This window comes from Haliotis rubra, unplaced genomic scaffold (assembly GCF_003918875.1).
Source record: "Haliotis rubra isolate DU_JTF1 unplaced genomic scaffold, ASM391887v1 Scf68, whole genome shotgun sequence".
In the NCBI taxonomy this organism is placed as follows: Eukaryota; Metazoa; Mollusca; class Gastropoda; order Lepetellida; family Haliotidae; genus Haliotis; species Haliotis rubra.
In genome coordinates, this window is record NW_025767390.1 from 1,919,583 (window position 1) to 1,990,572 (window position 70,990).

At 40.6% G+C, this 70,990-nt stretch overlaps 2 protein-coding genes and 1 long non-coding RNA gene across 4 annotated transcripts; 1 reads left to right on the top strand and 2 right to left on the bottom strand.

The window, feature by feature from the left end:
• Window positions 1-402: 402 nt before the first annotated feature.
• LOC124257982 lies at window positions 403-22,019 on the bottom strand. Its single transcript, XR_006893474.1, has 3 exons — window positions 21,856-22,019; window positions 15,626-15,628; window positions 403-414 (listed from the first exon to the last, which is right to left on the bottom strand). It is a non-coding gene; the product is annotated as an uncharacterized LOC124257982 (long non-coding RNA).
• On the top strand, window positions 4,776-25,776 carry LOC124257980 (organic cation transporter protein-like). The gene is made up of 10 exons (XM_046692058.1): window positions 4,776-5,106; window positions 7,846-8,062; window positions 11,227-11,330; window positions 12,371-12,525; window positions 13,259-13,427; window positions 15,725-15,949; window positions 17,197-17,426; window positions 18,924-19,105; window positions 19,879-20,030; window positions 22,320-25,776. The coding sequence occupies exons 1-10, from the start codon at window positions 4,964-4,966 to the stop codon at window positions 22,537-22,539; spliced, it is 1,797 nt and encodes a 598-aa protein (XP_046548014.1). The 5' UTR covers window positions 4,776-4,963; the 3' UTR covers window positions 22,540-25,776.
• A 5,578-nt stretch (window positions 25,777-31,354) lies between these two features.
• LOC124257981 (stomatin-like protein 1) lies at window positions 31,355-52,596 on the bottom strand. Of its 2 annotated transcripts, XR_006893473.1 has the most exons (11): window positions 52,496-52,596; window positions 50,693-51,015; window positions 50,003-50,103; window positions 47,771-47,837; window positions 46,820-46,902; window positions 44,874-45,077; window positions 40,549-40,604; window positions 37,155-37,336; window positions 35,127-35,372; window positions 32,743-34,447; window positions 31,355-32,700 (listed from the first exon to the last, which is right to left on the bottom strand). XR_006893473.1 is itself a non-coding variant. In XM_046692059.1 (10 exons), exons 2-10 carry the CDS (start codon window positions 50,871-50,873, stop codon window positions 34,245-34,247), a joined length of 1,323 nt encoding a protein of 440 aa, XP_046548015.1. In that variant the 5' UTR covers window positions 50,874-51,015; window positions 52,496-52,596; the 3' UTR covers window positions 31,355-34,244. The 2 variants fall into 2 exon arrangements, 1 of the variants encoding a protein (XP_046548015.1); XM_046692059.1 differs by having other exon boundaries at window positions 31,355-34,447.
• Between the last annotated feature and the right edge of the window lie 18,394 nt (window positions 52,597-70,990).

Below are 70,990 nucleotides of genomic sequence, written 5' to 3' on the forward strand. Positions count from 1 at the left end.
TCGATCTGTACTGTACATTGACTATTGTAGTGATAGGGAATTGTTTACTGGTGTGGTTTCGTACTTGTACCTCACTTTAATGTGTACTGTACATTGACTATTGTAATGATAGGGAATAGTTTAGTCGTGTGATTTCGTACTTGTACCTCACTTTAATGCGCAGGCCTACTGTACATTGACTTTTGTAATGATAGGGAATAGTTTACTGATGTGATTTCGTACTTGTACCTCACTTTAATGTGCAGGCCTAATGTACATTGACTATTGTAATGATAGGGAATAATTTACTGATGTGATTTCGTACTTGCACCTCACTTTAATGTGTAGGCCTACTGTACATTGACTATTGTAATGATAGGGAATAGTTTACTGATGTGATTTCGTACTTGTACCTCACCATTCTTTATTTCGCACCTCACTTTAATGTGTAGGCCTACTGTACATTGACTATTGTAATGATAGGGAATAGTTTACTGTGTGATTTCGTACTTGCACCTCACTTTAATGTGTAGGCCTACTGTACATTGACTATTGTAATGATAGGGAATAGTTTACTGATGTGATTTCGTACTTGTACCTCACTTTAATGTGTAGGCCTACTGTACATTGACTATAGTAATGATAGGGAATAGTTCACTCGGATGATTGCGTACTTGTACCTCACTTTAATGTGTACTGTACATTGACCATTGTAGTGATAGTGAATAGTTTACTCGGGTGATATCGTACCTCACTTTGATGCATACAATGTGTGTACCTCACTTCAATGTATACAATGTTTTTAAATGTAACATATGTTATCTTTGGGATTAGATTCTAGTACTTTCTTTGGGGGGTGAGTCCCATCCGCGGTGGCTGAGTGGGTTAGGCGACTGACTTTGTGTGCTGGCAATTAGCTGCCTGACTCTGAGGGTGTTGGTTCGAATCCCGGATGGGACTCCGCCCAACAAAAGTAATAGAATCTATACTTTACTAAGACAGTGTAATCCCAAATATAACATATGTTACATTGACTTCTTTCTACATGGCATTGTGTAACCAATGTCTTTACAGCTGTGTAATGTCCCAGCTGTAACACCCTGAGCTAAAGCTGAACTGACTGACGAGGGATGGAGTGTAAAGGACTCTCCTGAGGATACAGTCCACACTAAAAACATATGAAACGCTCAACCCATGCTGTCTAACGGACTTAAACTAATAGCATCCCCTAATGCCTTCCCTCTGAACGAATACAATGTTAGTATTCCCTGCGATAGGGATGGGAGACGAGGGGATCATGTCCGTCAAAAAAAGGTACGAATCCATTGGATTTAGGTAAGTTTTGTAGGGTCAATACCACTAATGATATTAATCGTTCGTTAGGCTTTATATTTTACATGACGCCTTTCTTATTTTCATTCCAATGCCACCCATGAAGATCCAGGTTAGAATTGGTCTTCAGCAACCCATGCTTGTCTTAAGAGGCGACTAACGGGATCGGTTGGTCAGGCTCGCTGACTTGGTTGACACACGTCATCGTATCCCAATTGCGTAGATCGAAGCTCATGATGTTGATTACTGGATTGTCTGGTCCGGAGTAGATTATTTACAGACCACCTCATATAGCTAGAATATTGCTGAGTGCGGCGTTAAACAACATAAGAAAAAATCATTCTACTGCAAATCACACACTGACGGTATCGTGTTGGAAGTGACCGGTCTTCAGCGGCAAACGGAACACCTCCTGTTTCACGTCTTCTCCAAAACTGGAGATTGGATTATTTGCTACAACGACCTTAGACGTACTTAACAACAGTATTAATATTTACTTTGTGAGGAGACACGTAGACGCGGTGGCTGGAGGACCCCGTGTCAGCGAGATAAAAATAATAAATTACATAGAAACCTCACAGTGGTTCATTAAAGAGGATGGACAGACCCAATACTGGTTTAAGTACTTTATAAATCATAATAGATCTCAAATATCAATGATGGAAAAATTCCAAAGTGAGTATCAGTAGTCAAAATTCGAACCTATTCGTATTCTGAATATACCGAGATTTGATGAGCAGAATTGTCATCATGTGGCCATACGAAAGTTGACAAAGGATGACTGTGTCTGTATCGAGTTTGGTTGATTACTGCCGTCCACAATGGCATCGCCAGACAATTATACTGATGTAAACGCAGAGTTTCACTCAAATACCTTACACATGTTGGTCCACGTTAGTACGAAATATGAACCCATTCACATTGATAAGAGTAACAACAAGGAGATCGATCAACACGATGGACTCACATATTATTTAGACGTTGATCTGACATTTCTAAATATATTTTATGTTTATCTAATAAAATGAAAAATCTGAAAACATTCGTCAAATAGTTTTTTCTGTGATATATATACACAGTACAAATTATTGAGAATTTAAAGATTGTAAAAAAATGTTTCACTCATTACTCACGTATTAATGTGAATATTAGCAGAACATAACTCCAGATTCAAAGACAGGTGAACAGTTAGTATTTTGTCAAGTCACCATAGGCAGCAATGCAGGCTTCAAAGCGGCGGGGCATATTACTGATCAAAGAAGTAAGAAAGTCCTGGTCCATGCTGTCCCAATATCGGACCACCTCTTCTTTCATTTCAGCAATATTTGTCAGATTTTTCTTATTGACACTTTCCTTCATAAGTCCCCAAACATTTTCTATTGGATTTAGGTCAGGGCTATAGCTTGGCCAATCTCATAATGTCATATTTTGGGTCCGAAACCAGGCCTGTGAATGCTTTGAACAATGTTTTGGGTCGTTGTCCTGCTGCAAAATCCAAACATTTCCATAGAACATGTGAGCAGATGGAAGTAAATGTCCCTCGAAGATATCTGTGTACCGCTCACTGTTCATATTCCCTTCAAATACACACAGGGGCGTTGCCCCGAACACAGATAAGCCATCCCACACGTTAAATTTCGGACTGTACTTTGGGGGCTGATACAAAGGTTTTTCAGTTTGTTTGGTCCAGAATTTCAGTGTATTATGAAACAGCCACACAGAACTTTCATCTGAGAAAATCACATTGTCTCAGTTAAAATTTCTATGCTGTAAGCACCAGTTCAACCTTGGCTCCTTTTGTTCAGGTTTCATGATCGGTGATGGAATTCCTCGACGTTTCTGCCAACCCATTGCATGCAGCTCAGTTTTATTTGTCTCCTTACAGACAGCCACATTTCCTCTATCAATCATATCCAGCCTTAAGTTTTCTAAACTCCTTCGTTTGTTTTTAGAAACAAGAATACCAAGCCGCCCCCTGTCACCTACAGTCAATTTTCTGGGCCTCCCTGCGCCTCCCTGGTGCTCAATGCAATATCCATTTGCAATATTTTTCAAAACACGATAAACAGTGGACAAAGGGATGCCTGTTCTACTTGAAATCACTTTAGCTGATCTGATGTCCTTGTTATAATACTCTAAAATCAACTTCCTCTTCCCTAAATCACCCATACTGATGATCACTGAAAATGTCGTCTGCTAGCAAGTAAACAAAGGGGGATAACTCTTCACAAACTAATGAAAAAGGATTAACGGAGTTGTCTCTCTTGAATGAAACCAAGCAATAAAATTCTCAATAATTTCGGGTTATACTATATAGTGTATATATAGGTGTAGATTGACGTTTGCCATTATAATTGCACGGTCCGTAATGTGTACCCGTGAAGGTCCGGGTTAGAATTGATCTTCAGTAACCCATGTTTGTCGTAAATGGAGACTAACGGGATCGGGTGGTCAGACTCGCTGACTTGGTTGATACATGTCATCGTATCCCAATTGCGTAGATCGATTCTCAGCGCTGTTGATCACTGGAATGTCTGGTCCAGACTCGATTATTTACGGACCACCGCCATATAGCTAGAATATTGCTGAGTGCGGCCAAACAAATAAAACCAATCATAGTGTTGTCTTCATCCAAAATGGCTGAACATATGGTTTCTATAGAAATTAAAAGTTTGTATTACTTTATTGTGAAGTAATAGTTGGTTTAGTTAATACGGATTCATACAGTTTGCCAATCGTGTTTGTATTCGATTCGTACCTCAGTGAACCGAAGAAATAAGCAGTCAATCCTCAAATTAATTATCGCTCACTTATCGCTTACTTACTAGTGTCTCACAACGCAATATAAAACCCTATTGCGCATTTGTAATACGCAGAGATTATTTAGAAACAAAAAAACTCTCCGGTGTGACGTCATAGACACTACCAGGAGATGGCTATCTATAATGTGCTGGTTGTGTGATCAGGGCAACTGTTTTTTGTTGCTGCTTTCTTGTAAATACTTAAAGCACGTATGACTGTTCTTGTAGAGAAAAGTTGTATTTATGTAACTATTTAATATGGTTTTAAAACTTTCGATTAAATAATAATATAATTTCGATCATTTCATATATTATCAGATTCTCAAAATAATTAACACCGTTTTAAAACGATTTTCGTATTTCAATCCCTAAATTTAACTCAAATGTCGATCCTCTGCATTACCTTTCGCTACACTGCTAAAAAGCTAAACTTTGACTCCCAAACACACTGACTAGTAATTGAAAAAACATTTCTCGCTTACTGAGCGGTGAACACTTCTGGGTCTTGAAATATAATGTAAATTAACTTTACTGAGAGGTCATGCGGCTGTAAAGCTTGTAAAGCAAGCATGACCTCTCAGTACCTCTCTCAGTACCTCTTTGACCTATAAAGTATATCAGTGATAACGAAGGCCTTCATGGCACACGTGATAATGGTACGGGTTAAGGTTATTTGCCTGTTTAGATAACCACGTTATATATTGCCTTCCTTTGGATGTATGCTTTGAAAGGTAGGCGTCGTAGCCTAGACGCGTGTTAGATTGGATATAGGTTACACTCTGTTCCAATGAAGTGACTTCCTTCGCACTTGCTGAACCAAAGTTCGTCTTTCATGAGGTCTTCGAAACACCATGAAGTTCGATGACGTTCTCCGCCATGTTGGCGAGTTTGGTGCGTACCAGAAACGGATTTATTTCCTTCTTTGTCTTCCTGCAATCACACATGGAGCCCGGATGATGGTTAGTGCATTTTTGCAGTACGTCCAGAAACACAGGTGAGTGTGGTTGAACGGTTTCAATAGTTACCGAACAGCGTGTCAGACATGTGTGGGAGGAACGCAAGCGTCAGGCAGGGCTTGCTATTCTCGGTCGCATGTGCTTCCATCGTCGGCTCTCTGTGATTCATTCGTATAATTTTCGCTGTTAATTTTGTTTGTTTTTTCTATAGCCACTGGTGCCTGTCTCGTGCGATAATGATGACCTTTTTGTGGCTTATTATCTATCTCATTCGGATTTTGTATTTGTTGAGGGGTGATGTTGATGTGGGGTTGATATCTATTAGAGATTGATGATTTAGCGAACTCTCTCTCATGATGTACAGTCATTTTAACTTGCCGGAACCATTGGCTATAAATAAAGTCTCATCTAGTCATCGACCGTGAATGCTTCCTGGCTTATAGGAGTAAATTCGGTGTAGTCTGGTGTGGTTTAAATATAGATATATTGAAGAAGGAGAACTGGGGCACGGAAGTAAACAGAAACAGATGTTTCGGCTAAAATGTTGGGCACATAGGTACGCACGTGTGTTTCACGCGGCTTAAAGTAAAACAAACACTGGTTACTTGGTAGTGATGTGCATGGAATGAGTAGCAGGGTTGTGTTTCGGGCCTAAACATAGCAGAGTGTGATCGGCTACATCAGCCAAGTATAATGTTTCCATTATGTGTTACACGTTGTATAAGATTATACTTTTCCCTGCCCAACAGGCAATGCAATAAAGTTGACTGCCAGATTATTTCAATTAGCAGAGCGCTTAATACGATTTGTTGGTTAAAATATATGCAATACTACGCCAACAGAAGACCAATTTAAAGAACAAAGTTGTTATTACTAACGTGCATTGTAATTGACAGATTAATTGCATGAACACGTGGGTGAATTAAAGGTTGATAACAGAGCTAATTACAGCCCCAGGACGCAGTTAGTTATTATATAGAAATAAATATCTCAAGTATTACTCATTCATAAATATACATAAATTGTGTCCATTATATCTGACCTTACCATACTCTGATTAAATCAATCAAATCTAATTAAGCACGCCACGCAAAACCACTAAAGAGGTAGCTTGCTAAGACAATTATTGTTGAAGGTTTCGACAGTATAATTTCAAATGTTAACAGCTTTGTTGTCAATTAGGTGGAACGTCAAAGTGTTAACCGTTTCGGCACACGTGAATGCTGTCATTATAAAGGCATATCAATGCTAAAATTATGTTCTTCATTTCAGTGTTATTCAGCAGGAATGACTCTTTCCTATGGGTTTGCGTATCATTTACTGAATGACACGACTAATTAATAAGACAGAAAAGATATATAGTTTGTTTGAATGCTTATTATCTGGTGGGTAACATTTTGTCCTAATCTGACATCATATATTTATAGTGTTCTGGGTTCACTGTTGAATGATTGATGGTTGCTGGGCAACCGCTGTGTATTGTTGTTTTGTCATTTGAGATAAAGGAGCACTCAGTTGACTGAGTTGGGAATACTTTCTCTTCGTGCTATGTGCGGTCCTAATCGTGGTTGTATATCGGTGGGTGGGTGGGTGAGTGAGTGAGTGGTTGAGAGAGTGAGTGAGTGAGTGGGTGGGTGAGTCAGTCAGTCAGTCAGTCAGTGAATCAGTCAGTCAGTCAGTCAGTCAGTGAATCAGTCAGTCAGTCAGTCAGTCAGTCAAGAATGGTATACGCCGCGTTTAACATTATCCCAGTAATACCACAATATGGAGCATTAGACGTGGGTAAGACACACGATATGACCGGATTCGAACCCCGTCCAATTCAGTCTGAATATGTGTTTAGAATAGACAATAGAAAAACAAACTGTTAAGAAAAGAATGGATTATTTTTGTATTTCACGCTGTTGGTATATATTAAGTGTGGGGGGGTTTATAGATTACATTTGGGGGCGCAGGCAGTAACATTTGAAATGTTCTAAATGAAATTTCTAAACATCAAAACATATTTCCCCGTATATCTGACAGAATAAAACAAATTGTGTACATTACAAAGAGCTAACAGTTCAATTGCTAATTTGTATGTATGAATAATGTAGATACAACCCCAATCGTGCGATGAACTCCTCAACCAACCTTAACTGGCTGTATTACTTGTACAAACACCCGTAAACCCCATTGGCTTCTACATGTATCCCTTGTCACTGGCTTCTACGTATATACCCTTGTCGTCACATTGTTACTGTACATCCGAATTCACGTCCTTGGTGTTTCAATTAATTATTTACTGTATATATAGTCCCCTGTTTTTCTACCTTACTCATACTTGCTTGACAACGATACAAGAATCTGTATCGAAACATTGCATCTACCGAACTAAGAAGTTGTTTATCCATAAAGTATACGTCATCATACAGCTGAGCTACTGCTAAGTGTGGCTTTAAACAATAAACCAACAAATCTACACTATACAATGACGAATGAATGGGTGAGTTTGGTTTTACGCCGCTTTTAGAAGTATTCCAGCAATGTCACGGCTGGGGACACCAGAAATGAGCTTCACTCATTGTACCCATGTGGGGAATCGAACCCGGTCGTTAGGCGTGACCAGCGAACGCTTGAACCACTAGGCTACCCCACTGCCCACACAATAACGAAAGTGTTGGGATCGACACCATGTCAAATAAAACTGTTGTAATTCCATGACCCCAAATCCAACCTATTCTTCAAGTCACCCCTGTTTTGGTGAGTTGCTTTAATGATGGATGATAAACTTGCAGGTGTGAAATACCCGGCTATGACAACGACACGTACTCAGTTCAGTCTGAGTACCACCAGGAACTCATCAACTCCACCATCCCCTACAGCTTCCAAGATGGTCACTTGATATATGACCAGTGCCATGTGTACACGAACTCTACGGGTACAGTGACATTGGAGAAGTGTAACCGATGGGTGTATGACAAAAGCCTGTTCCTCCAAACGGCAGTGTCAGAGGTACGTACATTTACCAAGAAGTAGAAGTAGCAGAAAAATGAAAATGATGATGATTTTTTGTGCAACTACTTCTTCTTCTTCTTCTTCTTCTTCTTCTTCTTCTTCTTCTTCTTCTTCTTCTTCTTCTTCTTCTTCGTCGTCGTCGTCGTCGTCGTCGTCGTCGTCATCATCATCATCATTATTATTTTCTTATTAATTATTCAGCATTGTCATCATTATCGTTGTCGTATGATGATTGTTGTTATTATTTTAAACGAAATATCATAGGTTTTGGGACAGATTAAGGGATCGTGTGGCAAGCCGTTTTGACATTTATTAAACAATTAATGATATCTTCTATTGTTTTAAGGACATTTGTATTCTATCTAAACATATCAATAATATGTTTACGACATTGGTAAATAATTGAAGATAGCGTTAATGAATTCGCATATCAAAATAGAATAACTGATATCGTTAAATATCTCGCGATATGTCTAAAAGTGTTTAAGATATCAATAAAGCAATTACGATTATAGTGTACATACTTGTATCAGAAATTAATTCTGTATACCTTCAAGTCCATTGAGGATATCTTGAAAACATATTATGCTCATCCACAAATGCGTTTCAGTTATCTTCAATTCTGGTCATTTCTGGTATCTAAAATCAAATTGAAGATATCATTAATAGCAGGGTAGATAATGCAAGTAACAGGAAACAACGACAAAGAGTATCTCTGTTTTAGAATCGCTAGTTCATTTCAAGACATCTCCAATTCATTTCGTGATATCCTCAATTAATTAAGGATAACTATATCAACAACTGAATTACAGTTATCATTAAAAGATGAATTTAGCCATATCTTAAATCCCATTCCGATATCAGTAATACAATTAAGGCTATCATCAATTCTTTTCAAGATATCATTAACATGCTTCATCATAGCCTAAATCCATTTCACGAAATGATGAATTTTATTGCAGAAAACTATAATTACCTCTATTGGAGATATTTTAATTCATTTCAAGATATTTTTAATTCCATTCAAAATATCTTCAATTCACTTCACGTTATCTCTATTTTCATTCAAGATCTTGAAAACAATTTAACATATCAGTATTTCGTAATAGATATGAAACAGGAACTAAATTACAGTTTACATTAAAACATGAATTTGGACATACATGTATCTTTAAATCCCATTCCGATATCAGTAATACAATTAAGGATATCATCAATTCTTTTCAAGATATCATTAATTTGCTTCATCATAGCCTGAATTCAATTCACGATATGATGATTTTTATTGCAGATATCTGTGTAATTACCTCTATGGGAGATATTTTAATTCAGTTCAAGATTTCTCTACTTTCATTCAAGATCTTTAAAACAATTTAACATATCAGCGTTTTGTAATAAATTTGAAAACGGCTTGCCATATGATCGAATGAAGAGGGACCACGAAAGGCCACACAGCTGTTGAATTCAGTGAGCGTGCGAATGAGGTAGTCGGGCTTGACGCCGGCATCAGTTTCAGCACATGGTATCAGTTTCATGTGGGAGGGGGGCGCGAAGTGAGGCAGGTCTCAGACTTCCGTGTGACCCAGTGACCCACAGGCTTGGGTTCGGCGCTGACATGTACAGGAACACAACCGGGAGAAGGGGGATGTATTTGAATCCAGATTCGTGTGTGTGTTTTTGGCTTGTTTTGTTTGTTTAGTGCGTGTGTATGTGCGTGTGTGTGTGTGTGTGTGTTCATGTATGTGTATGTGTGAGAGTGCGTGTGTGTGTATTTGTGGATATGTGTGTTTGTGTATATGTATGTGTATATGTCTGTATGTATATCTGTGTGTGAGAGAGAGAGTGTGTGTGTGGATATGTGCTCGTGTGTGTTTGTGTATATGTGTGTATATATTTGTATGTGTGTGTGTATGTGTGTAAAGGGGATGGGTATGTGTTTTAGTAAGTGTGTATGTGTGTGAGAGTGTGTGAGTGTGTATGTGTGAGTGTGTATGTGTATGTGTGAGTGTGTGTGTGTGTGTGTGTGTGTGTGTGTGTGTGTGTGTGTGTGTGTGTGTGTGTGTGTGTGTGTGTGTGTGTGTGTGTGTGTGTGTGTGTGTGTGTTCTGTATATTCTAGTACGAATGTATCACCCTAGCCTGTCTCACGGTCCCTGAACCACATTATTTTCCCTACAGCCTTGCCCTCCCTGCAATGCTAATCCCTAAATGAAGCAAGTCTAGATTTTCCCAAGTTCTGAATCTCTGGACTCCATGGGGCTCCTTTTCAATATAAATGTGTGTTTTTTTTATTACAATCAAAATTATCTATATTCAGACACGAAGAGTTAGTTTAGCATCACCCATGTATTTCCGTGTAAATAGAATGTTTGGAAACGTTATTGCTTTTATTACTTTGTGCTTTATGCCTTATTATTTAAAACAGCATGTCAGTAGCATTAATGGCAAGAAATAGTCATGGGTTGGTCGACACGTTGCTGCTGAAATCAGCAAATACTTAGGTCTAATTTCAAGGTCATGTGCTTGGCATATAAGACATGGTCGTGGGAAGCAGCAGCTCTATGGCTTTCCACTGTTCCTTCTCGTTTCTACATAAGCAAAGAATTTTGTTTTTAAAATACGTCATGATGTGTGTTGATACCCTTACATACCTGTTGTTTTCACAATACGTCATGGTCTGTGATGATACCCTTACATACCTGTTGTTTTCACAATACGTCATGGTCTGTGTTGATACCCTTACATACCTGTTGTTTTCACAATACGCCATGGTCTGTGTTGATACCCTTACATACCTGTTGTTTTCACAATACGTCATGGTCTGTGTTGATGCCCTTACATACCTGTTGTTTTCACAATACGTCATGGCCTGTGTTGATACCCTTACATACCTGTTGTTTTCACAATACGTCATGGTCTGTGTTGATACCCTTACATACCTGTTGTTTTCACAATACGTCATGGTGTGGGACGATACTGTTGCAATACAAATTTTACAAATTGCCATGGTACAACAAATATATCACAGTGTTGGAATATGTTTTTCTACAGTAGAACATGATATGTTAAAACTACTCAGCTATAAAACAACTGTTTTTTCCATAGTACAGTATGGTGTCTTAAAGTACCCTCTTACATAACAACTGTTGTATGTTTTCCACAGTTCGACATGGTCTGTGAAGACGCCCTGTTGACGTCACACTCACAGATGTTGTTCATGGCTGGCTTTCTGGTGGGGGTCTTCGTCCTCGGAGCGTTTGCAGACAGGTACCTCACTATCTAAAACAAACTATAGCCATATTTCACAGAGCGATGGTAGCTCTACGAATATCGTAAGTCCACACTCTAACGTAACGCATCTGAATTAGCTCTTTTAAAATCAGCAGCCTAAATATTGACATGTTCATATCTTATCGTCTCCATCGGCCAGCTGCTGATATATCAACATCCTATCACATACAATAGGCTATGTGTAATGTCTACGTACTTATGCTCATCACATGTCATGGAAGATAGGGCAGTGGGGTAGCCTAGTGGTTAAAGCGTTCGCTCCTCACGCCTAACGACCGGGTTCGGTTCCCCACATGGGTATAATTTGTGAAGCCCATTTCTGGTGTCCCCCCGCCGTGATATTGCCGGAATATTATTAAAAACTGCGTAAAACCATACTCAGTCAGTCAGTCATGGAAGTTCCACCAGGGTAAAGCGATATCCCTAACAACGTATACTGGTTGCAAGGGGCGACCAAGTGGATCGGCTGGTCCAACTCAGTGACCTTATAGCGTGTCATATTCTATTGGACCCGTGAACTGATCTTCAGTAACCCATGTTTGTTGCAAGAGGCGACTAAAGGGATTGGGTGGTCAAGCTCGTTGACCTGGTTGAAACATGTGATCGGTGCCCAATTGCGTAGATCGATTCTCATGCTGTTGATCACTCGATTGTATGGTCCAAAATCCGCCATATAGCTGGAATATTGCTTAGTGAAACTAAACTTACTCACTCACTCAAATTTTATTGACGACGTGGATCATTTGCCACAGTATCAATCATTGGATTGTCTGGTCCGGATTATTTACTGGCTGACATTATACGTCCATGTGCCGCATTACAAACACAACAATGGCTTTAATGGTTTCAGTTCCCTACACTGCATGGTCTATTTCAGTATGCCATTTGTTCAGAATAAAACACAGCCAAAAGCGATGGAATGTTCTCTAGGTCCATGTGTATATAAAAAACAAGATAATTACTTGAGGCTTGATTAAATTTTTTTTCTTAAACTCTTGTTTCTGTTTCTGCTCTAGGTATGGCCGGAAGCTTGCCATCTATGTATCAATGGTCATCAATCTGGTGGCAGGCATAGCCTTGGCCTTTGCCCCCAACTTCTACGTGTATGTTGTGCTGCGGTTCCTGTTAGGGGCGTCCACCTCCGGTTACTTCACAGCGGCCTATGTGCTCGGTATTGACGTCTTTCACACTGACTTAATTGGTTGGTAGATAGCGTGCTGTGGATCAGGAGCAACAGCCTCAAGGAAGTCCATGATGGCACAGTGATTAATATGATTAGATGCACACGTTAAGTTAATTATAGCTATATATTCGTTACTCTATCGTGCTCCCCGAAAAATCTCTTTGTTTCTGCCCCACCCAGTTTGTTTCTGATTTCCTATACTTTTGTTATATATCTATTCTCTGCTCCAGCTATAGCATTTACCTAAACGTCACAATGTACTGTCGTTCAAAGAAAGTGTATACATTGTATTTGGTTCCAAACGTATCTAAACGTTCCTAGGCTAAAACAGTCGCCGAAATAACGTAAGGCCTGAATCGCCATGATACGTGGCAATACATTTATACATCCCCGTTGTTGCTCGTTTGAGCCCGTCACACCGAAGACCCGGGTTCGAATCCCCACATTTCCATAATGTGTGAAGCCCATTTCTGGTGTCCCCCGCCGTGATATTGCTGGAATATTGCTAAAAGCGGCGTAAAACCATACTTACTCACTCGTTTGAGCTACTATCAGTGTATACCCGCGTTTGCCCAATTGTTTAGTTTAAATTTGCAATCTCTATATCTCGGCATCCCTCTTTTTCCATTCTTCCTGCTTGCATTTGTATCAAACCAGGCTCGAATAGCAAGGTAGGGTTCAAAGTCATCATTGTCTGTATCGTGTACCATTGGTGTTGAAGGTCTGGAAATCGTTGGCCCCTCCAAACGCATCTGGGCTGGAATGGTCATCAAATACTTCTTTGCTCTTGGTCTTCTCCTGATTGACGGACTGGGCTACGTGATAAGAGACTGGCACCACATGGAGCTTGTTGTCACGTGCCTCGTAGCTGTGTTCCTTCCGTACTGGTGGTAAATATCTTTCGTTATCCTACACAGCCAGCATCACTTGTCTGATACTAACTAAAATGTCAATATTGTTTATAAACTTTCTGTATCAATTTTCTTGCAAGCTGAACTAAAGACTCGGGGCCCGTGAAGATCAGGGTTAGAACGGTCTTCAGTAAAACATCCTTGTTAGAGGCAACTGGCTGACTTGGTTGATGCATGTCGTTGTAAGCCAACTGCGCCAGGTTGATGCTCATGATGATAGTCACTTGATTGTCTGGTCCAGATTCGATTTTTGCTGACCGCCGTCATATAGCTTGAATATGGCTGAGCGCGGAGTAAGCAATAAACAAATACTCGATTTGATTTCTCAAATGGATACACTCATTTGTCGCTGTCCTCTCACTGCTGAGATATTGCAGAGTGTGGCGCTAACACCCCCATCACACCAAACTCGTTCTCAGTACCCTCTTGAAAATTGTTCGGATCGGGCTCGAACTGTGCGAACGGACTGGACGTAGTGGCACCTGTTTACAGTCTGTTTAAGAACTTTATGGACGGGCTCGGTCGGACTAGGGACGGAAGGGTGCTCCAGAATGTTGAACATGTCCAACGTTCTACCTGTTCTAAAATGGGGCGGAGTGACAACGTACCTAATACGAGATTGTCGACGGAATTGCCGAGTACTACGACTACGGAATTGCCGACGTATGCAGACGTACTGCAGTCGGGCATCATTTGCAATATGTTTGTACACAGCTTCCACCACGTCCCTTCCGTTCGCAGACAGACCTAACCCGACCGCATTACCTCCTTAGTTAGTTGCTATTCCGTGCAAATATGTTCAAAACAAAATACATTGTTCTGAAGACGTTCCTAGTACGTCTCTACACGGTTCTAAAAGTTCGCAATTGGTTCTCATTACGTTCTACTGGTTCTTAGAACGTTTATGTACTTCTCACTCAGTTCTTACTACGTCAACCCCGTGTGCAGTACAATATGACAAGGTAGGGTACAAATCCATGCGTTTTGAACACCTTCGTCATTTGGGATAGAGATTTCTACATGTGAAACATGAACAAGTGTGCAGCTGTCAACATGTTGAACGCTGGTTTCCTGCAGTTTTTATTGGAAGCAGAGCAAGAGTACAAGGGTGAGGTGAGGTGAAATTGGGTTTAACGTCGTACTGGAGAATATGTCGCTAATATGACGACGTGAATGCGTGTGTATGTGCGGCTGCTTGTACTAGCCCAGACTTAAGCTGGTTTTATAGTGCTAGCCCACTGAGATACCATGCCGCAGTGAAGCATGAATACCCCACTCAGACACAGTATACTGACTCCGAGCCGACCAGTCCTTGTTGTACCCATTAATGCCGAGCGCCAGACAGGGACCAACAAGTACCATATTTTAACGTCTTTTGGTATGACGCGGTCGGGGATCGAACCCTGCGACCTTCCGCCCTCCGGGCGGACGCTCTAATCACTACACAACGGAGGCGGTCCAGAGAGTACAAGGGGTTGGTTGAGCAAGAAAGGAGGAAAAGAACAAGAACGTGTTGGGTGAGGAACTGGCTCAAACTTTGATGATCATGAGTCCCGCCCATGTTTAATGAACGTCTTGAACGCATCATCCCCTTCATTAATAAAGAAGACACCAATTACAGAAATGCTTTGGAACCAGGGATAAAGCTCACCATCACTCTGCGTCATCCGGCATCCGGGGATTATTATGCCACCTTCAATATGAATTTCGGGTAGCCATGGTGATGTGGATGTTTCTACCTTGAAACTGAGAACGGGAATGAGAACGGACAAGAACGTGCTGGTTACTTACGATATTACGATTGCACGCACTAGGAACGAAGTGAGAACGTGGTGCAAACGGGAAGAACTGCCTGAAAACAAGTTGGTTGAGTTAAGAAAGAGTTAGAACGAGGTTGTGCGTATCAAGAACGAGATAGGTCTAGTTCAGAACGGATATAAACTGACTCAGGACAAGATTGAACTGCTTGAAAACGTTGTCAACACGGGGTGAACGGGCAATTTTGCCTAGTCTAAACGTAATACCAACTGTCTGGGGACAGAATATAGACGAGATAGACGTATTGAGAACTGACTAAGATCAAACTAGCATCGTAATGTTAACAACAATTACACATTCTATCCCGTTCGAGACCGTTTTACAATTATTATGTGGACGTGGCAGGGCGGACTATGAACTATCTTGGTGTGACTCAGGCTTAAACAACTAACAAAAATAACTGTGTCCGTAGCCAATATAGAGCGGCAACTAAATTCATTGCTTACTCATTCCTTAAGGATAATCCCCGAATCCCCAAGATGGCTCCTCACACAGGGCAGGATACAGGAAGCGGAAGCAATCATCCGGAAGGCAGCTGACGTCAACAAGGTGACACTACCCGACAAGCTTTGCGCAGAATCCGATGAGACTCCCGATGAAAGGGCAGGAAATTTGACTGCGTTCCTTCAGCTGTTTACTTCCTCTGTGCTACTATTTAGAACCCTCATCATTTTCTTTAACTGGTGAGTATGGTTCTGAACGGAATTATTCATAGCCGAACACAAACATGATACCGTTATACGACATCTGTAACACGATTCTGACGTGTATCATTAGGTTACATAGTCAAACATCATTGTGTCGATCTTTGATGTCTCGAACTCACAATTGTCTCGAAGTAAAAGCTTTGTCCCTGTGTGTTCCTTAATTTGTAATCAGTTTCCACTGTTTCGAACGTCGGATAGCTCGAAGTATGTACGTAGATTCCTTCAACATCGACAAAACGACGATTTAGTTCAGTTGTAAACCCCGTGTTGAATTCATGAAATCGGTTAAAATACTCAAAATTGTTGGCACAACCTTTCTTTATTTTTATCTATTCTGACATTTTCGTGAATATTTGGAAATGAACTTGCAAAGGACAGTGACTTTGTATTGTCATATGAGTAAGATACTAAAGAAACTTGCTGAAAGGTTTTTGATACAGATGGATGGTTACGAGTGCTCAGTCGTATATTACGACGTTTGTTTTAAGTAACGAGATCGGGGGTTAGACTTGGTTCATGCATGTCATTGTATACCAACTGCATAGGCCGATATTCCGTGACAGTGATCCCAGTCATTTGATTGTCTTTATAATATAATCCCGGTGTCATGCAGCTTGGGTATTGCTAGGTGCGGCGTACAATAAACAAATAATCAAACCTACGATGAAAAGAAATAGAGGAGTCAACAAATGTAGTTACAAATATATTATTATCTAATAGCTACGCATTCCATTCGATAATCTACTGCTTGTCCTTGTGTTTCCATTTGGCTGAACAGATGTACTTTTTCGTTAGAAAGTTAGTTCAGGGTATGTGTTTTCTAAATGTAGACACATGGTAGAACTTTGTCCAGTTAATCAGAAGACAAACTTGGATTCCTCGCATTGATAAAATGTGTGTAATTCACATTCTAGATGACGGGGCATTAGTGACGAGAACAAATGAATCAGCTGGGCACTCTCGGTCACTTGTTTGATTGTATGTCATCGTTCACCGGCGTCGGTTGTTGCTAGAATTTATCTGGTCTAGACTCGACTATTCACAGGAATTTACACACAATTTACCGTCGTACAGCCTGTATAATACTGAATGTGACGTTAAAAAATTATATCTGTTAATCCATACCAAATCGTTTCATCTTGATAGCATTGGTCACTGACCATGAAATCTAGAATGTAAGATAATCAGAGTAGGTAACGACCGTCTCCATCGTGTCCATCCAGGTTAGTGACCAGCATGGCGTACTATGGACTGTCGCTCAACACACAAGACCTTGGCTCCGACAACTTCTTCTTGACGTTCTTCCTGGCCAGCCTGATGGACTTCCCCGGCGTGACCTTGTGTCTGTTCCTGCTGGACCGCGTGGGCAGGAAGGTCATGATGTGTGGGTCAATGCTGATTGGCGGCGTGGCCTGTCTCCTCACCATCTTTACCATCCTCTACCTTGGGGAATGCAAGTACCGGGTATACATAACGTTATCACGCACTCCCACAGGAGGAGAATACACAACAACGATTGGTCGATGGACATAAGTTTTAAGCATGAGGTATACATTTTGTCAGGGCAAATTAATATTAAGGTCATTGTTATTCATCTTCAAGAAATCTGATTTTAGCTTGAAGTTTTTAATAATGGAGAAAATGTTTAACCTAAAATAGATGTACCTAATGACAGTATAATATAGTAACATATGCTGAAAGGTTGGGTCACGGTCAGAGGCGTTTTCGGTCGTTTTGGCTACTGTAGTTACTACCGAATCATCCTCGAGATACCACACTTGCAAGCGTGGAAATAAAAAAGTAGCCCGTTGACAAACTAATGCATTAAACAATGTCTGATAATTCCACCAAGGCAAAAGGGGCCCTTATAATACATGCCCTTTAATCAATGGGCGTAGATGATAAACTGATGTTTAAAACATTGGTATAGTTCCTGTCTGGAATCTTCAGAGGGCTTGGATGTCCACCCAGCAAAACGTCTGGTCAATAGTGTTAAATACACATACACTCGCCCACTCATCCAACTGGAAGTATTTGGATTTATTTATTCGGTATAATTTGCAGTCAGATAAAATGTAAAGAAAAACACCAACCTCCAGTTAATACAGTATCGATTAAAATAAACTAGCTAAATCTATAACAATTCTAAACTGAATTTGGAATACATGGAACAGTGATTAGAGATATATTGGAACCAATGTTTTGGGACCGTTACCCATTTTCATCCAGCGAACGATTTATCTGTAAATCCTGAGGATGATATAGGTATCCGGTATGTTCTGGAACAAACTGGTGGAAAAATTACAAGCTTTGAAATTCGATTCCTATGAATTCCATAGAACAATTTATCTGTAGGGGAAAAGTTCAAAGCAAAAATGCTCTCCATTATGTTCTGGACAAAAACTGATATAAAGAGATACAAAGTGTACCGTCTTGTTCTGAACGACTTCCAGTGAACTATTTATCTGTTGAGGTAAATCTGAAGCAAAAAATAATTTTCTATTATATTCTGGTACAAAATGTTTATATGAAAATACAGGTTTAACAAATCTCTTGTTGAAGAATGTTGTAACTGTTGGGGTCCCAAAGATCGTTGTATCTGTTGGGTTAAAGCCAAAAGCAAAAATGATTCGCCATTATATTCTAGTACAAAATGTTTAAATAAAAATACAAGATTGACAATTCTCTTCTTGAAGAGCATTGTAACTGATGGGGGTCCCAAGAGACGTTTTATCTATTGGGTTAAGCCAAGAGCAAACTCAATTCTCCATTTTAATCTTGACCAAAGTGGTATACACAGATACAACGTATACCGTTATATTCTGAAAGACGACTGTCAGTAAAGTCGGACGTCAAAAATCATGTCCTCCGGTATCTTCTGGAACAATGGAGACGCAGACCACTATATGCCTGCCAAGTTCCACATACTCACTCTTTCTTCATACCATAGCATACCAGTGGATCACAATCACGCTAGCGATGATCGGGAAGATGGGTACAGCAATGTGCTTCGCCGTCGTCTACGTCTTCTCTTCGGAACTCTTCCCAACCGTTGTGCGCAACGTCGCCGTCGGCGCCAGCTCCTCCTGGGCAAGAGTCGGTGGGATGATTGCTCCCTACGTTGCAGATGCGGTTAGTTACACTATATTCAGTTTTATTGTCTTGATAGGAAGACATTTTGGATATATTAGTGTAACTCCGCTTTGAGCGGTTTTATGTAGATTATGATGTGTCTGTTTGATGGTTGTTGGAGGCAGGGGGGCAGGTCTTGGAAGTTTATCACTTTTGTAAAAACGTAAGTTCACAGAGGGGGATATTTTGGCTAGGACGAGATTTACAGTCACCTTGATATAGCTTGAATATTTGTTTCATTTAGGTTCTGTTCATGTCACTAATTGTTTTCCATATTTTTCATCGAAATTTTGTGAGATGTGGACTGGTTAGTTTGAAAGGACGATCTTATCAATAAGTTCACGAGTGAGGTTTAACTATGCTTTGTACACTACCAGTATTCTATTAGGCGTGTCAATTGACTGAGCGAGGTGGGGACTGCTAAATTCGAAAGGGCCATCTTATGAGTGAGTGTGGCTTCACGACGCTTCCAGTTATATCAAGGCTATATCACAGCTTACTGTGCGATGAAAACCCGGAGTAATGCACGTCTTATACGTTCACCACTTTGGTTAAACAAACAAGTACGGTGATGGTACACTGAAGAACACAATCAGGGCTGTGTGTAGTTCGGAACCACAATCTGGCGTGTGCAAGGGACACTTCTGCAGATCGAATAGTGGCGCCTAAGGCGAAAAGGCCATCCATGCACCAGCATTCCATAAGACTGACATAAAACATTTCATCACTTTTTTCAAAGACGTCAGTAAACATTGTCTTGTTTCGGTCTTCAGGGGAAATTAGTGGGAGGTGACTTCGGAAGAGCTCTGCCGCTGTTGGTGTTTGGGGCGGCGTCTGTGGTGGCGGGACTTCTAGCACTGTTCCTGCCCGAGACCTTGAACAGAGATCTCCCGGAGACCATCCAAGACGGCATCGCATTCGGCAGGTATGCTAGACACAAGAGCAAGGGGTGGAAACATATTTTCGATCTATATGCGTCTCTGATTATCACAATGATTTGTAGACCCTGTTAAGCATCAAACTTTCCAGAAAATTCAAGAAAGTGTACAACCTTTAGCTTTCTCCAAGGTTAATCCTATATTTTCCAGTTCAAAATCTGTAAATGTCTTGCCATATTCAACAATACCTTTTGGAGTAGTATACAGACGCTTCCTTCGTTAAGTTGAAAGTTTCTGTGTTTGAATCATTCGTCTTCGGCATACTGCAGGAAAGCCTCATTATGAAACATTTGTTTGGCACTGGCGTGTTCAGTAATGGGCAGATGTTTCACAGGTTCAACAAATATTACGAACAATGGTGTAATATCAATAGTGCAGTTATGCCATATTACGGGGTAATCAGCTGGTATAACAGCGACATCAGTTACGTCATCAAACGTCACTGTATTTCACCTCATTTGTGATGTGCAGAAACACGTGCCATAACGCTTGAGGCATGCACAGAACGTTGCTGGATCGTCACGACCTTTCCAATACGCATGTGCCATTTCTGTTTTATATCAAGTTTTATTTTCATTTTTATATTTATTTGGGCTATGGCCACATTCACAGTCATGGTCCGATGAAGAACTTGAATGTGAAGTGAAACGGGTTTAATATCGCAATGAAAATTATTGCAGTAATAGATGGGTGAGGTGAAGTGAGTTGAAATTGGGTTTAACGTCGTGCTTGAGAATATTTCGCTCATATGACGACGAGCATGCATGTGTATGTGTATGTGCGGCTGCTTGTACTAGCCCAGACTGAAGCTGGTTTTATAGTGCTAGCCCACTGAGATACCCTGCCGCAGTGAAGCATGAATGCCCACTCAGATACATTATACTGACTCCGAGCCGACCAGTCCTTATTGTACCCATTAATGCCGAGCGCCAGGCAGGGACCAACAAGTACCATATTTTAACGTCTTTTGGTATGACGCGGTCGGGGATCGAACCCGCGACCTTCCGCTCTCCGGGCGGACGCTCTGACCACTACACCACGGAGGCGGTCAGTAATAGATGGGGATCGCAGATATGTTACAGCAATAGTTCAATATAAATGATATCATTGGTACCTGTATATATCACAGCCACGTTATCTATATTACAGGTGTAATGTACCTGTGAACATCCAGGTTAGATTTCGAGCAACCCATGCTTGTCATAAAAGACGACTAACGGGATCGAGTTGCCAGACTCGCTGATCTGATTGATGGATGTCGTCGAATACTAACTGCGTAGATCGATACTCGTGATACCAATCACTGGATTGTCTGGTTCAGATTCGAATTTGTACAGACCTAAGTCAATTAGCAGGAATATTGGCGTTAAACAGCAAATACGGATAACTACGACGCTTTGAACAAGGACACTACAGAGCTGGTTAATCGACAGCTATGTTAAAGTTTTTTTTAACAAATATGTTTACACTGCATTCCGGAGTAGGTTTCAGATACACCCTGCTTCTCTTGAGCCGGCTAATGAGGTTCTGTTTGTTCCAATATGCATAATGCTACAAGCAGGTCATGGCGCCCCACGGTGCTAACTAGACTTGGTAACCTAGATGCCTCTGTGATGTTCTGACTAGGATGTTTTCCCTCGCTATCGGTTTAACATTTTCAACGAAAACCGTTGTGTGTTTAATGTTTGAATCTAAATGCACGAAATATCAAAAAGATTGCGAGAACACGGTTACCTTGGGAAACGTTGCTCTAATCACCCTATGGCCGAATTTTGCCCTTGTGGTAGACAGGCTGAGGTCAAAAACATGGACAGTCCGTTTGATTTCATTTGAGACCGATGAACTGCTCACTAAAACAAAATCTAATAAAGGCAACAAAACCAAATTTTGCACAGTCACATGAAATCGACAGACCAACTCTGATGATTTGTCTCATAATTTGGGACACCCGAATAAAAAAATTGTTTAACAAACGATCATTATTTTGTTGTCACTTATCGCTTGTTTGTACGAGGGGAGGGGAGGGGGCACTTGCTGGTAGAACAGCCAGGTGTTCGAGTTGCACGTATGAAATTGAACATTCATTCACAACATACGCTTGTTGATTACCTGGCTGTTCTACCAGCAAGTCCTCCCGGGTTCGATTCTCCACATGGGTACAATGGGTGAAGCCATTTCTGGTGTTCCCTGCCGTGATATTTCTGGAATATTGCTAAATTCGGGGTAAAATTTAACTCTCTCACTCGTATACATCAATGTCTATTTCGGTTTCCTAGGACGCCACCTAAACCCAAACCTCCAGTGATCATGACAGCCTATTGTGTGGATGACCAAATCGAGGGGGACAGAAGGAGGGGTAGTGCGGACGACCACATCGAGGGGGACAGAAGGAGGGATAGTGCGGACGACCACATCGAGGGGGACAGAAGGAGGGATAGTGCGAAAGACAAAAACCTGGAGGATACAGACAAAGAACATCACCAGCACGTGGCTTGAAGTGTCTCCTCAAGATCTCTCGTGTAATCAAGAATGATATTTAAGCAGTTGATAATATCATGCTGGTGTGGCAAATGTTATCTTAGTGTGTCGGTATACTAGTAAGGTACATGTTATCTTAGTATACCGGTATACTAGTAAGGTACATGTTATCTTAGTATACCGGTATACTAGCAAGGCACATGTTATCTCAGTATATCAGTATACCAGCAAGGTACATGTTATCTTAGTATATCAGTATACCAGCAAGGTACATGTTATCTTAGTATACCGGTATACTAGTAAGGTACATGTTATCTTAGTATACCGGTATACTAGCAAGGCACATGTTATCTCAGTATATCAGTATACCAGCAAGGTACATGTTATCTTAGTATATCAGTATACCAGCAAGGTACATGTTATCTTAGTATACCGGTATACTAGTAAGGTACATGTTATCTTAGTATACCGGTATACTAGCAAGGCACATGTTATCTCAGTATATCAGTATACCAGCAAGGTACATGTTATCTTAGTATATCAGTATACCAGCAAGGTACATGTTATCTTAGTATACCGGTATACTAGCAAGGTACATGTTATCTTAGTATACCGGTATACTAGTAAGGTACATGTTATCTTAGTATACCGGTATACTAGTAAGGTACATGTTATCTTAGTATACCGGTATACTAGCAAGGCACATGTTATCTCAGTATATCAGTATACCAGCAAGGTACATGTTATCTTAGTATATCAGTATACCAGCAAGGTACATGTTATCTTAGTATACCGGTATACTAGTAAGGTACATGTTATCTTAGTATACCGGTATACTAGCAAGGCACATGTTATCTCAGTATATCAGTATACCAGCAAGGTACATGTTATCTTAGTATATCAGTATACCAGCAAGGTACATGTTATCTTAGTATACCGGTATACTAGCAAGGTACATGTTATCTTAGTATACCGGTATACTAGCAAGGCACATGTTATCTCAGTATATCAGTATACCAGCAAGGTACATGTTATCTTAGTATATCAGTATACCAGCAAGGTACATGTTATCTTAGTATACCGGTATACTAGCAAGGTACATGTTATCTTCGTATACCGGTATACTAGCAAGGTACATGTTATCTCAGTATACCGGTATACTAGCAAGGTACATGTTATTTTAGTATACCGGTAGACCAGCAAGGTATATGCTATTTTAGTATATCGGTATACTAGTAAGAAACGTGTTATTTCGTATATCAGTATACTTGCATGGTAATGTAATCTTAGTATATCGGTATACTAACATGGCATGTGTCATCTGAGTACAACGTATACTAGCATGCTATGTGCAACTGTGGTATGTGCCCGTCACTGCAATACCACCCTGGTATGTACAAACACACGGTCTACATGTATGATGTATGCTTTTACCTCGGTATATGTTACGGTACATGCCACGATATGTCACGGTATATCCGTAAATTGTATATGCTAGCATGACATATCTTCTTACAGCATAAGCTAAAACGACATTTGCTATCATGGTATATGTTGTCGTAGTATATGCTACTAAATTATATGTCACCATACAATCAAGGTATACATGATCATTTTATATTTTAGCATAGTATAGGCTATCACAGTATCCGCTCTCACTTTACGTATACTGTCATGGTATATGCTACCTAAGTGTTCTGCTATCACGGTAGTCTACCACAGAATATATGCTGTCATGTCAATGATATCATGGCATGTGCCTAACTCACGGGATCCGCGACCACAGTATATATGTTGTTATGGTATATGCTACCAAGGTACATGCTACCTCAGTAACAGCTATCACGGCATGGTCCACCACAGCATATATGCTGTCATGGTATATGCTACCAAGGTACATGCTACCTAAGTAACAGCTATCACGACATGATCCACCACAGCATATATGATGTCATGGTATATGCTACCAAGGTACATGCTACCTAAGTAACAGCTATCACGGTAGTTCACCACAGCATATATGCTGTCATGGTATATGATACCAAGGTACATGCTACCTAAGTAACAGCTATCACGACATGATCCACCACAGCATATATGCTGTCATGGTATATGCTACCAAGGTACATGCTACCTAAGTAACAGCTATCACAGCACGGTCCACCACAGTGTATATGCTGTCATGGTATATGCTACCACGGTACATGCTACCTCAATAACAGCTATCACGGTAGTTCACCACAGTATATATGCTGTCATGGTATATGCTACCACGGTACATGCTACCTCAATAACAGCTATCACGGTAGTTCACCACAGTATATATTCTGTTATGGTATATGCTACCACGGTACATGCTACCTCAATAACAGCTATCACGGTAGTTCACCACAGCATATATGCTGTCATGGTATATGCTACCACGGTACATGATACCTCAATAACAGCTATCACAGTAGTTCAACACAGTATATATGCTGTCATGGTATATGCTACCTAGGTACATGCTACCTCAATAACAGCTATCACGGTAGTTCACCACAGTATATATGCTGTCATGGTATATGCTATCACGGTACATGCTACCTCAATAACAGCTATCACGGTAGTTCACCACAGTATATATGCTGTCATGGTATATGCTACCACGGTACATGCTACCTCAATAACAGCTATCACGGTAGTTCACCACAGTATATATGCTGTCATGGTATATGCTATCACGGTACATGCTACCTCAATAACAGCTATCACGGTAGTTCACCACAGTATATATGCTGTCATGGTATATGCTACCACGGTACATGCTACCTCAGATGCTAGATCACGCTTATCCATATTGTGTTGCATAGATTTCCACTGCAGGGGATGTATCTAGTCAAACTGAACTGACTAATATGGTCATGTTTTTTATGACATTAAGTATTCTTTTGAAATGTAATGAAACATAAGCAGTTTTACCAAGCAGTTAACTAAATGTGCTGAAACAGGAATTCACACCTACGTTCACCAAAGATCATTCATCCTGAACATCTGATATTTGCTTGTTGGGAAGTACCAATTGTATCGAGATCCAGCTGTATAGGAGGCAGTGCCAGTTTTGTATATGTCTGTGAAAATCGTTGTGAAAACTGCGACATCGATGTACTCAACAGGCACTTCCATCAACTATTTACAAAAGTATGCACAAAATTTCAAATATGGAATTATTTTGTTGAATGCTTTACTCAGAAATAAAGATTTACTCTTTGAAAACGTTTTGGCTTGTTTTATCGCGGGATCGGGTGGTCAGGCTCGCTGACTTGGTTTACATGTCATCGTATCCCAATTGCGTAGATCGATGCTCATGCTGTTGATCACTGGATTATCTGGTCCAGAATCGATTATTTACAGACCGCCGCCAAACAGCTGGAATATTGCTGAGTGAGGTGTAAAACAACAAATCAACCGAAATATCACTTGTATCACAGTGTGTCGGATTGAATTCCGAAGACAGCTGGTTGTGATGCAGGCTTGTGTGTTAACCACTCTGGAACCAATAACACAAGCACTGAGCAAGCGGAGGATAAAGTTTGATATTGATATATCGTGCATATCTGTAATGCTTCAGATCCGTAGGCTAAATCATGCTCTACGCGTTACATTCTTGCCCCGCTCTAAAGATCAGCGTGCGTTCCCAGGGCCCTGGAGACTATCCAACCCAAGCTGTCTGTGAGACGCGGGGCGATTACCATAACATTACCAGCTGAATTTAACAGATACTCATTTACTGCATGGTAAAGAGAGGCATGTTTTGAACAGATTTACGTGCCAACAGGGCTCGCATTTCGGTAAACATTTAGGTATCTAACATCAGCGAGGCGGTCTTGTGATGAAGTGTTCGTTCATGACGTTAAGGTCTGCGTTCGATTCCCCGTATGTGTATATAATGAATGCCAAGTTTTGGTGTCACCCGCCGTGATAAAAGTGGAGTGAAGACATAGCCAATCAATCAACCCTGTGAGTCATTTTGACAGGGTTAAATGGTGGCATTGCTGGGATAATGCTTAAAACGGCGTAAAATCACTCAATCACTCACTCACTCGCCATCGTATCCCAATTGCGTTGATCGATGCTCATGCTGTTGATCACTGGATTGTCTGGTCCAGACTCGATTATTTACACACCGCCACCATATAGCTGGAATATTGCTGAGTGCGGCGTTCAACTAAACTCACTCACTTTCTCACTCACTCACTCGCATGAGCCCTGGAGATGATGCTTGCCTCTAAAAGCACTTGATGTTCTTCAGTAAGAGTCAGGGAGCACTAGAACCTCTCACCAAAAGGTCACCGAACCATCAACGAAAACATCTTTGCCTGATATGTGACAGCGAGTCGCCATGTGCCTCGAGGATTTGAACCCGCACTCATAGCATTTTAAGGAGCTTATGACAGCAAATTGCAGCACCTCAGATTAAAGCCCACACTGACACTAGTAAAATATCCGAACTAATTCTATAACGATATGACCATATCAAAATCACGAAGAATTTAATCTTGACAGGGAACATGTTCTTCAGAAAGTGCAGTTCGTTGTGTCTTTTACCAATATTTCAAAGAAGGTCATTCGACCCTTGCTCAGATGTTTGATCATGATTACAACATCCATGGCCTCAGTAAAACATTCATAATGTTTAGGGGCGGTGGGGTAGCCTAGTGGTTAAAGCGTTGGCTAGTCACGCCGAAGACCCGGGTTCGAATCCCCACATGGGTACAATGTGTGAAGCCCATTTCTGGTGTCCCCTGCCGTGATGTTGCTGGAATATTGCTAAAAGCGGCGTAAAACCAAACTCAGTCAGTCAGTCATAATGTTTATCAGTCTGGTTCCCCTGGGCCTGTTGCCGAGTGTCGGAGCGATAGCGCAGGCGCAACAGACCCAGGGAACCAGGCTGAATGTTTAATGGTACACTGGTGGAGGAAATTTCAAAATTTAAGTGACGAAAATTATGTCCAATGCAATCCCCAATGTTAACTTATACCATACGTTCACGATTTTCTCAGGTTACAAACTGACTAGCCTTGGCATACGAGGGTCGGTAAAAAAATAGTCGGCCTCACCCAGAAAATGATACAAATGTAGCTGTTTTTATGTTTTATATTTCTACATATTATCTGTCATGCTCAAGCAAATTGATTTTGCTATGTTCAAGCATCACGACCCCCTTTTTGTTTGACTTTTTATCTTGGTACACTCCAAAAAGCCAAATCTGCAATAAATGCATCACAAACTATAGGAAACAAAATATGCTAGAAACATTTTGTTTGTTTGAGATATACAGAAGTCTGATCGAATCAAACTTAGATATTAAAGTGCATAAAAAGCAATTTGTTGCTACAACCGCTTGTCAAAGTGACTCCCCCTTCATGTTTGCTGAAAGAGCTTGTTTTGCAGACACTACCCACCCCCTTTCAGATGACGTAATCATAAGGACATAACTTATTATAATGTTTTCACTTATTCATACATGATGCCAAGGGTTCACACTAAACACTGAATGTCACACAAGTGTCAGCCTTCAATATTTTGTAAACAGTGCCCGCTTGAACGTCTGGACAGAATGTTTTTGAAAGATTAAAATGGGGGTGTCCTCAAAAAACAGCCCCCATCTAAGCATACATCAAGCAATCTAAATCTCTGACTGTTTATTATGACGGGAAGTCATCCAATACTATACTGTCCATATATTATCTGAGGTACCAAATGACAGATGGTTTTTCTTTTTCTGCAATGTTTGTTAGAACTATTACACGTAATGTGTTGTGATGACTAATATCTCGTTAACCACATTACCCATATATTGTACTTTTGGAGCGGAAGGTCGTGGGTTCGATCCCCGACCGCGTCATACCAAAAGACGTTAAAATATGGTACTTGTTGGTCCCTGCCTGGCGCTCGGCATTAATGGGTACAACAAGGACTGGTCGGCTCCGAGTCAGTATAATGTGTCTGAGTGGGGTATTCATGATTCACTGCGGCATGGTATCTCAGTGGGCTAGCACTATAAAACCAGCTTCAGTCTGGGCTAGTACAAGCAGCCGCACATACACACACACACGCATGCACGTCGTCATATGAGCGAAATATTCTCAAGTACAACGTAAAACCCAATTTCACCTCACCTCACCTTCCTTATGATTCCTTAAAAAATATAATGGAAGCTTTTCAAACATTGGACATAAAAAAAATAGTTAAGCCGACTTTTTGCCCGACCCTCGTAACACCCGGTGTCATTACTATTTCTATAGTGATTCATAAAAACATGTTCATGATAAGTCGGAATCGTACAATCGATTCTGGTTCTATCAGAGATTTATTATGGAGGTGGAAAGTGCCTTACGTTTTGATAAGAGTAAATTCCGTATTTGATAAGAGGGAGTTTAGTTTTACGCTGCACTCGGCAATATTCCAGCTATATGGCGGCATTCTGTAAATAATCAAGTCTGGTCCAGACAATCCAGTGATCAACATCATGAGCATCAATCTGCACAAGTGGGAATCGATGACATGTGTCAACCAAGTCAGCGAGCCTGACCACCCGATCCCGTTTGATAAGACGTGGACGGGGGACTGACGAGTCATACGCTCTATCTACTACACAAGGAGGCAGTTATTCATCGACAAACATGGCAACAATTATCTTAGAGTATGCAATTATTTTGCAATATACTTTCTTTAATCAACAAATATATTCTACTCAAAACCTGTTAAAGAACATCCATAACCGGTGGACACTGTGTTCGAATACCTACCGGGCGGTGGGGTAGTCTAGTGGTTAAAGTGTTGGCTCGTCACGCCGAAGACCCGGGTTCGATTCCCCACATGGGTACAATGAGTGAAGCCCATTTCTGATGTCCCCCGCCGTGATATTGCTGGAATATTGCTCAAAGCGGCGTAAAACCAAACTCAGTCAGTCAGTCGAATACCTACCATCCATAACAGATAACTGTTCTCATGTTAAAAACATGGGTCGGTTTGGGGGGGGAAGTATATTATGAATGGACATTTAGAAATCTGGTTTAATTCCGTGATGGCTGAAATATGTTGTGTATTATGTGTATAAAAACTGACGAGCAACTACAAATAATGTGGATGTGATCTAATTGTTTTCTTTAACTTTAAGAAAATAAATAATCAAGAAAATACAGCAAAACGTTTTTTCGAAAACAATTTATCGTTGGGAATGGTTGTTGAAAAAGTTGATAACTTTACATTGATATTACACAAATGTAAGTATATACAAAAAGAACAAAAGACATACTTTGTTCCATATTTTTTTAAATCACGAAAACGAATCATCTACGGAAAGAGTTTACAGTTATCAGGTACACAAACAGGTGTAAGAGGTATTGCATAATTTACAACAAAACACCATCAATACTCTGCAGTGTGTGAACAACATGTACACAAGTAATACAACAGCATGTAATCATTTGGAGGTGAGGTGAAATTGGGTTTAACGTCGTACTGGAGAATATTTCGCTCATATGACGACGTGCATGCGTGTGTATGTGTATGTGCGGCTGCTTGTACTAGCCCAGACTTAAGCTGGTTATATAGTGCTAGCCAACTGAGATACCATGCCGCAGTGAAGCACGAATACTCCACTCAGACACATTTTACTGACTCGGAGCCGACCAGTCCTTGTTGTACCCATTAATGCCGAGCGCCTGGCAGGGACCAACAAGTACCATATTTTAACGTCTTTTGGTATGACGCGGTCGGGGATCGACCTTCCGCTCTCCGGGCGGACGCTCTAACCACTACACAACGGAGGCGGTCGTAATCACTTGGAAACATGCCAAGGTAATATGCAGAAACCTGGAGTAAATATCCTTCCATAAATGTCAACTGTATACTGTCTGGCCTGTTAAAAAACACACTCACTTTGCATCACAAGTGGATGGTTAATTATGGCATGGCCTTGGGATATTTATCTCCAAAGTTCGACATTTCGTGTAATTGGGTGCTAATTGCATTGGTGCTTTTGAAATAAGGCCACAGTTAGGAATATTTATCAGATTTTATGATCAACTCTTAGAAAGACATTTAGAAGTGACGGGCATGAGGGAGAGAATGTCCACTTCCTAATTCTGAGAAACACGACGTTTCTCACGATATGCTTCCTCCACCATCAATAGATTGAATCCAAGGATGCAGAGAGCTCCAAGATAAAGGTGAAAACTTAAAACTCTTGCCCAACAGTCAGTTAACGCTGACTGGTGATAGCAATGTATAAATTGAAACCAGAGTTAAATTACCACTGATTAAAAAGCTATGGGCAAAAACGAAAGGAGCGGGTTCATGCAACCGATTCAGGATAAAAATATACACACTGGAATGTTTGGTTCCTTGAGACATCCACTCCCTTAAACTTTATGCTAACATATTATGCAATCCTGCGATATGTTTTGTTTCAATATATTAATCTGGACAAACACATAGAATGACCGCACGAATATGCTAAATACACTGAATGATTAATAAACCCTACGATTAAAAGCCTCTGTACCTGAAATTGACCTCTGCTCTTGCACCCAGTTTGTGCTGACTCAAGATATCGACATCTTATGTCGAATACATCAGTTCAGAATGAGCTGAAAGGCTGTACAACTGAAAAGGATATGTCCGTATGGCCGACCCATTAACATAAAATTCTCCAACAATGACGTCAGCTCTAAGGGAAAACGTAAAATTAATGTCCGCCCACTCCGAGGCTGATGACTATGAATTTTGACAGCTTTCTCATAGCTCAAACCTAATGCCATTTATCCTCTCATAAAAATTTCCTCACTGATTCTACAGTCCTTTATTATCTACAAAAGTTAAAGAACTTCCTGCTACTGCGCATACGCTGGAATGCGCAAAGTAGTGCACAGGCTGTTCGATATGTAAATAACTACGCTACCACTTTTTTGGTTCGTGAATTCAAAACGTCAAACGTTCCACAAATATGAACTGTGACATAGTTAAAACATGTGAGCAAACAATTATTGTTAGATACAAGTTTTACTAAACTCGCGTGTTGCCTTTGTAAAATTAGCATCTAACAAGAACCAGTCGTCACCACTCGCCCCTTTCCGTAACAGCTATTCGGCTTGTCCCGGAAATACACGAGTGTGACACGAATGAAGAACGACTCTTCCATTCTATATTGAACACAGCAAATAATTTACAACTGATAATTTACCATAAATGCATAAAACACAGACTGTACAGCTTGAACAAACACATACTTGTGTGGTTTGAAAGACATTGTTCATGTGACATAATTATGGTGCTACGAATTGTAGAAGCAGGGATGATCTACAGCAGAAGCAGAGAAGATCGTCTTCTATTCTCCCTGGTAGAAGTAAAGATTTGAAGAATTCATTTCACTCTCACGAGATTTGATTCCCATGCAACACTCGCAGACTGATTCCAAGACGGATACAAAACTGAAGAATATAACATATAACTGAACAATTCTACTGCTGTGCAGCGTCAGACAAAACATACTGCCATTGTAGGAACATTTTATAAATGGTGGGTGTCACCTGATGTCAGCACTGAGTTTTAACGGTCAATTCATATAATTTCCACACCCATTCTCACTTTACACAATACTGAATTCCTTTCTGAGGATTGTCAAAACTGGGTATTTTTTGTACTGACGTTCTACACTTAACTTACAGACAAGGAAACCATAACTGTTTTTGTAATTGAAAACGAATATCAAAGATTTTAACATTAATAGTGAGTGACTTTAGTTTTACGCCACACACAGCAATATTCCAGCTATATGGGGGCGGTCTGTAAATAATCGAGTCTGGACCATACAATCCAGTGATCAACAGCATGAGCATTGACCTGCGCAATTGGGAACCGATGACAGTTTAACATTAATAAACCCACACAGACATATAATTTTTTATCACACAAGTCAACTGCATTTGGTGAAAAATTAAAACGTATACTAAAATGATGCGTTTTACTAACCATTTATACTGCATTGATACTGCAATTGTTTGTAACATTTCTTTCATAGGTTTTAAGGGAAATAAAGTTCATAACTTATAAATTCTATTTTTTTAAATTATGCATCTCAGAATAATGGCCCAGAAAATATGAACAATAAAAACGAAAAAAACATTCTTGCCTCTAAAACATAATGAAATACAGTCAAACACCCTTGAGTCAAACTTTATGTTTCAAACCTATGGCTGTGTTGAAGTATAAGCTTGGTCCCGCATGTTCCTTTTGCAGTTGAGCTAAACCTCAGTAGACTCAAAGTCTTAACGTAGTTCCCTTCTACTTCGCCAAAAACTGACTGCTGTTTTATTACATACAAGTTACAACACTTGTTTCCAATCCTTTTTTGAAAAGGGGAACAAGAATCATGTAAGCTCATGTAAATGTTAAATGCCGTTAATGAAATGGTCACACAACTCCCACACTAAGTCACACACATTAATATACATTATAATCATGATAATATACTGGTAGACAACATTCTTGTACGTTTGGCCTTGGAATTAACAGCTTGTCATCAGAGGAGTGAGTGAGTAACTTGGGTTTGATGCCCCTTTGAACTATCCCTGTCATATCACCACATATGAACTAAATGTGGAAGGACAGCTGATGTGATGCAGGCCTTGCATGATTTTCACTTTGGTAAAAGGAACGAGCACTGGTATGGAACTGCCAAACCAAGGAACATAGTTAGGGACAACTGGGATTTGAACTAACAATATTCTGGTATTCTGGCATCGGTCAGGACAAGTGGCAGTGTGAGTGTATTTTCTGTGTGTTTGTTGTTAAACACCACACTCAGACATATTCAACCTCTAGGACCACAGAATGTAATAATGATGTCTGAGCCAGACGATCAAGTGATTGATATTCTGAGCATCGATCCAGTCTGTTGGGGAATGACATTCTGTCATCATCCAAGTCATAAATCCCTTCAGTTGAAATGCCAGCCTGCCTGATCTGCTGTCTGGGATGACTAGACTTCATCTTGTGCATTCAGAAAATGCAGTCTGGATGGTTTTGTTGAATTTCTAAACTGAATATGTGAAAGTATATGAATAAAAGTCTAATGAAAACTCACATTAACTGACACAATGATCTAGGAATACAGCTTAGCAACACTTGCAACTGCACAAAATCTTCTTCCAGCCAATGAAATGTTTAGAAATAGTTTTAGCGTGTACTCCCTACAGTGCCACATGGCATGTACTCCCAACACTGCTGCAGTGGGTAGTAGGAATAATACAACAATACAAGGCTGCCATAATAGTGTGTTGAACTTTGTTATCTGACAAAGATTTAAGTTTCACTGTCAAAGAGTTCATTAGTTAAATTAACAAAATCTGGTCAGGCAACTTTCTGACTGGGCAAGGAAATTTTGCGGGATGCCAGTCCGATTGTCTTGCAGGATTTTTTGAATATTCAGCACTCATCCTTGCCTCCTCTCATTCAAACTATTCCTCAACACCTCACAACTATTCACAACTATTCACAACTCAGCAGCACTGTGTAGTATGTTTATGCTACAATGCAAGTCTGCCATAATGATGAGTTGATCTTTCTTCGCTGACTGTCATCTTATTATCATTCGCAAACAGTTGGTTAGTTCAGTTTTGTAAAACACTTTCTAACTGGGCTGTTGACATTTTTCAGTAGCATCATCATCCCTCGATTCATTCCCCAACTATTTTCTTCACAACTTCTTCCAGTTTCATTGCAGCTGAAAGGTCGCCTGCGACGCGGAGTCGGCCATTCATGTAGGCCTGGAATGGCTTCATGCGTCCTGCAAACATGGCCTGCAAGTCACCAACTGTCATCATCAAAGAGGCATCGCTGTCCCCAATTGGGCAGGCACCACTTCCAGCACTGCCACGCCCTGTGGATAAAACAAGGAGCTTCATCACGATTCATAAAGTTTTCATAATTCTATTTCATGGTTCATATTTATTTGCCAAATATCATGTTCAACAAGATATCTTTAACTGGTTCCTTGATTTTCTATTATTCTTGAAAATGTCAAGGTCAAGATTTCTCTAAATTACTGGATAAGAACCAATGACCTTGTAGGATAAAGTGGTTCAAAGACATTCAATCAAATTAAACCTGTGGTACAATCATCACTGAGACATAAGAATTTCAAGAAGGAAATTTGCTGATATCAATTTTTTTCTCTGGCTGAAGAAAAGAGTGAGTGAGTTGCTCTTTACGTCGCTTTCAGCAATATTCCAGCAATATCATGGCAGGGAACACCAGAAATGGGCCTCACACATTGTACTCATGTGGGGAATCGAACCCAGGGCCTCGGCATGACAAGCGAACGCTTTAACCACAAGGCTACCCCACGCCCCCTGAAGTAAAGAAAACATCTAAGTTAGGGCTTACTTCCCTTCCACAACTGACCGGGTTTAAGGTTGTTTTTGTCAGCCTATCAATACTGTAACTAATGATCAAAATCAAAACCCACATTTTCTGTATGTTAAGCCAACAATTCAAACACCAGGCAACAGTGGGAGGAGATCTTATTGAGGTCTTAATCACATGAATTTCTAAATTACCATTTCGGAGATCGAGGTAGTAGATACCCCCTCCCTCCCCGGTCAGCTGGAATTGATACACTGCGGCCACCCTCTGGACCAGGGACTCTGTGATCACAGACTGGGCAGCCTTCAGTATTTCCTCAGGGGTCAAGGTCGGAACTTCACTGGCTCCCTCCACTTCTTCCTGTTCTGCACGTAAAGCAGCAGCTTTCAGTAGATCTGGACGTGGCGAGGGCTGCTCGACTGGTACTGGCTGGTTGTGACCTGATAACAGCAGGTTCGGGATTACCATTTATTTGTGTTTAGTTTATTTGTTGTTTAACAATATTCCAGCTGTATGATGGAGGTCTGGAAATAATTAAGTCTGAAGCAGACAATCCAGTGATTGACATCATCAGCAATGATCTACAAAATTGGTATTCAATGACATGTCAACAAAGTCAGTGAGCCTGACCACCAGATCCCATTAGTCACCTCTTACGATAAGTAGGAGTCGTTGAAAACCAAATCTAACCTGAATATTCATGGTTTATTTCAACTTTGTAATGATACCTGCAGTGAAAGCTCCATTGGGAATGTTACGCAGCAGTGGAAGACTTAAAAATAACTCAACAATTTTCAAAGTTCATTATAGTTTTACTTACAGAAACATGAACCAACGAAATATTTCAACGGTACTATATACAGAAATATGTCCTATTTGACATAACACGACACGGTCTATGTGACCACCGAAACCACCATATGGTCCAATTGAAGTCCTTATTTGACTTTTTACTATTATGCCCTGATTTGGCACTATAAGAGACAGTCGCTGACAGCGTGGCTGCTCTATCGAAAAACAAAACGAACTCCTGCCTAGTTCAGTGACAATGTACACTGTCGCAAGCTATTGCGCAATTCTGCACGTGGTTCACACATGGCTATCCACCTCTTTTGAAGTGGTGCGTTCGTGCGAATGTTTGGGTTTGTTCGGACCTTCTGTCCAGGGAGAGTGCGGCATTAAACAACCAACCAACCACCATAAGATATGAAGATTACTGATACCATAATGGGATCTTGTTATAATGTCACTGAGTTCTATGTCTATGAATTTTCATTGAACCTTCAATTTTGCTAGCTTGACCAAAACTATCAAACCTTGGTAGCCACTTTCAAGCAATATAGTGTATCGTATAGTAGATGGGGATGGCAAATATTTCATGTTTGAAAGTTTAGAATTGGATGGTATGTTGTTAATTGCTGCAATCAGCAATATTCCAGCTGTATGGCAGCGGTCTGTAAATAATCGAGTCTGGACCAGACAATCCAGTGATCAACATCATGAGCATTGTTCTACGCAACTGGTACACAATGACACGTGTCAACCAAGTCAGTGAGCCTGACCACCCGATCCTGTTAGTCGCATCTAACAAGCATGGATTACTGAAGAACAATTCTAACCCGGATCTTCACAGGGGAAGTTTTGGGGAGGGAGGGGCAGTAACAATTGAAAAGATTTGAGGATGCAAGTGGCAATAAGGTAAACACTAGCAGAATCAAGTGATTGTCACATGACAACATGCTGATCAATGGCTTCTTTTCTGTAATGTAGCCTAAACCTTGCAATCAGTGAAATTTTATTGCAACATACCATTAGTCAAATGTTTCATTTCACAATATTACATAGTGTCACAAAGCATGTTTATAAAACTCTAAATTATTTTTCCATAAACAAAATATCAAAATAGTAACCAATTGAAAAGAGAAATATGTTGTTCACCGCTTTTAACAATATTCCAGCAATATCACGGTGGGGGACACCAAAAATGGGCTTCACACATTGTACCCATGTGAAGAAAAGAACCGGGGTACCCTTTCACCATTAGGCCACTCCACCATCACCTTCATACTGACTGACTGTCTGAGTTTGGTTTTAAGCTGATTTTAGCAATACTCTAGCTACATCAAGGCGGGGGACATCAGAAATGGGCTTCACACATTGTACATCACCTTAAGAAGGAACAGTAGAGTTATAATGATATATAATATTACCCTGTAACTTACCCTGAGCGGCTAGGAATGCTGATGCTAGATGTTGTAACGCCTGAGGTAAAGCCGGGTGGTCTTGTTCCCCACCCCCTCTTCCTGACCCACCTGACCCACCCAGCCCACCAAACATCCCAGGAGGCATGCAGACCTGAGGGGGAGGCTTGGAGGGAGGGCCACGCAGGACCTTCACCTGAGACCTGTAACACAATCAGTGTTGAATCTGGTGATATTGGACAGTGAGTCAGTCAGTCAGTCAGTCAGTCAGTATTGAGTGAGTGAGTGGGTATTGAGTCAGTGAGTGAGTGAGTGGGTATTGAGTCAGTGAGTGAGTGAGTGGTATTGAATCAGTGAGTGAGTGAGTGGGTATTGAGCGGGCATTGAGTCAGTGAGTGAGTGGGTATTGAGTCAGTGAGTGAGTGGGTATTGAGTCAGTGAGTGAGTGAGTGGTTACTGAGTCAGTGAGTGAGTGAGTGGTTACTGAGTCAGTGAGTGAGTTGGTATTGAGTCAGTGAGTGAGTGAGTGGGTATCGAGTCAGTTAGTGAGTGGGTATTGAATCAGTGAGTGAGTGAGTGGGTATTGAGTCAGTGAGTGAGCAGGATGGAAAAAATCGGCATAATATAGAGCTGACAAACTTAGTGAACCAAGTTTCAAACCAAGGATCTAAGGTTTCGTGTAAACCCATGGGAAGAAACTCTTGAACCCTGAACAAAGAGTGCATTTAGGTTTCATTGTATTGTGAACAGTTCTCTGGTAAATTACAGCCCATCAGCTCAGTGTGTGGGAGAAAGTGTTGTAGTCAGCATATTCAAGCAGCTTGTAAATAATTAAGTCTCGGTCAGACATTATTAGCAGCTCTCTCATCAACTGGGTATGCATAATCAAACAGATCAATTGGCCTTTCCTGCCGATCCCATTGTGTTGGGTGTCGTGGGTTACTGGGACTATTACCACAGCATAAAGACATATGACATTCAGATATAAAATAGACGTAGTAAGGATGTGATATACATGGAAGTAATGTAATGTTGATGTACTTACATGGTATATGTACAGTTTTCGAAATAGCCACTGGCCCGCCAGCCCGTGGCTAGTAAAAATTCACTCGGGCCAGGAAATGTCCACAGTCGCTGGGCCGACTGGCTAGTGAATTTTCATGGGGTCATTTTGTAAATATATCACTCTCTCCGACTTGTTAGTTATAAGACACTTTTAAATCATGCAAGATTATGGCCTGATAAAAATTTCATCACATCAGCAGCTTAATGATGAAACCCGTGTCATACAGACAATATCTTATTCTCATCTATTTTTGTAATCTTTTGCTTAGTTTCTACATTCAAATTTCAGGCATGTGAATTATTTTCTGGGCTTGTAACTTCCTGGCAAAGGTAGCCGGACTGGCTAGCAAAATTTGGAAACAATTTCCCACACTGTGTATGTATGTACTGATAGTTATTGATAATAGAAATATTTATGGTAAATAGAGAACGGAATATGGAAGGAATGCGGATGTAACATTGATAACATATGGGTGTATTATGGATGTGATGTGGACGTAAATAGGAAAGAATACTGATGCAGTATGTACAGCAGGGCTCCAGATAAGGGCCATGTATGTACGCAGTGTATGAAATAAGTCAAACATCCAGCCAGACATCAGGGCTGGTAACTTCAAAATGTTACCAGCCCAAAATGGATTTAACCAGACCAAATATGGTGGATTTACTCAGATGTATGGAACATCTAAAATTTTACCAGACCATCAGGCTGGCTATAGCTGTAAATTTAGACCGTCCGTCAGAAATCTAGACCGTCTCGGGCGGTCGGACGGGCCTTATTTCATACACTGATATACGGATAAAATATATGCACGATACGGTAGGAAACAATTTAGAAAACGTAGCAGATACGCACCACAGCAATGGTGTACGGTCTTAGAATCATTTACAGACGTATTTATCTGAAAAATTATTGTTTTATTGTTTATTGACCTGTTTACACAAGAGTAGCAATATTGTTGTGCATATATGAAACGAAACACAAGATTACTGATACTCCATTAAATTCCATTCCATACTCTAAATGTACTCATAAGGTTTTCCAGTACTCCTATATTGAAAAAATATGAAGTATGTACTCCTGATGTTAAAAAATTATCTCGAGCCCTGATGGGTAGTATATTATCAGAGGCAGATCCAGAGGGGGGATCCAGAGGTGCGCACCCCTCCTTTTGTCCAGACTGTTTGTTATATGACCATTGAAACTCGGGTGGAAATGAAGTGTGCACCCCCCCTTTTCTCAATAGTGTGCACCCCCCCTTTCTCAAATAGCTGTATCCGCCCCTGATTATGTGGTACAGATGTAAAATGGACGGAATGTCCATCTGATAATCTTGTGATATAGACGTAATATTGATAACATATAGATATAGGATGAATGTAACATGGATGTAAGATGGAAGTAATATGGATATAACAAGTATTTGTTTGTTTTTTGTTTGTTGGTTTGTTTGTAGTTTAATGCCACACTCAGGGTTATTCCAGCCATATGGTGGTGGTCTGTAAATACTCGAGTCTTGTGGGATGAAATGATGTGTCATGACCACACAATCCTCTTACATGTTGCTACGATGTAAGGGACCGTTCATAATTTATGGCTGGGGGGTGATGATGATTTTTATTGAGAAGCATGTACAGTGTTGATGACCCCCCTAAATTTATGAACAAAATAAGTGACCCCCCTGCATGTCATGTACAAAATCAATTACCCCCTTCCCCTTCCCATAATTTCTAAGCATAATTTTAAACATATTGTTATGTACAAAATAGCTCACACACACACACACACACACACACACACACACACACACACACACAGAGCTCCCCTGAACAAAATGGGTGACCTCCCCTTAAAATCATCTCTCTCTCACACACACACCATAAATTATGAACGGTCCCTAATGTGGATGTAATGTGGATGTTGCGTGGATGCAATGTTGATATTGTGTGATGTTGTGTGGATGTAATGTGGATGCAATGTTGATATTGTGTGATGTTGTGTCAGGGGTGAAAATAACCCATTGCCTGACGTCCTAGTCCAGTTGTTTTTTTTCTGTCCGGCAAGCAAATTTCTATATCACGCTGTACCGGTGTCCAGTTGACTTTCCAATGACTGAATGTTAATTATGTCATTTATTTGAAAAATCAACAAGAAAATCGGCAGGTATAGTGGAAAAATTATCAGGACAAGTGATTTTACATGTGCCACTGTACCGGAGTACACTAGCAATTTTAAAGTTATTTCCACCCCTGTGTGTGGATGTACTGTGGATGTTGCGTGGATGCAATGTTGATATTGTGTGATGTTGTGTGGATGTGATGTGGATGTGATACAGATGTTAGGACTTACAGCTCTATGCGACAAATCTCCACTCCCCAGTCCATGGACTGCTTGTTGCTCTCCACCTGCAAATTAGAATAGTATCGATACTTGATATGAAGTGATACTGACTAACTATAGTGTTACACCTCTTTTAGCAATACTAAAATAACATCACATCAGGCTACACCAAGAGTTGACATTACCAGTACTGTATAAATACTTGACGTTATTATACCAATACTTGGCACATATCAGGGTAGTATCAATACTTCACATACATGTACCAGTATATTATCGATATTTGACATGTACCACTATGGTATCAATACTGCACATACATGTACCAGTGTATTATCGTTATTTGACATGTACCACTATGGTATCAATACTGCACATACATGTATCAGTATATTATCGATATATGACATGTACCACTTTAGTATCAATACTTCACATACATGTACCAGTATATTATCGATATATGACATGTACCACTTTAGTATCAATACTGCACATACATGTACCAGTATGTTATTGATATTTGACATGCACCACTATGGTATCAATACTGCACATACATGTACCAGTATATTATTGATATTGACATGTACCACTATAGTATCAATACTTCACATACATGTACCAGTATATTATCGATATTGACATGTACCACTATAGTATCAATACTTCACATACATGTACCAGTATATTATCGATATTGACATGCACCACTATAGTATCAATACTTCACATACATGTACCAGTATATTATCGATATATGACATGTACCACTATAGTATCAATACTTCACATACATGTACCAGTATATTATCGATATTGACATGCACCACTATAGTATCAATACTTTGACACTTTGCACATACATGTACCAGTATATTATCGATATATGACATGTACCACTATAGTATCAATACTGCACATACATGTACCAGTATGTTATTGATATTTGACATGCACCACTATGGTATCAATACTGCACATACATGTACCAGTATATTATTGATATTGACATGTACCACTATAGTATCAATACTTCACATACATGTACCAGTATATTATTGATATTGACATGTACCACTATAGTATCAATACTTTGACATGTACCACTACAGTATCAATACAAACAGAGGTACCAGTTTGGCATCAATACCAAGACATGTACAAGTGTAGGATCCAAACTTGGTATGTACCAGGATAGCACCAATACTTTACAGGTACCAGTATTGAATCAATACTTGACACAATCAATTGTTTTTAAACATTTCATTTTTGTTTCAAGATTGTCTACCAAGAAATCAGCAATGAGTAAGGTCCCATTAAGCCTGCTTTGAACAATATTTGAGTGTGATGTTTGAATATTGTTGGTGACGTTTACCACTGTTTACCACAGAAGTTAAACCCACTAGTAATTCTATGGTATTGACAAACCAGGCATGATAATCAGTTCAGATTTCAGAGACCGCCTCCGTGGTGTAGTGGTTAGAGCGTCCGCCCAGAGAGCGGAAGGTCGCGGGTTCGATGCCCGACCGTGCCATACCAAAAGACGTTAAAATATGGTACTTGTTGGTCCCTGCCTGGCGCTCGGCATTAATGGGTACAACAAGGACTGGTCGGCTTGGAGTCAGTATAATGTGTCTGAGTGGGGTATTCATGCTTCACTGCGGCATGGTATCTCAGTGAGCTAGCACTATAAAACCAGTTTCAGTCTGGGCTAGTACAAGCAGCCGCACATACACATACACACCCATGCACGTCGTCATATGAGCGAAATATTCTCAAGCACGACGTTAAACACAATTTCACCTCACCTCACCTCAGATTTCAGATGAGATATTTCATTATATACCCGACCACCCAATCCATTTGGTCACCTCTTTTGACCACTATTTTGCTGGACACCTATTCCCACTCATAGGTGTGGTGGTGTAGCCTGGTGGTTGAAGTGTTCACTCGTCATACTGTACAGTCAGGTTCGATTTCCCATAAGGATACAATGTGTCAAGCTTATTTCTGGAGTCCATTGCTATGATATTGCTGGAATATTTCAATTTTTTGTCACTGTGACCTTATATACTGTGGCAAACGAAAAACGAAAAAGGGAATGCCACTTCCTTGCAGTGTTTTTCACCCTCAAGCTTGCTAAATAAACCCCAAATTGAATAAAGCAACACATGTACTTTCATTTGTTCCCTTATTTGTTTCCCTCAGTATATATGGACTGATAATCAGAACTGGACATTCATCTCTACAATCCATAAAGCTTTTAAGAAATGGAGGACACAGGTTTGTTGACAGAAAAATAATTAACAGGATCCCAAGCTTCAAGACACTGTCACTTGAATGGCAGGATGAAATGGTCCTGTGCAGTACATTTTATGGACACTTCACTAGGTTCCTGCTAGGTTCCACATCAGCTTCCCTCAAACAAAGGGTTCACCTGGGCTCTTCCTGAGCTATAGCACCCACCTGGACTAAGGGGATAGACTTAAAGGGCTCACCTGGACAGTTGGGGTCACCCATAACTATAGAGCTCACCTCGAGTACAGGGTTCACCTAATCTGTAGTCCTCATCCCAGGTAAGTGGGTTCACACAGAACTATAGAGCTCACCTCGAGTACAGGGATCACCTGATCTGTAGTCCTCATCCCAGGTAAGTGGGTTCACACAGAACTATAGAACTCACCTAGAGTACAGGGATCACCTGATCTGTAGTCCTCATCCCAGGTAAGTGGGTTCACCTGGATTATAGAACTCACCTGGACTATAGGGATAGGCTGGACTATAGTGCTCATCCCAGGTAAGTGGGTTCACCTGGACTACAGAACTCACCTGGACTATAGGGATCACCTGGACTATTGGGATCACCTAGACTATATAGATCACCTGATCTATAGTGCTCATCCCAGGTAGGTGGGTTCACCTGGACTATAGAACTCACCTAGACTATAGGGATAGGCTGGACTATAGTGCTTATCCCAGGTAAGTGGGTTCACCTGGACTATAGAACTCACCTGGACTATAAAACTCACCTGGACTATAGGGATCACCTGGACTATAGTGCTCATCCTAGGTAACAGAGTTCACCTGGACTACAAGGTTCACTTGAAATATACAGTGGAATCTGTCAAATCTGGACTCTTTGTAAACCCATTTTCTCTATAATCCGGACTACTCTCTGTGTTCACCTGGGTTCACCTGGACTGTAGAACTCACCTGGACTATAGGGATCACCTGGACTATAGAACTCACCTGGACTATAGGGATCACATGGACTATAGTTCTCATCCTAGGTAACAGAGTTCACCTGGACTATAAGGTTCACTTGAAATATACAGTGGAATCTGTCAAATCCGGTCTCTTTGTAAACCGATTTTCTCTATAACCCGGAATACTCTCTGTGTCCCGGCAAATTGTTCATAATTTACCATTAAAGCTTGCTTTATAATCCAGACTCTCTCAATTACGGATTACGGACTAAAATAACAGTCAAGACAATCAACTCTCTATGAGAACAATGCTTTGTAATCCGGACGTAGCTGACTAAAACAGTCAGCTGAATAAACGTCTCCATTATTTCTGTTCTCAATGAAGAGCCCCTCCCCGTGACATGGACAGCCAATCTGGAGGCTTGGATGAATACCGCCGTATTCACTGATTGGCTGGAGCAAGTAAACCGACAGATGAGACCACAACGCCGGAAGATATGATAGCTTTTGACAATGCTCCTTCCCATAGATCGAAATTCAACTTAAGCAACATTAAACATTTTGCCCGAGAACACAACATCTATCCTGCAGCCCTTAGATCAAGGGATCATCCGTGCCTTCAAAGCTTGGATTAGGAAGCATATGCTAAGGTAACTGCTATTGAGGATCGAGGACTGTGAAAATGTCGGTGAACTGTGCAAGACTGTGAGTGCTTTGGATGCAATCCATTGGATTAACATTGCCGGGCGTGAGATGACAGATTCAACAAGTAAGTGCTTTCAGAAATGTGGATTTTCTACTGGGCAAGAAACTGAAGACAGTTTACGGTAACGGACAAATGATCACTAATTCGGACTGCTTTATAATCCGGACAAATGAGTCGATCCCAGGCCAGGCCGTAATACACAGATTCCACTCTAGAGCAAACCCTGGAATATAGGGTTCCCTCTGGACTATAGAGCTCACCTGGACTAAAGAGCTCACCTGGACGAGTACAACATGATGCCATAGTTTACATTGCATAATGATTTTGTGCAAGACTAAACCCCTAGTCACAACCGCCACTCCTACATCTCCTGTCCGAGCAGTGTTAAACCCAGCTCATTCCTATTCACCACAACCCACCTGTACAATGCTGGAGATCTCCATCCTCTGCATCTCGATGTCCGACAGTTTCCTCTGGACGAGGAGATTGAGCAGGGCAGTCTGCATCAGGATGCGGGTGGACCGGTCAAGGTTCTGGACATGGGTGATAGACTTTTCTACATCGGCTATACGAAAGAAAACATCAGCGCCAAGCTCGATCACAGCGCCATCTGCGGTCAAAACCTGCATGCAAAATAGATATATTCGTAATAACATGTGTCAGGAGGTTAATCAATGGCTAAGGGCAAAAAAGGGCATAACAGTTTAATTCAAAGAACAGACCGCTTCTGATGAGAAAACCTAGAAATATAATCAGGAAAAAATCGGGGATTGTTTTGACCACAATATTAGGTTTCTTCATACATGCCTATGGAAGGCAACTCTGCAAAGAAATTTGGAAGACTCGGACTACTGTTTACCCAAAGCTTTAGCTTTTCCTGAACAGGACTCGATTTAAGGATATGAAACCTACTTGCACCTGGTGCAACCTTGAATAATAACCTTACTGCACCAGACAAAAACAGGTTGCACCTGCTGCTCAACAAAACTAGGTATAATGCTTGAGTTTTGGTATTGATGATTTAAACGTCACTATTTCATGACTTGAACAGTAACAGGCATTCAGTCAGTGCCTCTGTGCCTCATCAGTCACTGTTCCAAGCCAGATCCTCATCATTCTGTTTTCCACCTGAAGTCTGTGTTCTCTGGACAGCAAATTATCAACATGTGCTGGGATCAAGTTGGAATATACTGTAAAACGAGAAAATTTTGCAAGCAGGATATTTTTACAAACTTTGCGCTAGTCCTGACCTCGCAAAAGTTTTAAAACCCAGAAACGGCAACAAATGTTCGTGGTTTTTTTAAACTTTACTCCATATTATACCATAATATAACATATTTAAAAACAATGCAGCATAGTTAAAACATAGTCTCTAAGCACTATTCTTTATTAGAACATTATCAACACTGTCTTCTCAACGATTCACTCAGTCACTTGCCTGCAGACATTTTGTTTTTCTTCACTTGGTCATAGCTGGACACTACCCATCGAGCACGGATCGGCTTCATTACACTAATCCTTAAATCAACATGTTTGTCGGTCTTGTCCTTCAAGTTCTTTGTCACGCTGTCAGCGTACCACTGCGTGAACTGAGCTTTCATGGCTGTCTCGCCGGTGCAGCCAGCCGGAACAAACTTGACCAGGAAGTTGGGTTGTTTTAACAAGTTGAGGAATGACTCGCATCAGAGCGCAGCGAAAACATCAAAAATGACGAGTAATTTCTGGCGTAGTGGCAGTTTGAGTTGTTATTTTTGCGTAGATGGGTGCCTCTCGTAAAAATAACACGTCGCAGAACCAGATGAGGTATCAAGGTCGCAAAATTTTAAAGGCGGGAAAATTTCTCGTTTTACAGTATATAAGGCTGCATTAAATCAAGCCGTGCTGTGCCTAAGCCGGGGGCGCGGTGGGCGGCTGGCTAAGGTGCCAGGCTAGTGATCCAGTGAGCTTGAGGTGTCGGGATCGAGCCCACATGTGACCGGGTGTAAAAACCTCGGAGTCAACTTTGTGTGCAGACTCTTTCAGTGTTGTCACAACCTCTAGTGTACAGTATACATCCCTGCGCACTTAAAAGAACCCACGAATCCGTTGGTATATGACCAGATGGTGGCCACATGATTACGTGCAAACACCAAGTTGCAAGTACAGCAACGTGGAGTGAACTTGGCCACAATAACTCGGTGCGCCTAGTGGCTGCAAGAGTTGTATGATCCCCAGGGAGTTGAGATTGATAACACGATGTGCCGTTGAGACTGACATCCAATGATCAAGGGAAAAAATACCAGCGCTTTGAGCAAGCACTAGTTGCCTGGATATGTGCGCTATATAAATATCATATAATACAAAATAAGTTCTGAACAAGCCTTACCTGTTTCGGAGGGACATTGAAGGCTTTGATGCGGATATCCACTTTATGCCATCTGTCAATCACTGGCAGTACAAACACAACCCCTGGCAAACAGAACACATCCGCTTATGAGCCCATGTATTTAATAGCTGAGTTCACAGACTCAGGGAGCGATATCACAAGTCCAGATATTTTCCGCTAGGCGATAAAATTTGGGCCGACATAACCAGAGGTCAAAAGTGAGAGCATGTCTGTCTCACTCAAGTATACTTTAGCAATTTTGGTCTCACTTGTTGCTAAAACATATCAACAACTGATCACACCTAGCAGTCATTTTAGCCAACAAATCCACATTTCATGGAAATATGTTAACGTGTTTAACAAGCAACCATATTTCCAGCTACATGATGGCGAAATGTCAGATACCTATAAATAACTGAGTCTGGACCTGACAATCACATATGCACAGCAATCCAACCCATCGGGTTATGAAGACATGCTATCAACCATGTCACCTGCCTGACCACCCAATCCACTTGGCCACCTCTTTACTGACTGACTGAGTTTAGTTTTACGCCGCTTTTAGCAATATTCCAGCAATATCACGGCAGGGGACACCAGAAATGGGCTTCACACACTGTGCCCATATGGGGAATCGAACCCGGGTCTTCGGCGTGATGAGCCAACGCTTTAACCACTAGGCTACCCCACCACCTCTTTAGACCACTGAGGTTGCTGGCAAATTCACCTGTTCAAACCCATAGGGGTGAGGGTGTCGTCTACTCGATGAAGCGATCGCCCATCACGCTGTAGGTTTGGGTTCTCATATGAGTAGAATGAGTGAAGCTTATTTCTGGAGTCCACTCTCCATTGCAGGAATGTTGCTAAAAGTGGTATAAAACCATACTCACTTACTCACTCAAACCTGTGACAGTTTGTTCTGGTTTACACATCGCAGCCACGTATACATACCAGGGCCCTTCACTCCCTTCAGATGTCCAAGTCTAAACAGAACCATTCTCTCGTAGTTTGGCACCGACTGAAACAGCAAGCACTTCATGTCCAAGATTCAACAGAAACTATGGACGTCACGATTCACGGATGAGTAAATGAACTGCAAATTACACTGACACAATACACGATTCACTTACACATTTCTTGATTCATATGTGTGTAGATTTTCCCAATTTCATTAAATCAGTCTTTTTGTCTGATATGAACATCAGATCTTTTACTTTTATGTGATACCTCCTTGATAAACATGTATCATTGTTTCCACTGACTTCATTATTTATCGGACACTGTGTCTGATGACCTAATATTATACCGGTCATTAATTAAATTTGCCAGTCATATCCTATTACCATACTGTAAGTACTCATTTTAAAGTCATTTTTAGCCTGGGTATTTCCAAAGCATAACAGTTTTTGTGACCATGAAGCACAGCCAAGACTGTCATTTCGCTTACCCATGATGTTTTTATTTTAATACATGATTATTTACCGGACACGGTGTCCTGCTGGCTTTCAATTTACCGGTCCCAAACAAATTTTACCGGCGATTTTCAGGTATATACCAGAGAACGGAAACACTGATGTATGGACTGACTGACTGAGTTTGGTTTTACGCCGCTTTTAGCAATATTCCAGCAACATCACGGCGGGGGACACCAGAAATGGGCTTCACACATTGTACCCATGTGGGGATTCGAACCCGGGTCTTCGTCGTGACGAGCCAACACTTTAACCATTAGGCTACCCCACCGCCCCCTGATGTATGGACAAACACCTCCATTACAAGGCACAAATTCAGTTTGAATCTACAATTACACCAAAATTCAGGGGTTACGTAAATATCTAAGGGGCGCAACTCTGCAAGGAGAACTGATTGCACGTGAAAAAGCTGGACCACCAATGTCCCAAAGGACCCTTTTTCTGTTAATTGACCTAAGCCACTAACCGGGGACCAAGTACGTGTATTGGCCTTAAAGAATGCTTGATTATAAGCTTCAGGGTGCTGATGTACACGGCCATCTTACTGAAAAGGTGATATAACTCCAGAGGCCCAGATAAGCTGCGTATCCGGGTAAAATAAGCAAAGAAAATGTCCAATTACGCATTGAAAAACAATTGTTGCGTACCAATTACGCATTAAAAATGTTAGATACGCAAAAAGTTTAAAACAAATGCGTACGAAATATATTTATAAAAATCGCTTGCGTAATGAAAAAGACATCGATTGCTATCAAGTTGTACTGTTAGTATTGGACAAGTGTTGTACTGTCAGTATAGGATGAGTGATTTTTTATGAAATCATTTCCATTATTTATATTTAAGTTGGTTTTGATTAGGTATGACATAAGGCAGAACATACCTTAGGTGAGTAAAATGACTGAAATACGCACATATTTAAAAGCAGTGGGTAACGGAAAATGAAATACCCACTCAAGATTCATAATACCCACTCAAACAAAATACAGTGGGTACAGTACCCACATGAGCTTAATCTTATCTGGAGCTCTGTAACTCCTATACTTCAACATAGTTATGCTAAGGTTGCTTTGTACAATGGCGCCAGATATACCATGTTTATTACCCTAATTGGGTATTCCATGTTTTCAACACACATGATTTGTTTGTTTGTTTACTTGTTTGTTCATTGTTTAACGCTGCACTTAGCAATAATCAAGCCATATGGCGGCGTTCTGTAAATAATCGAGTCTGGAACAGACAATCCAGTGATCAACATCATGAGCTTCAACCTACGCAATTGGGATACAGTGATATGTGTAAACCAAGCTAGCGAGTCTGACCACCTGATCCCATTCGTTGCCTCTCTTCCGACAAGGGGCAACGGGGTAGCCTAGTGGTTAAAGCTTTCGCTCGTCACACCAAAGACCCGGGTTCAATTCCGTCATGGGTACAATGTGTGAAGCCCATTTCTGGTGACCCCCACCATGATATTGCTGGAATATTGCAAAAAGCGGCGTAAAACTAAATTCACACACTCACCCTTACGAATATTGCCTGCCACGACTACATGCTGATGTTAGATCGTAAATAATTGTTTACATATCATGTTTCTGACTTTTAGGGTTATTCAGAACCAATGGAGTAATAAATAGTCCAAGTAGACAGCGCCATACTTTTTCACAATCCTGGATCTGTCCTAGTAGACCATATTAATACTTTTTGTCATAGTTACCTTAAAACTGAACCAGACACTGATGGGGAAGGTGAGCAGCCAGAGGATGAAGCTGAACACCACGACAACCCTGTGGAGGAGTCTTGAAATGAAGCTCTCTTCTGAAAACATCCATGTAGTTCTTGATGGGACAGTATATATTATCATTATTATTATTACTGGCAGTGAATGAAACCGTCATAATATGGGCATATACAATAACTGTTCAAATGCTCTAACAATGCCTATACAGGAAGTGTTAGTGAGAGAGTCTGGATCAATGCCAATTTTAGTTTGGGGGACATCAATATAGATCATAGACAATGACAATCATTAACTAACTGTTAATCGAAATGAAAATATTTCACAGCAGTGATGACTAGTGACCATTTGGTGACAAATGTATTCATGGATTTTTTCTAAAAGGCATCCTGATCATACTTTTGTAGCGGCCCATGAAAAAAACACAATTGAGAATTCTGTGTGCGTAAATTTAAACATATTTCATTACAAAAGTTTATGTAAGATATGATCGATGGCACAATTGTTTAGATTTCCAGATGTCCAACTATGTCCATATGGGTCCATCTATGTGATGCCAATATCTGGTTTCCCACAACATGATATTACTGGAATATTGCTGGAATGTTGCTAAAAACAATGTAAACCACTCAATCACTAATTATGAATGTATGCTGAAAATACAGATACCTGTTTCAAAGTCAGTGATACTGGCCATCTCCAGACTGCCCTTGGAGTATGTAAACGCAGACTTGTATTTGGCCGACGGGTTTTGGTCGTAGGTAAAAGCTGACCCATAGTTGAAAGCTGACCCACCAGCCTCTGGATCTGACCAGTCCGTCATTGGGATGCGTGTGTACTTCACAGACATCTTGAATGTCACTTTAATTCCTTAGAAGACTGGAGAATACCTGACAAGCAGGTCACAGTTTCTGTCCATGGTGGAAATATATTCATTGACCACAGAGATGGCTGTGAGGTTCCTGTTCTTGATGTGCTATGTTCTAGGTATTCTGAAACAATGCGGTTTTTCAAATAGACATGACTTGGGTTGTCACGATTCACTGACGGATCATCAACTTACATTAGGATAAATCAATATACTGTACCGAAATTCTGATGCTCCCTGGACCGTCTATGTGGTGTGGTGGTTAGAGCGTCCGCCCAGAGAGCGGAAGGTCGCGGGTTCGATCCCCGACCGCGTCAAACCAAAAGACGTTAAAATATGGTACTTGTTGGTCCCTGCCTGGCGCTCGGCATTAATGGATACAGCAAGGACTGGTCGGCTTGGAGTCAGTATAATGTGTCTGAGTGGGGTATTCATGCTTCACCATGTTCACTGCGGCATGGTATCTCAGTGGGCTAGCACTTTAAAACCAGCTTGAGTCTGGGCTAGTACAAGCAGCCGCACATCCACATACACACGCATGCACGTCGGCATATGAGCGAAATATTCTCAAACACGACGTTAAACCCAATTTCACCTCACCTCACCTCACCTCACCTCACCTCACCTCACCTCTGATGCTCCCTGACATGTCGCCTTCAACTTGATACATGATACAAAATACATAGGGACTCATAAGTAATGGTTCAAAACATAAAGCATTTATTTGCTTGAAGAATAACCCTTTCTAATCAAACCTCAACTTCATCAACCTTTGGTTTTAGGGAGGTATAAATGTGAAAACCAGTTTGAACACTGGGCAATATCTGCATAAGATCACAGACTGCATATTTAATTTTTTGATACAAATAACTTGTAGAAGACATCGTTCAGCATGAAATCAATTAACACAAGTTCCGCCCATATCATTAATAGTCAATCAGGAAACAGTTGTCCATTAGCATGCATGGCCTTACATTTTTTTCTTTAGGGTAAAACAGCCCCAAAGCATTGTTTTTGGTTGGCACTCTAGGGCTCTACCAGCTTAGTTATCAACACACCTGATAAACATTGAAATATTATCTCCTCAGAATGCCCATGTTCTCAAGATAAATAACCTTGTTTCCTCTCTTTACCACTTACATCAACAAACAGAACTCCCGTTTCTCAATACAAAGTACTTAAAAGATGATCATGGGGGTTGTTGCAAGAATAGGTAGTGAGTGTTAGGAGGCAAAAGCAATGAGTGGACGTACAGGATAGTCTGAATAAGGCCGTCTTTGAAGAAGTATGAATAACTCATTAACTGTCCCAAGCTTATTCAAACACAGGTTATGAAATATGTGTAAAATATCACGTATGAACATGATGAATGCATTGGAATGTATATTCATGAAAATGTGTATTATTCATGTACATTACTGCATATATGTGTGTTAACATGAGTAATGTCGAAAATGCCACACAGCAATGGTCAGCAACAACATCTTGAACATGATCAATATTCTCCTTACATTGTCCTGGCGATATATTGAGATCAATGGCAAGTCAGATGAACATAGGCTACAATCGTAGAAAACACTACAAATCTTATATTTCTATCTCACCTCGAATGTTGTAGTGGAAAAAAATATTAGCAGGTAATGGAATATTGCGAAATGTATCAACTCAGATTTCAGGTTTGTTTACTAAATAGAATGAACTCCCTTTGTGCCAAGGGAAGTAAGCATCAATTTCACATAATGATGGCCGCTAAAATATCGTAAGGATGATTCAAGGATCAGCGTGCATTTGCTTGGAAATATAGTACCAATCAGTATCAGTCACAGATTCGAAATGCATAACAACACTGATACAACAGACTGAATTATATTGCTCTTACGTACATAACTGTAATTACAGCCGCATTGGGACCGTCCTCTTTGCAATTTATTATTTTTTGTTTATATAGCATTCTACCAGAGACCATATAATAGATCTATTATATGGTCTCTGATTCTACGTACAGCTGTACGGTAATGTCAACTCGTGGGTCGTTCTCAAAATTTGCAAAATACATTTCAAGTCAATGTAGAGTTTTATGAATTATGCACCCGACCAAGTGTTACTGTTTGAGGGATTCGTTTCTAGAGATGCTACAGAGAGTGACTGGTATACAGTAGGAAGTCACTCACAGCAATTCACCACCAACGGTTATTACGTGTTTTCCCCAAAAGTACTTTTGAGTATATTCCTGTATATCATCCCTGGGATTTTGAGATGGTTTACGTATCTTAACCTCTTTTAATCTTTGAAAATTGTATTTGCATTTTCGTTTATTTGGGATACAAATTATCCCTTGAATTTCGGATGATTTCATCTAATTTGTATCTCAAAGCCTACCTAGCATCCTGTGGGGATACACCCGAACCGGCCCCAAGCCGAACCGGTCCCTGGATATTTAACCCAAACCGGCCCCGCACCCGAACCGGCCCCTGGGTTAATTAACGGTAATCAGACAGACAGTTCGGGGGTAATTCATCCTGTGTGTTGTTTATCATAACATATAATATACCCGTGAAGATCCGGCTTGGTATTAGTCTTAAGCAACCCATGCATGCTTGGTGTAAGAGGCGAATAACGGAATCAAGTGACCAGGCTCTCTGATTTGGTGAATGCATGACATCGTATCCTAATTGTGTAGATCGATGCTCATGATGTCAATCACTGGATTGTTTAGTCCACACTCGATTATTTGCAGACAGCAGTCATATATAGGTGGAAAACTGCTGAGTGCGAAGTTAATAAACAAACAAACAAAACGTAGCATACCAACGAGTGAAAATGTCGGGTTTACTCAGCGGACCTTCTCTCTTCCTGCGGGGCGGTGGGGTAGCCCAGTGGTTAAAGCGTTCGCTCGTCACGCCGAAGACCCGGGTTCGATTCCCTACATGGGTAAAATGTGTGAAGCCCATTTCTGGCGTCACCCGCCGTGATATTGCTGGAATATTGCTAAACAGCGGCGTAAAACCAAACTCACTCACTCTTCCTGCACATTTGGTTTCTGATAACTGAAACTCACAACTCTTTTTTGGCAACCTGTCTGTTCGAAACTACACGAGTGGTCGCGATTCAGTAAAGTTACGGGTTTTAGTCCACAGGGGCGTGTCACGCTTAGAAACGGCGTTAGAAAGACATAAAGGTATATAGACCCTACATATATAGAAGGTATATAGAAGGGCCTTTTATATAGTACTAGGGTAGGGTCTATATACCTATATGTCTTTCTAACGCCGTTTCTAAGCGTGACACGCCCCTGTGTTTTAGTCAATACTCATTGACTGTTTTTGAAAGACATCCACCCAGTTTACTACTCGATGGTGCGTAGAAACGGGGTATGTATAGCGACAGACGACCAGTCGATAACTTTTTCCCACATCATTAATATCTCACATCTTTATGTTGCTAGGCTACACGTGAGACGTGGTAGCATAGAAATAAATCATGAATGAAAGGCGAGGAAATTATGGCATGAACGCTGATCGATTAAAGGCACCAGCAACAGGGACATAGTGTTTTGTTATAGCAACAGTCGTTACTGTGGAACATATTTCAGTACATTCAGATTAAGCGGCTCCATTTACCGACAATAATCTTACGTGTGACGTCATACCTTGAAACACTTGTGTGCTCATTATGACGTCATAGGGCCACAGTATTTTAGAATAGAATTTCATTTCATTCTTTCAAGGATGTGAGGCGAGAGGCTCTGTTTTAGAATCATGATGTTTTCAGAGTTTTTGTTTTTAACGAACAGTTGAGGCGAAAAAGTGTGACTGCTCGGTTAAGGTTAAGGTACGTATGTAAGTGTAGGGTATTAATTGAGAAACAAGCAATACATATGACGACTTGATCCGGGTCTGGGTACCTGGACACAATAAGATATTGTAAGGAGGAAAGTTTTGCTTGATTTTCTTTTCATGGTCGTTGTTGTTTTGTTTTGTTTTAATATAGAATGGACTGACTGACTGAGTTTGGTTTTACGCCGCTTTTAGCAATATTCCAGCAAAATCACGGCGGGGGACACCAGAAATGGGCTTCACACATTGTACCCATGTGAGGATTCGAACCCGGGTCTTCGGCGTGACGAGCAAACGCTTTAACCATTAGGCTACCCCACCGCCCCTAATATAGAATTGAGGAGGGGGTAGGTTGCTTTTTTTTTTTTTGGTTGCTGTTTTGTTGTTTTGTGTTTTTGTTTGGGTTTTTTGGGGTTGTTGTTTTGTGTGTTGTTTTGTTTCTTTGCTGTTTTGGTTTAGGAGGTTGTTGTTGTTTTTTTTGGGGGGGGGATTTGTTTGTTTCTATTTGGTTTTTATTATTGTTGTTGTCTTTTTTTTTTGTTCGACGTCATAACAACATTAATTAGTCACTCTGTGTTAAATGGTAGCATATATATAATCGAGCAGAGAAGAGAAAGTGTAGCAATTGATGTCAGTCGAATAATTTAACACAGATGGTATACAACTAGGTCAGGAGGCCTTAACATCTGCTTCTTCCGACAGCACGACTCACGACGTTAATGACATCGATGACACAAGCAGACACGTTTCAAACACGTGTCAGAGATGCATTATTTCGTTCCCTAGGTATGGCTGAATCACACCTGGTACTATCCTTCATAACCCCAGGGCTTGTGAAATCTCTTGTAAAATGTAGCAATTGTCATCATTCGAATCATTTAACGCTTACGTGTATGTGCGTGATCGCGTGTGAGTATGTGTGTATGTGCGTTCAAGTGTGTGCTAATGTGTGTGCGTGTGCGTCTCTGTGTGTTTGCTTGTATGTGCGTGTATGTGTGCATCTGTGTGTGAGTGTGTCTATCTGTGTGTGGTTGTTTGCACGTGTATGTTTGTGTATAATTATCTTGCTCTGTGCGTGCGTGCGTGCGCAGGTAGGTAGGTAACGTATTAATAAAACGTGAGCAAGGTCACAGTCATCAAACCCGCTAAGAATATAACAAAGGGTACACTATTCGCAATATACTACATACAGTTTTCCCAGAAATTATTGAGAAAATCTTTCTTGCCTAATACTGATAATAAAGTTTTAAAATAGTTATTGCATTATGTAGTAAGGCACTCAACATGGGAGGCAACTCTTGTAGGCTTAATAATTAAGTTTACTACATCAAGAGTTATCTTCCCTGGTGTAGCAGACGGCTTCCTTTCTTGACAAGCAGGCAGCAGAAGATAAAAGAAAGCGGGTTCTGGATGATTTTGAAAGGGATGTGACTAATTATATAATGAAAAAGAGTTAGCCTGTAGTCATGACATTCCTCTGTCTACAGTATACAGAACTTTGAAGAATATTCAGTCAGGATCGAGTTGGACTGAGCACAAGACGGGGGTTAGAGGCCACGGAAGTTCAGTACTACGGATCGCCAGCGACTTGATCAGATTGTGAGTAGGGGGGAAATTGAAAAGCGTTGAGAATATCAGAGATAGGATTATTAATAGAGGAAGTCCTCAGGTAAGTATTGAAACTCTTAGACAAGAAATACCAAGACTTAACTGGGTGAAAAAGCGTGGAATTCCCTCACCATTGATGAAAGGTGTCCAAAAAGAAACACTTTTAAACTGGTGTAGGGTTCACGAAGATTTGGATAATGTTTTCTTTTCTGATGAAAGTACTGTGTGGCTTTTTCCGAACTGTGTGAAAATTTGGACAAAAGATACCGTAAAACCTATAATTATAACAACGCCCAAAACATAGCCCGAAATTTCACTTGTGGTGTGGGATATAATCACGTGCAGTGACGCCGTTGAGTATTTTCACTGGAAATATGACGAAGGAACGATATGTTGACATCTTAAATGATCACCTCCTTCCAACCGCACGAACACTGTATGAAGATAATTAGATCTTCCAGCGTGATAATGACCCAAAACACACTGCGGGCTACACGAAACAGTGGTTGTCGGACGAAAATGTTCAAGTTTTAGACTGGCCCAGCTACATCCCAGATCTTAACCTATTGAGAATGTGTAGGGCCTAATGAAGGACAGAATAAACCAAAAAGGACTTAGAAATATTGAGGATATGAAGAAAGAAGAGGTCGAATATTGGGATACGCTGTCACACGATTTCCTACAAACTTTGATCGGTAGTGTACCAAGGCGCATTCAGTCATGTATTGCAGAGCAAGGAGGTCAAACGAAGAGGTCAGAAAAGACTCCAAGACTGTAAGAGAATCATTTCATATTCATTTAAGTAAAACTTCTATAGTTAACATACATGTATTAGATATTTGCCGAAACAACTTCATTCATAATTTCTGGGAATACTATACATAGTGTGCGTGTGTGCGTGCGTGTGCTTATGTGTGTGCGGCTTGTGTGAGAGAGCGAGAGAGAGAGTAGGAAACACATTAATTAACGTGAAAAAGGTCACTGACATCAAACCCCCTGTGAATAAAGCAAAGAGTAACACTATTCGTAATATACGACATAATTCTTTACGTAGGGGTATTATGCAGGGAGTCATTTCAAACAGCACACACCAACATTTGCTTCTGGACAATATTATTTCGTGTTAATCCCTTCATCGCAAACAAGACCATGAACATCACATTTCCTCACAGTGGCCGTGTTTATTACATGTGGTCACCACCCTGGGACATATAAGGGAAGCAACAGAAGGGCTGTATGTTTACCCTCAGGATTAAGTGGAAGTGGAGACCTCTTTCCTGTTTATGGCTTGTGTTTGTGCTTCTGTTTCTCAGTGCTTTTATTCATTCTAAGGTGCGTCTGTTCTGAACATTGTGGTGTTTGGTTACATTACATTGGACTGTGATAATAAGAATGTTGTTAGAATACCGTTGATGATTCGTTCGTTCGTCGGATCGTTCATCCACTTATTCATTTTTGCATGTATTTCGTAATATTTGGCTATTTATTCCGTGATTCATATTATTGAGTCATTCTTTCTTTTTTCTTCTTTTTATTCATTCATCCATTCAATTCATTCATTCAATTTATTTGTTTGTTCGTTCATTCATTTGTTATATATTATCTTGTCTTATTTATATTTATCTATTTTTTATTCATTCTCTTATTTATTGATTTATTTTATCTGAATTTTATATTTTTATATTAATGTCTGTGTTTAACCTTTTGTATTCTTTCTCTATATCTAAACACTTTACATGGTATCAAGAGGTATACATGGTATATATCTTCTGATGATGGTAATGATGTTTGAGGAGGGAAACGGACGGAAAAACGAGTTCGGTTAGCACGACCGCATCTAATTAAGACTGATGTATGCGTGTGATTCGTACACTATCTAGAGGCCGACACATATCTAACATGTCGTTGATAGCTTGGACACGCTCCCATCTGCCACTCAAAACACGGTCGCCGTTCTCAAAATATAATTCCATAGTTATAATGTCGCGTAACAGAGCTAGTCCTACGACCAAGTAATTAATCTGAAGCGACCTCAAACGTATCGCAGCTCTCTTGTGCGGTCAGTGTATTGACATAGACCAGCGTTTACGAGTGCTCTTCAAGAAGATTGATTTTCCGTGCTGTCACGTCGTATTTTATTCCGGGTGGAGACGACCAAGGGGTGGGGTGGGGTGTCGTGTAGGGGTGGGGTGGTGTGTCGTGGAGGGTGGGTGTGGTGTCAGGTGTCGGGGCAACCTGATTTAACTAATGGTCCCGATTTATCCGAAGATTATATTTTATCCACTGACAGTTTCTTGCGTGATCTGACACACACCAGATATTGTAAACGGGTTCTTTCAATATTTCACCCGCCCCACACATAATGCTCTGGGGTTAGATTCTAAACTGATTGTTCTGCTCTTGATATGTTTCCTTTATCATGAGATAGTTAGTGTTCTGTTCAGGTGCATATACAATGCAGCCTCCTGGTCTCACTCCTGAAATAACATGTACTGATATAACTGGATAACGAATCGGGTGTGAATTATTAATCTGATCGAAGTATCGATGTCACTTATAAATATACAAACACTCACAATATATATTGTTTTCCTTATGTGCATATACTTTCTAATACACTCTATGTGTAGTCTTTGCAATATTGTGTTCCTGGTGAAAATCAGACAATATCACTTCTTTTATATAAATTCTTGTTGATTTCTTCCGTGTAGTTAAATTCTCATGTAAGCAGTTTGATCAAATTGACGATATACTTGATAAATCCAATATCCTCGAATTGCAAGTATATGAATAAATCCAAGGTTCATACCCTATGACCTCTGTTGTAAATTTAAGCCCATACACCACTCTCTACTATATGTGACTATGGGGTTTTTGCAGAGAAGAAAATTCATTAAGATTTCAGTTTGAATTTGAATATCCTGGGGTAAGTCTGCCCAGTAATGTCGGGGGCAGAGTAGAAGACTTACTTCAGAACACAAACGGCTCATTGTCGAGACGATCGAGTTTCAACACCCTCGTGGTGTGAATAACACAGGTATGAGCACCCGGCTCGTTTCCTCTTATCACAATCAGCGACTATTTGTAACGAATTCAACCAAGTAAGACGCCGGTTGATAAGCAGGTTGCCTGTAGGTGTGGATATCTTGTAAAACAAAGGGATTTGTTTCTCGTTAAGTACTGCAAAAAGAAGAGTTGTCATTGCGTAGCGTGGGATAGCTCTATGGCGACTATCAAGTGGATGTATCGGGCGACGGTTTGTGGCGGCCATAGCTTTGGACTAACATTCAGGCGATACCAACGTTAGACACTGGTACAAGAGATATAGACGCACTGTGGGAAAATATTGAGGTTCAGTTTGTCCTTGGGGCCAGAGCACGAGTGATTTAGTGGATGATGCTGTTATAAAGCGTTTCTTGGATATTTACATGGAGATACATTTGGAAAACGTTTAAACGTTCGGTGAGACCTTTGGGTGAAGAGGAGTGACTTTTGGGATACTCTTTTAGAACGTAACTTGGATATTTACACCGGGATACATTTGGAAATCGTTTAAAGGGTCAGTGAGCACTTGGGGTGAAGAGGAGTGACTTTGTGGATGCATCGTTAGAACGTTGCTTGGATATTTTCATGGATATACATTTGGAAAACGTTTAAAGGTTAGGAGCCGTTGAGATCTCATCCCGAAGAATGGCTCTGTGGGTGAAGCATTGTTAGAACGTTACTTGGGTATTTAAATTGGACACGCTGAAACAAATCGTTTGAACGTTCAGTGAGCCCCAGAATCACAAGGAGATGGGGTGGATGACGATGTTGATACAAAGACGACTGTAGGAACAGGGTTTAAGATTCAGTGGCCAATAGATTCTAAGGAGATGTGGTTCCAGGTTGATGCTGTTCTTGGATGAAGCTTGGATTGTTATGAATACCATGAGTGTATGAACTGTTTTGATACGTTGATTTAATCTGTGTATTTGTGGTTGCCGTTGTTTATGAGGTAATGATAATCCGTGTTTTGGTAGGGTAGTAAATATTCATAAGCTGAATGGCTTTAAATATTCATAGGCGGAGGATACATTACATGAGTTGATACCGTGTCAGCGAATGAGAAGAGAGTTTTGTGTGTTGTGTAGATGTCTTTGGAAATCAAATCAATATGCCGTGTTAACTAATGGACGAGAACTTAACTTAAGGTCGAGACTCACGATTTAGCTAAACGTGGTTCGGGCTGATTTGTTTGGACGCCTTGTATCAGACAACAAGATGTCAACTGCACCACTGTGTTGACGTTCCGTGTACTGCATTGTTATGGCCGGTGCAAAGCTGTTCTCTGGTCACCATGAAACGTCTCTCCCTGCTTAGTCGCGGGACAGGGGAGCTTCGTCAACGACCTTCTTCGCACCAGGTTGACGTCACACTTGACCCTCAAGATTTTCTCAACGCTCCCAAACGTTTCCAACCCGCCATCTCAAAATCCAACCCGTCAACAACCCCCTACATGCCACCACCGGGATTTTTCCAGGCCCGACTGCCAAGGTTGAAAAGGGAGGCAACTCTTCCTAAAACCTACTCCACCAAGAAGGGGGCGCTGTTCCTCTATTCGGAAGAATTCGCCCGTAGTCAACAACATGCCGTCTCCAATAAGGCGGACGGGTATGACATCGACAGACAGCACTTGGATATCAGTACCTCAGATCTCACCCGGGCTATATCTCGATATGAACAGTCTCAAAGTAAATACAACCCGTTTGTTCAGAACGAAAGAGTGCGTGACATCAAACCCGGACATTCTGCCAGACGCCATGTTGCCGCCTGGCATTTTACACACCCCGAGGTTAACATACAAACATCGATTGGTTCACGATTCGCTCGTAAACCAGACCGGAGAGGACGTAAGAAGATCATAGTTAAAGCAAGTTTAACATTGTTTCCAAGTCCATATAGCATTCCTAAAAGTTTAAGCCAAATAAAAAATGGCCGCCGACAAGATGGCGGCGATGGTGTTCCGAGAGAAAGACCAGCACAGTTTCGATCCACGCGCGTCCAGAGTGACCACGTGCGGGCAATACTTCCTCCGTCCATGACGTCGAGGAAGGCGCCAACCAATGAAAATCCCCCGAAACGTAAAGAATGGACACGACCACCCACGCCCAAACGCGATCCAGAGATAGACAATTCGTCATCAACTTCGTCAGGGTTGAAGTTCACAAGGACGCGTCTGCCTCCGATATTCAGACACCCTTCTTCTGATGGATCTAAAGGGGTTAAAGAAAGCGGGAGTAGTCATCACAACTCTGCCACTTCCAGCATCAAGAAGAAGGTCCGGATTCAAATGGATCCGGTGATAATGCCTGATCCTTCATCACCGGAACAAGACATTCTTACCGGTTGAGGGGCGGTGGGGTACCCTAATGGTTGAAGCGTCGACTCGGACTGAAGACTCGGGTTCGATTCTCCACATGGGTAATAAATGTGAAGCCCATTTCTGGTGTCCCCCGCGATACTGCTGGATTATTGCCAAATGCGGCGTAAAACCATACTTACTCACCACTGGTTGATGATTGTGAACACAATTAGCAGTTGATTTGAACACTCTTAAATATGTCCGTGCCAAAATTGGACACTTGGAAGATCACTTAAGCTCTTCAAGCAAGGTGTTGAGTTTGGTGAATGCTGTTGATGGACACGAACTGTCATGGCAAGGAATTTGCATACTTGGCAGAGATTGTGAAAAATATTACAGGAATTTCGAACTTTCATATGTTCGTGAGCATGTAAACTGTCAGGTAAAAAAAGTAAGCACTTTTGTTTGATTTTGTCCCCAAATGAAGCAAACCGGAAACAGCTATGCTGATGTATTTGATACGGGCGCCATTGTGTTTTAGACCTAACATTTGTCGTCTTTTCAGCATTGTAACGTCTTGATAACGCTTGTAATGTTGTCTGATAGAATAAAATCAAGCTTAGTTTATCACATCGCAGCAATTCCTAGTGACGTTAATAACATTGCTTTCAAACCGAAACATGAGTTTCATTAACCTATTTAGACAATGACCTTACTTTTCAGCCGATCCGAATTGTTTATTGTGAAAGTGAAAGTAGACATCATATGGTTACACCGAATTCCAATTTCTTGTCTCATAAGAAAATGATATTTACAAATTAATTTTAATTTTAAACTATAATAACATCGTATTTCTATAATTTATGTCGAGGTGTAGGCAGCATGATCTTAACTAAGACGTCACAGACTGACCCTGTTTGATGAGGTCGTGAAATTATTCACAATGCATCTGGCTCACAGGTTACATCTGTTATGTGTTTTTTGCGCTTATGCAGTGTAGTTCTGTTACGCACAATGTGATTGATATAATATCAAGTCCGTACCAAACCGCCAAACATTTCTAGCGGGAGAGCCTCGTTTTGAGATTTCCAGGTTTCCGTTTGTCAGAGCTTGCTGTACGACAGAGCACACTGGACGACGTGTTTGCAAGGATTAGAAGCAGCGTAGTGTTGCAATATACAAATGCTTAGATGTATCAAATAATACTGATTAATAATTATGTATCCAGTTAAATGAATTGGTCTCAAACTTCTGGACTGGTTATTGTACTAAGTTGCGCAATAGGACTGGACCCAGTCAACAGGAAACGAGACTGTTGTGTAATCAATGTTCTGACTTGGTGCATTACAAACTCGTTTCATCCATTGTTGTCAATGCGGTCCTAGATGGTCAGGCGTATCGTATTTTCAACGTGAAGCTACATCCACTTTAGATGTGACGGCGCTTTAATTTTGAAACATATATGGCTATCCGCCTTTAAAATTTACGTTGCCAGGTGCCTGAAATATTGTTGACATGATGTATGTATCTCAAATCAATGTTAGATATAAATAAACCTTTGTGATCTCCCGAAACAGGGTGTAAAAGGCAAAATAATGTGACGAAGGATCACTGAAAGTCAGCGGTGAGCGCAGGCGTTCAATAAAAGGGTAATCTTGTCCGGATTACCCAAGACAAGATAAGACAACGTTAACATGTCAGAAGTGGTTACCCTTGTCAATGTCTCATGGTGTTGTGTTCAAAGAAATGAATACACAATGCCATTTAAAAAAGTGGCCAAATGTAACACGTTATATCTGGATTACACTTTCTCAGTAAAGTACAGATTGTAGTACTTATTTATTTGGTTATTGAGTCCCATTCGGGATTCGAACCCACACTCTTAGAGTCAGGCACCTAATCGCCAGCACACAAAGTCAGCCGTCTAACTGGCGAGTAGGTGCCTGACTCTGAGGGTGAGAGTTCAAATCCCGGATGTGACTCATCCGAATACCAGAATATGTACTTTACTGAGAAAGTGTGTTACACGTTCAAAGACTGTTGAGTCCTTTTCATCAGAAGAACTGAATGAACATAACTTGTTTTTAGGTTTTAGAATTTATTCGTACTACAGCATTAAACTCTTCGTTGTTACATTGGATACATTCATGACGGTCCACAATAAGAATCTCAACTCTCTCAAATCAACGAGATCCCATTGGAAAGTATTTTTTATGTGTAATACGAATGATGGACACTGTACTTGATAATATAATACAGTTCCTTCGTAATGTGTCCAACAGAGGCTTATTTACGAGCCACCCTGTGCCCAGTGAGTGAATTTAGTTTCATGCCGCACTCAGCAATATTCCTTGTGTCCAGAAATTGATGGCGTGTTGCACAACTTAAAACATTAGTCGCTTACTGAAGTGTCATTCGAATTAAAATTTTATGTTCTGTGATGATTTATTGCCTATAACTGATGGTTATACATATTTCCTTCAAGTACAATCGTATGATCACTTTGTAAAGTTATATTAATGAACAGATGGCATTGTCATAATCATAGCCAAATTTTACTGTTTCATTAGCACTATGTACAGTAAGATGAACATCATTTACTGTGTGACTTTACACGGTGTCGTACAGTGGCTTTCATATGAATTTACATGGTGTTCATCATTATGCATGGTGTACACAATGTTTGACTGACTTTACACGGTGTCGTACAGTGGCTCTCATATGACTTTACATGGTGTTCACATTATGCATGGTGACTTTACACGGTGTCGTACAGTGGCTTTCATATGACTTTACATGGTGTTCATCATTATGCATGGTGTACACAATGTTTGAGTGACTTTACACGGTGTCGTACAGTGGCTTTCATATGACTTTACATGGTGTTCATCATTATGCATGAAATACATGGTATCCGGGTCACTCAACAAGGTGTCATACAGAGCATCACAATTGACTGTCTTAGTAATTCGCTTTACAGAAATTAATGATCAAGGGTTTGAATCCCGGGCCTGGGATACCGCTATATACTGGATAAAATAAGGAGAGGTCGGTTCGGACTCAACATTTTCTGTTTGATGAGGGTGTCCATGTCAAACTTGCCATACGGTGTCTCTGAGAGTCTCTTTTCCAGATGTCACCCACCCACAAATCTAAATCAGATGTATGGTGTTAATTACAAAATCTTCTCAGTAACCCATGCTTGCCGTCAGAGGCGACTAAAGGGATCGGATGGTCAGGCTCACTGACTTGGTTGACACGTCATCCTATTCCATTGCGTAGATTGATGCTCATGCTGTTGATCACTGGATTGTCTGGTCCAGACTCGATTATTTACAGACCACCGCCATACAGCTGGAATACTGCTGAATGCGGCGTTTAACAACAAACACACAAACATAAAATCTTCGATGACAACGCGATCATTGTTCCTTTGAACATTTGTCTTCACACAATCAGTGAATATGTAACAGATATCATCTTAGGCTTCCATACCTCAATCACCAAAGGTATTCGCAATTATAACATCTAAGAGGATCGGTGTGACACCAAGATTAAGGCTACAATGCAGAGATTAGGAGTTTAGAGACCCATTATGACGCCAAGCTTTGTGGAATTGTTCAGTGCGACGGCCGTGGCGGGCATTACGATTTGAAGCACCCGTAGAAGGTGTTGTATCACGCTGCTCATTAGTTGCCTGAGGGTCTTCTGTATACTGTATGTTTCGTTTGTTGTTAAACGCTGCACTCAGCAATAATTCAGCTGTAAATAATCGAATCTGGACCAGACAATCCGACTGGGATACGATGACCTGTGTCAACCGAGTCAGCGTGCCTGACCACCCGATCCCGTAAGTCCCATCTTACGACATAATTGGGTTGCTGTATTTTAAGGGTTGGTTGGTCGAGGTTGGTGGCTCTGCTGATTGCGTGTCGTCCTTTCCCGGTGGGATGTTCGTTGCTCATGCTGCCATTACGTGGTTTCTCTGGTCCAGAATCTATTTTCTACAGACCGCCGTAATAAAGATGTTGTATCAACTTTTTCAACTCTCTTTATTCCATTACTGAAGAGGCCACAGGCCTATAGTACAAGGTATGAGAACAATAATGGCATACAATCACAATGTTTGCAAACGTTGTTTTCTATGTTCAAAATCATGGAGGATATACATACCATGTTTGCGAATAGAAGTTGTATTATTAGAGTTCATTATCAAATTAAATGTAAACATGGTAGGATATGAATAGTAATATTGTGGTAGATAGTTTGTCCTTAAATCAGTGTAGTAAGGACATACCAGCAAAAAGTGGAACTCATCTTCAATTACATTTAGTGCACAAAAGTTGCACAATCTGTTTTCTCTTGGAATATTATAATATCTGCCCTTCTCGATCATAAGATCATGTGAAGAGCATCTAAATCTGGATAATGAAACGTGTAGGTATTGCTCTGTATGGAAAAACGATTTAAAAGTACTGTTAAAAGTGGATTTGGGCGACTGTATTAAAGATGAATTCCAGGTCTGAATGTACATATCTTTTAATCTTTGCGATAAAGCATTATAAAATGACATTGGGCAGGTAATCTTTTGTGACAAAAAAACATCACTAAAACCACAATGATTTAGTAAATTTCTAACATTCATTATCCAATTTGATTTTCCGTTGGTGTCAAACAAACACATCATGTTATAACATTTCTTGGGAAATCTTGATGCAGGCATATTCAAGAGCTTTACCCAGTATTTGCTAACTCATATCTGTCCTTCTAGATATAGTGAGAAGAGACCGCATTCACCATAGATCATCTCATTTGGGGCATTTAATTTAATTCCTAAGACTTTTTAACACTCGTACAAGTGAACCTTTTCCAATGCCTCCAACCAAGAATACTCCAAACATCTGCCCCATATAGCAAAATTGGTTTAATTATTGTATCAAATATTTTGAAATATGTTTTGAAATTTACATTGCCCAATTTCTTTAAATTACTGTAAATGCTCATAAAAACCTTCCGTCCCTGTAAAGCAGCACTATTACCATGATGATACCATGATAACGTATTGGCAAAATGGACCCCTAGATATTTATATCCTTTAACAACTTCTAAGTAGTCTCCGTTATAAAGCCATTTTTCCGATTTGGACAATTTAACGCCATTCTTGAAGACAACAACCTTTGTTTTATTTGCATTTACATTAAGCTTAAATTCACGGCAATGGCTTTCCAGCAAGGTAATTTGTTTTGTAGACCCTTCACTGTACTTGAGAACATGATGACATCATCAGCAAACAATAACAAAAATACCTTAACAATGTCCGGGTGCAACTGAATACCATCTGTACAATTTTGATACACAACTGACGCTAATTTATTTACAAAGAAAATTAAAAGAAATGGGCTTAGTATACAGCCTTAGCGTACACCGACATTGCAATCAAATATTGATGACACATGCTTTCACATTGTTATATATATTACATACTAGTTTTCCCATTTTGCTACTCAAGTTCTGGTGACTTGGAATAGTATTTTCTGTAAAGTTGGATTTTAAACTTTTTATTACTTCCAAAAAACGTTTAGGATTGCAGCTTTAAACAAGTCATTCAGTCTATCTCAAAAGACGTTAAAAGATGGTATTTGTTGTTTCACTGCCTGGCGCTTGAAACTAGGGTGATAAAACAAGGACCGGCTGGTACTGTTTCAGTGTGGGGCATGGTATCTTATAACGCTGAATGGATTCAGAACATCTTGAACGCAACGTCAAGACCAACCCCACCCCACCCCACCGCACCGCACCTCAACCGCACCTCAGTCACCTCACCCATTAAGGAGTTGGTATGATTTTATTCATATTGCAATATTCCAGTTGTATCACTACCGGGAGGGGAGGGGTACGCCAGAACCTTTAAGGACGTCTCTGGTGTCCCCCGCCGTAATATATCTTGGATATTGCTAAAAGCGGCGTAAAATCATACTCACTCACTATCAAGGTCGCATTCTGTGCCAAACAAGATAAGTTCAGTTAACAGACTCAGGCGAACTATAAGGCACGAAGGTTAAAAAAATCGAGGCTCAGTTGCATAGATCGATGTTCATGCTGTTTGATCACTGGAATGTCTGGTCCAGACTCGATTATTTACAGACCGCCGCCATACAGCTGGATTATTGCTGAGTGCGCGGTAAACTAAACTCAATCACTCTATTCCAGCCAAATGCCGGCGTAGGAATTGTGTCCAAGTTGGGAGTGGATCACGTGAAACCTAACCATGGCAGTTGGCTCTTAGGAAGAGGTTCAGACCCAGTGTGACTACAACAGATTCCTGGAAACGTCAAACTTGAAATGGATAATCAACCTTGAAATAATGGTTTAAAACTAATTCATTCTGTTAGCACAGGTTGTTTTGAATCTTTCCTTTCAACCAGCACAGATATTTACTGTTGTTAGTCATACACAGATTGTAAAAGTATGTCACGGGTACTTGGAGTTGAATATGGAGCGTTCTCTTCACTTTTCTCTTACTTACAATGACAACGTAGAACAACGATACCTTACTCCTCGTAACGGTATATAAAACAACAATACCTCACACCACGTAACGGTATACAAACAACAATACCTCACTCCACGTAACGATATAAAACAATGCTGACTGATTCCACGTAACGGTATAAAACTGCAATACCTCACTCCTTGTAACGGTATAAAAGAACAATACCTCACTCCACGTAACGGTATATAAAACAACAATACCCCACACCACGTAACGGTATATAAAACAACAATACCTCACTCCACAACGGTAAAAAACAACAATAACTCACTCCACGTATATAAAACAACAATACCTTAAACCACGTAACGGTATAAAAACAACACTTCCTCACTCCACGTAACGGTATAAAACAACACTTCCCTCGGTATACTCCACGTAACGGTATATAAAACAACAATACCTCACACCACGTAACGGTATATAAAACAACAATACCCCACACCACGTAACGGTATAAAACAACAATACCTCACTCCACGTAACGGTATAAAAACAACAATACCTCACTCCACGTAACGGTATATAAAACAACAATACCAATCACACCACGTAACGGTATATAAAACAACAATACCCCTCACCCACGTAACGGTATAAAACAACACTAACGGTATAAAACAACTCCTCACTCCACGTAACGGTATATAAAAACAACAATACCTCACTCCACGTAACGGTATATAAAACAACAATACCTCCCACACCACGTAACGGTATATAAAACAACAATACCTCACTCCACGTAACGATATAAAACAACAATGCTGACTGTATATAAAAACCACGTAACGGTATATAAAACAACAATACCCCACACCACGTAACGGTATATAAAACAGCAACAATATCCCACACCACGTAACGGTATATAAACAACAATACCTCACTCCACGTAACGGTATAAAACAACAATACCCCCTAACGGTACAACAATACCCTCCACGTAACGGTATATAAAACAACAATACCCCACACCACGTAACGGTATATAAAAACAACAATACCACACCACGTAACGGTATAAAACAATACCTTCCTCACTCCACGTAACGGTACCATCCACGTAACGATATAAAACAATGCTGACCACGTGACTCCACGTAACGGTATAAAAACAACAATACCTCACTCCACGTAACGGTATATAAAACAACAATACCCCACTCCACGTAACGGTATATAACAACAATACCTCTCTCCACGTAACGGTATATAAAACAACAATACCTCCACCCACGTAACGGTATATAAAACAACAATACCTCACTCCACGTAACGGTATATAAAACAACAATACCCCACACCACGTAACGGTATATAAAACAACAATACCCCACACCACGTAACGGTATAAAACAACACTTCCTCACTCCACGTAACGGTATAAAACAACAATACCTCACTCCACGTAACGGTATATAAAACAACAATACCTCACTCCACGTAACGGTATATAAAACAACAATACCTCACTCCACGTAACGGTATATAAAACAACAATACCCCACACCACGTAACGGTATATAAACAACAATACCTCACTCCACGTAACGGTATAAAACAACAATACCTCACTCCACGTAACGGTATAAAACAACAATACCCCACACCACGTAACGGTATATAAAACAACAATACCTCACTCCACGTAACGGTATAAAAACAACAATACCTCACTCCACGTAACGGTATAAAACAACAATACCTCACTCCACGTAACGGTATATAACAACAATACCTCACTCCACGTAACGGTATATAAAACAACAATACCCCACACCACGTAACGGTATATAAAACAACAATACCCCACTCCACGTAACGGTATAAAAACAACAATACCTCACCCACGTAACGGTATAAAAAACAACACTTCCTCACTCCACGTAACGGTATAAAACAACAATACCTCACTCCACGTAACGGTATAAAACAACAATACCTCACTCCATGTAACGGTATATAAAACAACAATACCCCACTCCACGTAACGGTATATAAAACAACAATACCTCAACGTAACGGTATAAAACAACAATACCCACGTAACGGTATATAAAACAACAATACCTCCACACACCACGTAACGGTATAAAACACGTAACGGTATAAAACAACAATACCTCACTCCACGTAACGGTATATAAAAACAACAACGTAACACCAACAATAACGGTATATAAAACAACAATACCCCACTCCACGTAACGGTATATAAAACAACAATACCCCACACCACGTAACGGTATATAAAACAACAATACCTCACTCCACGTAACGGTATAAAACAACAATACCTCACTCCACGTAACGGTATAAAACAACAATACCCCACACCACGTAACGGTATATAAAACAACAATACCCACACCACGTAACGGTATATAAAACAACAATACCCCACACCACGTAACGGTATATAAAACAACAATACCCCACACCACGTAACGGTATATAAAACAACAATACCCCACACCACGTAACGGTATAAAACAACAATACCCACACATAAAACAACACGTAACGGTATAAAAAACAACAATACCTCACGTAACCACGTAACGGTATAAAACAACAATACCTCACTCCACGTAACGGTATATAAAACAACAATACCCCACACCACGTAACGGTATATAAAACAACAATACCCCACACCACGTAACGGTATATAAAACAACAATACCCCACACCACGTAACGGTATAAAACAACAATTTCCTCACTCCACGTAACGGTATAAAACAACAATACCT

Coding starts and splice junctions, on each gene's coding strand:
- LOC124257980 (XM_046692058.1), top strand. CDS start 4,964: ATGAAGTTCGATGACGTTCTCCGCCATGTTGGCGAGTTTGGTGCGTAC. Junction 13,428..15,724: donor GTGTTCCTTCCGTACTGGTG/GTAAATATCTTT, acceptor TCATTCCTTAAG/GATAATCCCCGAATCCCCAA. Junction 15,950..17,196: donor CTCATCATTTTCTTTAACTG/GTGAGTATGGTT, acceptor GTGTCCATCCAG/GTTAGTGACCAGCATGGCGT.
- LOC124257981 (XM_046692059.1), bottom strand. CDS start 50,873: ATGTCTGTGAAGTACACACGCATCCCAATGACGGACTGGTCAGATCCA. Junction 40,605..44,873: donor AGATCTCCAGCATTGTACAG/GTGGGTTGTGGT, acceptor TCTAATTTGCAG/GTGGAGAGCAACAAGCAGTC. Junction 34,448..35,126: donor CTACCTCGATCTCCGAAATG/GTAATTTAGAAA, acceptor TTTTATCCACAG/GGCGTGGCAGTGCTGGAAGT.